Source organism: Apus apus, chromosome 15 (genome assembly GCF_020740795.1).
Source record: "Apus apus isolate bApuApu2 chromosome 15, bApuApu2.pri.cur, whole genome shotgun sequence".
Taxonomy (NCBI): Eukaryota; Metazoa; Chordata; class Aves; order Apodiformes; family Apodidae; genus Apus; species Apus apus.
The window spans coordinates 14773428-14825276 of NC_067296.1; the positions used below are offsets into that span (position 1 = coordinate 14773428).

At 58.2% G+C, this 51849-nt stretch overlaps 5 protein-coding genes across 13 annotated transcripts in view; 4 read left to right on the top strand and 1 right to left on the bottom strand.

Annotated features, from left to right (window-relative positions):
* The first annotated feature begins 3231 nt into the window (after positions 1-3231).
* Positions 3232-4026, top strand: ID1 (inhibitor of DNA binding 1). Its single transcript, XM_051633079.1, has 2 exons — positions 3232-3585; positions 3735-4026. Exons 1-2 carry the CDS (start codon positions 3265-3267, stop codon positions 3774-3776), a joined length of 363 nt encoding a protein of 120 aa, XP_051489039.1. The 5' UTR covers positions 3232-3264; the 3' UTR covers positions 3777-4026.
* A 3341-nt stretch (positions 4027-7367) lies between these two features.
* On the top strand, positions 7368-11123 carry LOC127390942 (bactericidal permeability-increasing protein-like). The gene is made up of 15 exons (XM_051633113.1): positions 7368-7524; positions 7668-7782; positions 7868-7996; positions 8088-8243; positions 8366-8429; positions 8554-8614; positions 8803-8894; positions 8980-9180; positions 9292-9351; positions 9873-10040; positions 10213-10280; positions 10464-10506; positions 10657-10720; positions 10805-10881; positions 10970-11123. The coding sequence occupies exons 1-15, from the start codon at positions 7368-7370 to the stop codon at positions 11009-11011; spliced, it is 1497 nt and encodes a 498-aa protein (XP_051489073.1). The 3' UTR covers positions 11012-11123.
* A 1032-nt stretch (positions 11124-12155) lies between these two features.
* Positions 12156-30081, bottom strand: BCL2L1 (BCL2 like 1). 8 transcript variants are annotated; one of them, XM_051633034.1, is made up of 3 exons: positions 29951-30081; positions 28290-28950; positions 12156-13832 (listed from the first exon to the last, which is right to left on the bottom strand). In XM_051633034.1, exons 2-3 carry the CDS (start codon positions 28842-28844, stop codon positions 13695-13697), a joined length of 693 nt encoding a protein of 230 aa, XP_051488994.1. In that variant the 5' UTR covers positions 28845-28950; positions 29951-30081; the 3' UTR covers positions 12156-13694. The 8 variants fall into 8 exon arrangements, with proteins under 8 accessions (XP_051488994.1, XP_051488991.1, XP_051488992.1 ...); XM_051633031.1 differs by having other exon boundaries at positions 28290-28955; XM_051633032.1 differs by lacking the exon at positions 29951-30081 and adding an exon at positions 29665-29770.
* Positions 30082-35860: 5779 nt separating this feature from the next.
* TPX2 (TPX2 microtubule nucleation factor) lies at positions 35861-45308 on the top strand. 2 transcript variants are annotated; one of them, XM_051633365.1, is made up of 17 exons: positions 35861-35934; positions 36296-36438; positions 36701-36826; positions 37028-37148; positions 37692-37823; positions 38480-38593; positions 39006-39139; positions 39387-39541; positions 39938-40109; positions 40256-40394; positions 40921-41137; positions 41360-41458; positions 42132-42308; positions 42439-42585; positions 43142-43253; positions 43863-44050; positions 44466-45308. In XM_051633365.1, exons 2-17 carry the CDS (start codon positions 36336-36338, stop codon positions 44574-44576), a joined length of 2247 nt encoding a protein of 748 aa, XP_051489325.1. In that variant the 5' UTR covers positions 35861-35934; positions 36296-36335; the 3' UTR covers positions 44577-45308. The 2 variants fall into 2 exon arrangements, with proteins under 2 accessions (XP_051489325.1, XP_051489326.1); XM_051633366.1 differs by lacking the exon at positions 35861-35934 and having other exon boundaries at positions 36226-36438; positions 43884-44050.
* Positions 45309-51785: 6477 nt separating this feature from the next.
* Positions 51786-51849, top strand: part of MYLK2 (myosin light chain kinase 2) — a 6836-nt gene continuing 6772 nt past the window's right edge. Inside the window, exon 1 of the mRNA XM_051633422.1 lies at positions 51786-51849. This exon is cut by the window's right edge and continues 1246 nt beyond it. Coding sequence (XP_051489382.1) covers positions 51786-51849 — 64 coding nt within the window.

Sequence of the window (51849 nt, forward strand, 5' to 3'; positions counted from 1 at the left end):
ATGCTCTGGCAGGAAACCATCCACCGAGCTGGGCCTGGCTTGGCTTGTGGGGCTTAGGGTGATGCCCCTTGCCCATGGGTTCTCAGGGGCTGTGGTACCCCCTGGGTGCCCTCCCCTCATGCCAAGCTCCTGTAGCAGGGCAGGATAGGCTGTGGGGGTTGGTGCACAGGAGACACCCCTGGGTGCAAATGACAGTAGGATTATGGTTTTCTGGGTGGGGAGTGCTGGTGTCTGGGGCAGGGGGGTGGACACTGGGGCTGCTCGTCCCCAGAGACCTGCAGAGCCCCCCAACCATGGCCAGGAGGGTGGTGGATGGGTGCTGGGTGTTGGTGGGCACCTCATGCCCTGCTGTGCAGGGCTGGGGATGCCTGGCTGTGGTGGGGATTCCAGTGGTGAGAACTGGGATCCTGTTGGGTGCTGGGTGCTGGCGGTAGAGAGGAAACAGCCAAAAGCAGCCCCGGCCTGGCTGTGAGGAGGGGCAGGAAGCTGGAATAAATCCCAGGAAGGGCTGCCTGGCTCCAGCTGGTCTGGGCTGCAGCGGATGGAGCCAGGGACGGGAAGGGAGAAGGCGGGAGGGGAAAGCACAGGGGCTTTCTCTGGCCTCGGCCCCGCTCCAGCTGTGCCGCCAGCTCCAGCTCGGCACTGTCCTGCAGGCTCGGGGGGCTGGAGGGGTGCGGGGGGCTGGAGGGGTGCGTGTCCCCAGGGTGATGGTGTGGGATCCAGGGGATCTGGACGGATCCCACAGCCTGACAAGGCAGGAGCAGCCTGGGTTTGGGGGTCCTGTTCACTGGGGGTCACCCAGTGTCCATGCTGCCTGCCCTCCTGCCCGCACCCCAGCCCGGGGCTGGGCAGTGCCCAGGCTGCGGTGCCATCAGCCCTGTTCCTCTCACCCGCAGCACAGGAGGCAGCCCCCGGCGGCCCCTCGCCTGCCCGGTGTGGCCACTGTCCTGTGTGGTCCCGGCGGGGCGGGGGGCGGCCGGGGGCTTTGATGTCCTCGCTGCCGGGCAACCCCTGCTCGGCGCAAAGCAGCCGCCCCCCCGGCCGGGCCGGCCCCGCCAGCACCATATGGCCGAGGCCGCTGTTCCCGCGCCGCGCGCCCCGTTCCCAGAATTGAGATGGAAATGAAGCTATCTATCTGTCTTGCCGGACAACACCAGCACGCCGTGCCGGGACCCCGTGCCCAGCTGTGGCTAGGGCAGTGTCACGGGGCCGTGCTGCCCCCCCTGACCCCAGCACCCCAAAATGCAGAGAGCCAAGGGGAGGGTGTCCCGCAGCCGGGGGCACCCCGCGGGCCACGGCCCCTGGGGCAGCTGTGCCACATGTGCCACAACACCCGCCGCGGCAGGGAAGCCCAGCCCAGTCCCCGTGCCTCGTGGGGTGGCCGGTGGCCAGGGCTGTGGGCAGGATGGCCACCGGGACGTGGGGTCCGGCTCGTCCTGGCCGCGCCGTCCATTGTCGCCGGCGCAGCTGGCGGTGGCCGGTGGCCGGCGGCACTGAAAGGCATTCCTGCGCACAATGTCCCCGGCCTCCCCGCCGCGGCCCGGCCGCCAGCGCCAGATGGGGGCTAATTAGCAGCTTTGAGAGCCGCGGTGGGAACCGGGCAGCGCCGCCGGGCCCTCCGCCGAGCCCTGAATGGAGGGGGCGACCCCCGCGCCGTGCCCACCCTGGGAACCGCCGCGCCGGGGTGGGGGACACGGGGAGGAGGGACAGAGGGAGAGGGCTCCTACAATCCATGTCCATGCATGCTCCCCAGGGTTGCTGCACACCCCCCCGAGGAGGAAGAGGAGGGGAGGTTTTCAGCTCCCTGCAGCTGCGCTGGGCGCTGGAGGGACCCCCAACCCACCCCCCCAGAGGGCAGGATGCCGCTGCTCTCTGCACCCACACCAGGGCCAGCCTGTGTGACATGCTCCCCAGCCAGGGAAGTGTCTGGACTGTCCCGTTGGATGTGCCACCATGAAGTAGCAACCCAGTGGTGCCACCGCAGCCCACCCCAGCAGCCCCCAGAGAGCAGGGGGCACAGGGAGGGATCTGAGGGTGCTGGAGCTGCGCTGTGGGGGTCTGTGGGCGTGTGTCTGCACCTGTGTGCAACCAGCTGAGGGGGGTTGCGTGTGTCTGTGTTGATCTGTGTGTATCTGCGTGTGTGTGCGTGCGTGTGCATCTGTGTGTGTGTATTTACAGCTGCTTCTGTGCCCCCATGTGCACCCACAGGTCTGTGCATGTGTGTGAATCTTCCCGTGCACGTGTGTGTTTCCATGCATCTGAGTGTGTTGCACATACATGTGCACACCTCCATGTGCACACACAGGCATTACATCCATGTATCTGTACACGCGTGCACACACACCGTGAGCGTGTGCAGGGACTGAAAGGCCGCGGCTCTCCCTGCCCACCCATCCTGCCCTGCCCGCCCGACCCCCGGTGCCCGCACACCCCCGCCCCGGCAGCCGCCGACTCTGCGGAGGTCTCAGATCCGGGACCGGGGTGGGAAAGGGGACACCCCGAGGTGTGGGAAACTAAACAGGAGGTGAGGAACGTTGTACCACCCTGTCCCCATGGGGATCCCGGTATCCCCGTGTGGGACCCGGTGGCCCCCGTGTCCCCGTGGGGATGTGCGTACCCCCGTGTACCCGTGAAGGCCCCGGCTCCCCCCGTGTTCCCGTGGTGGTCCCGCTGCCCCCGGGCAGGGCTGCAGGTGCCCCCCCGCCCCGCCCCCGTCGCCATGGGCACCGCCCGCGAGGCGCCGCGCTGACAGCGCGCGGGGTTTTATGAATGGGTGACGTCACGACCCTGGCGTCTAACGGTCTGAGCCGCCGAGAAAGGGGGGCGGCGGGGGGGCTTGGGAATGCGGGGGGGCGGGAGCCCGGGGGGGCACCGAGGAGGCCTTGGGGGTGGGCAAGGGGAGCCCCGACGGGAGCGGGGACTGAGGGATCCCAACACCGGCAGCCATAACCCGCGGTAATGGGGCAGGGTGCCGGGGCGGGCGGCTCCCACCCTCGCTCCGCACCCCGGCAGCCCCCGCACCCCTGGGCCCCCCTCCGCAGCCCCCCCCGTCCCATTGCCCCTTTAAACCGCTGCCCTTGAGCGGGGGGGGGGGGGGGCGCATGATTGGGATGGGCGGGGCCTGCCCGCCCTCGCGGCTCCGCCATTGGCTGCGGCTCTCGCCGAGGCCCCGCCCCCCTGTCTATAAATGGCGCGGCGGGGCTGCCGCCCGGCCTGTCCGCCCGCCGTTCCCGCGCTGCGCGTCCCTCCCGCCCGCCCCGCGCCATGAAAGTCGCTACCGCCGCCCTCTCGCCGCTGCCCGCCGGTGCTGGCGGAGCCTTGAAAGCAGTGAGGCCTGGGGAGGCTGCCCGCTGCGGGCCGGGCCCGGGGGTGTCCCCAGGGGCGGCGGAGCAGGCGGCCGCCGCGCTGCTGTACGACATGAAAGGCTGCTACTCCCGGCTGCGGGCGCTCGTACCGACGCTGCCTCGGCACCGGCGGGTCTCCAAGGTGGAGCTGCTGCAGCACGTTATCGACTACATCTGGGACCTGCAGCTGGCCCTGCAGTGTGGGTCCCCTCGCCCCGCTGCAGCCGGGGACCCCTCCGAGGTGAGTGAGGATCCCCCGGCACAATCCCGCTTTCCTCTGGCCCAGCCGGGTTCCCAGGACACTCCCGCTCCTTTCCCTCCCCAGCGTTGCCCCGTCTTGCTGTCCCCCTGCCACCACTGACTGGTCGTTTTGCCCCCTCTTTCCCGCAGGCTCCGTGCATGCCCGCTGCCGACCGGATCCTCTGCCGCTGAAACCGCTCCGGATTCACCACGGACATTCCCGGGATCCCGGCCCTGGCCGCCGCGCCCCCGTGGCAGCTGTGGCACCCGCACCTGGCGGGGCTGCCCCGAGGGTCTCCCCGCAGCGTGGGCCGGGAGTCCCGGCCGGTCGTATCCTTCTCAGATTGCTGAGAGTATTCCCCGTATTGTATATTACAATGATGCTGGAGAATATTGTTCTACAATAGCTGGAGTTTTGTTATTAAACAAGCCCTGATGACCAGGAACGTCTCTGCTTCCTGCCCCCCCGCTGTCCGGGGGAGCTTCGGGGGGATTGGACCGCGGGGATGTGCCCCCAGGGAGCATGAAACTAGAAGGACCTCATCTGCACCAGTGCTGGGTGGGTGTGCTGTGGGGTGCTGGGGCTGGACCCCTGGGGTGGTGCTGGGGAGGGACTCTCCTGCAGTCTCTTCCCAGTTCCCCCCAGTGTGCTGCGGTGGAGGGGTCTGCAGGAGCCGTGTCCCTGTCCCAGTGCTAACATCTCAGAACCTCTCCTGGAGTCCCGTGTCCTGCTCCTCCCTCCCGCTCCCCGGGCACGGACATGGTGTGCCAGGGCCAGGCACAGCAGGGAAGGTGGTTTACACCCTATTGTCTGTGGTGGGAAGAGAGAGAGCAGTCCTGGGATGGGACTCCCCTGGGAAGGTGCCTTGAAGGGATGATGATACTGAGGGGAAAGTGCTGGGAGCCAGGTATGGGGCTCCATGCCTGACTGTGGGATTCCCGGGGCAGCAGTGAGTTCCCAGTGTGTGTCCGTGGCCCATTTCCCAGCAGGGCCACCCACATCCCTCAGCGTTCCTGTGGCTCCCGGAGTCACCCGTGTCGGGACTGGGGTGTGAAGGTGACGCTGCAGGGGGCGGTCCCGCTGTGCTGCCCAGCAGAGGGTGATTATGAGTGCTCTGCAGTTCCAGCTCACCCTGCCGCAAACCCTCGGGAGCAAGCAAACCTTTCAGGAGAGGGAAATTGCATCAGGGGTTGTGCAACCCCCCGTGCCGGGGGTGCCCCGGGCAGCGGCGCTGACCTGAGCTGTCCCGTGACTCACGATCGCCTCAGGGAACACGCTGCCTCCTGCACCAGATGTGCACGGGCCTGACGGGCAAATTGGGGTGCTCGGAGGGGGGCTCCTGCTGCCCCAACCGCCCCCTGGGCAGAAGGCTGGTTTGAGGCTATCATGGCAGGGCCCTTCATGCCCCCCCCAGGTCCTGCATCTGGGGGGGTCTATGGGGCTGGAAGGGGTGGAGCAACCCTGGCTGCAGCTGTGTGCACGTGTGAGTGTTCATGTGTGTTTGCGTGTGGTCACAGCTCCGTGTGCATGAGCGTCTGTGCCACTTGTGGTTCCCCAGTGTGGTGGATTCCCTGGCAGGTGGAGTTTATCAGGGGTAGGTGACTTGGGGATCCAGGACATGGATTGCCCTGGCCAACCTTGTCCTGGCTGTGACAGTAGTGGGGGACATGGCAAGTTGGTGGGCTTCAGGTCACTGTGGATGAACCTGTCCATGAGCCATAGTGTCCCTGCTGTCATTGGATGTGTCCCCTCCATCACCCTCTGTGTCTCCTCCATCCCCCCTTCAGGTCCCCTATATCATCCCTGCTCGTGTCCCTTCCATCACTCCCTGGGGTCACATCTGTCATCCCTGCTGGTGTCCCCTCCATCACCCTCCAGGTCCCTTCTATTGCCCCCACTGGTGTCTGTCCCCTTTGTCACTCCCAGGTCCCCTCCATCGCCCCAGCTCCCACCCGGCCCCAGAGCCTGGTGCTGCTGCTGCAGTGGGTCCCTCTCCCGGTGCCCACTCGCACTGCACGGCCAGGCCCGGGACACTCTCCTGGAGGAGCCTGAAGGGCTCCGGGGCCAGGAGAGCTGGGGGTTCTGCCGGGTGTGGGGGTGCTGGGGCTCACCCCCAGCACAGCGGCTGTGTCCCTGCTGTGCTCCCTTGTGCTGCCCATGCCCATTCCCTGCCAGCAGGTGTGGAAGCTCTGGCTGGAGCTGAGGACCTCCATGCCAGCTCATGTGTCCCCATGTCTCTAACTTGACCCCCTGCCCAAGCCCCACGTGCCCCACGGCTGAGCCCTCACCATGCACCCCTGGTCATCATCCCCCCAGGGTGAGGGGTGCCGGGCTGGCACTGCTGGACAGCTGGAGGGCAGGGGAAGGGGCTTCCAGAGCCCAGCCTGGCTGGCAGTGGGGCCAGCAGGACTGAGCCACCTGCCCTGTGCTGGGATGCCGGATGCAGCTACACCAGGATGCAGGGGAGAACCCCGGGGAGGGCTGGGCCCAGCCCTGCGGGCAGCTGCGTTCCAACCGGTCCCTCGGTGTTTTTGTGGGATCTGATTAATCCCGGAAAGGATTAGGGACCGGGGAACCAGGTGACGTTCTGGTCCAACCAGCCCGGCCACCCCGGCATGGACATTGGCGTCAGAGCTGGTCCCTGCTGTGCTGCCAAGCACAGCCCCAGGACATAGTGGAGCTGGGACATACAGTGGGACCCGTGGCGTGGGGCATCATGACCATCTGCCAAGGTGAGGCTTACTGTGGGGCACAGGCACCTGGAGATGGAGGGTGGGCATAAGGCCGTGGTGGGCATGGGGCCATGATGGGCATGGGGCTGGGGTCAGCCCTGGCCTTTGGGATGCTGCTGGGGGCTGTGGGCATAGCTGGAGTCGTGGTTGGTGGCATTGGATGTCCTGAGCAAGCAGGCAGCTGCTCTCTAGGGGTCTGTAAGGTGCATTATGTGGTGCTGCAGTCCCTCCAGTGAGGTTGCCCATGGCTCCATGTCCACCCATGGTGCTGGCATGTGTCCCTGGCCCCCACACAGGGACCCTGGTGCTGCCCCCAGGCTGGACCCCTGGCAGGCGTAGCCCGTGGCACTGTCCATTTGGAGAGGCTCACCCAAGTGGGGGATGGTCCCACGGGTTTGGGAGCGTGGGCAGCACTCACAGCCGGGGCTTCCTGGAGGGGATTGCACAGTTCTGCTCTCGCTCTGACTGTCCTGACCTTCCTGTCACTCCACAACTCTGGGGGCTGCTGCTGCACCTCAGCCACCCTGACCCCCACTGAGGTTCGGGTGCCCCCAGCAGGGTCCCCAGAGCCCATCCCAAAGTTGGAGCAGCTGCTGCCCCCTGTTGAAAGTGGGCTGAGCCTTGTCCTCCTGGTGCAGCCCCTCCCTGCCCCAGGACCAACTCACCATATCCCCCCGCTCCTCTGCCGCCCTGGGCTAGGCACAACCAAAGATCCTTTGGGACCCTGGCCTGGTCAGGTCCCTGTGTGTCCATACATGCCAGTCGTGGGGAGCCCTGGCTGGTGTCCCCCAGTTCCCACACATTCCCGTGGTGGGGACTCTGCCTTCCTCTACTCTCACAATGGGCGCGAGTGGGGAACAACGGGGGAACTGGCTTCCCCTTTGAGTCATGTGTTGGGCAAGGTTGGGCTTTTGGTGGCCGGAGCGCTGCGGTGTCCCCTGCATGTGCGCAGGAGGCTGATGTCACCAGGGCTCCCTGTCCCCAATATAAGTCCTGGCCAGGCTGCTGCGCAGGGACAGGGTCTCCGTGACGACGGGGTATCCCACAGCCATGTCCTCTGCTCCAGCCTCCAGGTCCCAGCACCATCTCCAGGGCAAAGTGTGTCCGGCGTGGCTCTGCCTCCTGCTCCTGCTGACCACCTGTGCACCTGCCACCAGCACCAGCCCTGGCATCGAGGCCCGGCTGACCCAGAGAGCACTGGAATTCGGTGGGTCTGTCCCCCTGGGTGGGTGGGTGGACCAGGATGGGGGATGCTGGGTTGCCCTGGACCCACTGCTCCCCCCTTCCCCAGCACTCTGCATCCCCCAAGCCCTATCCTGTGTCTCAACCCCAATCCCTGCTGTGCCCCAGGCCGTCAGTTTGGGCTGGAGCTGCTCCAGTCACTGCTGAAGAAGGAACATGAGTTGAACCTGAGGGGCTCCTACCACAGCCCGCTCCTGGGGACGTTCACTTACACCGTGCCCTGGTAAGAGCTGCCCACGGGGTCCCTATCCCCATCCCTGTCCCCATCCCAGGCACAGCTGTGAGCCCAGGCTGCCTGTGTCATGCAGGATCCACATCCATGAGCTGCAGATGAATGACTCCACGGTGACCTTTGCCGAGGACGTGGGGGTGACGCTGAGGGTGCAGCGCGCCCGTGTCCAGCTCCGCGCCGACTGGGGAGCACAGCTGGGGGCCATGTGAGTCCTCACCCACCCAGGACACAGGAATGGGAACATGGGCAGCTCAGGGTGGCTCGGGTGGCCCCGTGCTCACCCTATCTGTCCCCAGCCAGGACAGTGGCTCCCTCGAGCTCCGCGTGCAGGACCTGGCCGTGGCGGCGGTGCTGGGGGTGGGCGTGGGTGACGGTGGCCGCCCCACCATGTGGAGCGCCGGCTGCGACGCCCGCAGCACCCACCTGCACCTGGAGTTCCACCGTGGGCACAGGTAACGCTGGGACCCCCATTCCCCTCCTGTCCCCAGCTGGGTCAGTGGGCTGGGGGAGGCTGGGTAGACTGGAGGAGACTGCGGTGCCACAAGGTGGTCTGAGGACCCTGCTCTGCCCACAGCTGGCTCTACAACCTGCTGACACCACTGCTCCAGAGAGCCCTGCGGCAAGATCTGAACAAGCAGGTGGGTGCTCGGGCCCTGCCCTGTGGGGTTTCGGTGTCCTTGTGTTGTCCCCTCCATGGAGGGTCCAGCAAGTGGGCTGGAGACCCCTGTGCCTGGGCTGGCTGACACCCAGCTCTGCTTCCAGATCTGCCTTGAGCTCCGCAAGGGCATCAACAGGCTGGAGACTGCCCTGAAGCACATGAAAGGTGGGTGAGGGGACCCCAGAGACCAGGGCCATTGCAGTAGGTGGCTGGGGGTCCATGCTGGTGCCTGGCAGGGGCTGCAGGACCCCACTGTGGGGCCAGATCCTGTCACCCCCTGTGTCAGCAGAGCCAGGGCTGTGGGAGGGGGCCAGTGGTCTGAGGCCCCCCCAAACACTTCTATGTCCCTGCAGTGTCCACCCAGCTGGATGCCTTTGCAGCCATTGACTGGTCCCTGCTGAGGCAACCGGCCATCACAGCAGAGCACGGGGACGTCGCCCTCAAGGTAACACCATCCTGTGCATCCCTGGTGGCTTTGGGAATGGAGCACGGGGAGCTGGGCTGAGCCTGATGCCCATCTGTCTGCACAGGGCGAGTTCTTCAGGGTGGGCAAGAGCCAGCAGAGCCCCTCCTTGCTGCTGCCTGTGGCACTGCCCACAGCTCTGCCCACAGACCTGCCCGTGGCACACAAGCCTATGCTGCTGTTTGCTGTCACCGAGGTCGTCACCAACTCAGCTGCCTTCACGTACTTCATGGCCGGGGCCCTGCGCAGGAACATCTCTGGTGACATGGTAGGGACAGCTCAAGTGGCAGCTGCAAGGCAGAGCTGCCCCCCCGGGGTCACACCAGGGTGTCCCTGTGCCTTGTGGCCCCAGCACTCCAACCCCTCTTGTGCCTTCCAGCTCCCACAGAGGTTCCCGCTCCAGCTGAGGACCAAGAGCATGGGGGTCTTTGCCCCAAAGGTGGGTGTGGTTGGGAGGGGACACAGGTGGGATGGTATATGGGATGGGGTGTAAGAGGAACAGGATGGAGGTGAGCAGGACACAGGTGGAATGGGATGCAGGAAGGACAGGACATGGGATGGAACACAGGAGAAAGGAGGGCATGGGATGGCATGCAGGCAGGTAGGGTGTGGGAGGGATGGGAAGATGGGATGCAGGGGAGATGGGACTCGGGTGGATGGGATGCAGGCAGGATGAGATGCAGGATGGGATGCAGGGGAGATGGGACTCGGGGGGATGGGATGCAGGCAGGATGAGATGCAGGATGGGATGCAGGGGAGATGGGACTCGGGGGGATGGGATGCAGGCAGGATGAGATGCAGGATGGGAAGCAGGCGGGATGGGACACAGGCAGGACAGGATGTCGACCACGGGCAGGCAGCGACGGGGCACACTGGGCAGTGCTGGGAGCCCAGGCTGATGCCCAGGATGCCAGTGGTGCCAGCACAGCTTGGTGCCAGCCTAGCCCTTGCCCCCGCCAGCTGCAGGAGCTGTACCCAAACCAGCCCATGGAGCTGCACCTCTGGGCCCGCCAGCAGCCCCTGCTGTCCTGCCAACCCCACGCCCTGCATGGGACCCTCTTCGGCTCTGTCGAGGCCTTCGTGGTGCTGCCCAACGCCACCCGTGTCCCCACCTTCCTGCTGGACATTGTGAGTGGCTGGTGCTGCTGTGGCAAAGGCTCCTCTGCCTGAGATCCAGGCTGGGGGGGTGCTGGGGCAGCACTGGGTGACACTGGGCAGTGCTGGGTGACACTGGGCAATGCTGGGTGACGCAGGGTTGCAGACACTGCCCTGGTCATTCACACATCTCTCCTTGCTGCAGGATGCCAACGTGACAGGGAAGCCAACCATCACCAGGAACAGGCTCGGAGGTACCGTGAAGCTGACAGGGTGAGTCCTGTGCTGGGTTCAGCCTCCCCTGGGATGTGCCCTGGAGCTCCCTCTCTTTCCCGCCTCTGGCCATTTCTTCCCCTGTGTCCCATATCACCTGCTCAGACCCCATGCCCACTGCCCTGGCACTCAGACCTGCTCTGTGTCCCCTTGCCTGGCTCTCACCCTCCTCTTACCCTCCAGGCTCAGTGTGACACAGGTGACATCGCACGTGGGCCCGGTGGAGGTGAGTGGCTGTGCTGGAGGCACTAAGGGACAGCTGAGGGGAGAGCCTTGGTCCCTGTACTGCCCTGGAATCAGGGCCTGGGGGGCTTCAGGGGGCCTGGGTCCCCTCTGCCTGCCCTGTGCTGGGCTCAGGGGGCTGCTTGTCCCACAGGTAAAGAGGCTGGAGACAGCACTGAAGTTCGGGCTGTGGCTTTTCGGGGTGCCCCGGGCAAACAGTGAGTGCTGTCCCCATCCTGTCCCTGTCCCCCCCCTCCCGGCTGTCCCTCCGAAACCCCCCTCATACTCTGCTCTCCCCACAGAGTGGCTCCAGGCCGGCATCCCCCTGCCCACCCCACACGGCCTCAGCCTGCTCAACCCGCGGCTCTCGGTGCAGGAGGTCAGTGCCACCCTTGTCCCCGTGTCCCCCTTCTCACCCGTGTCCCCCTTCTCACCCGTGTCCCCCTTCCCGCCCCAACTCCCCACAGGGCTTCGTGCTCATCACCACGGACCTGCAGTACGAGCCATGAGACGAGTTGCTGCGTGGGAACCTTGTGGGTCCCTCATGAGCTGTGTCCCTCTCACCACCCCGGGGGAGCTGATGCCATCGCGGCCCCGTGTGTGGCAGGGCCACCCAGCCGTGGGACCCCCCGACCCCTCCGCAGAGATTAAAGCAGGGAGCGCAGCTCAGCCGGGTGTGGTGCGTGGTGTCTCGGGTGCCCCCGCAGCTGGATCCCCCCCCCGCGGGGTCTCCTTCCCGGTTCCATCACTGTGTCTCTGCTGCGTGGGGCTCCGGTCGTGCCGGGGTCCCGTCCCCTGGGCCGGGGGGTCCTGCAGCAGGGTGGGCGCAGAGGGCAGAGGGGCTCAGGGGGGCTGGAGGCAGGTTTGGTGGCTCTTCGGGACCGAAGGGGGGTTGTCACCTGGTGTCCTCCGCCCGCAGCAGCGGCTGCAGCTCCTCGGCAGCTTCCCCGGTCGCCCACGGGATGGTGCTGGTGTCCGCGGGCTCCCGTCGGCCCGGGGCTCCGGCCAGACCCCGCCCGGTCCGGCCGCTGCCCCCGCCCCGCTCCGCACCCCCAGGGGACGGGGCCGTCGTGGGGAAGGCTGACCCGCAAGCAGGGACCGTCCTGCTGGTGTCGTTCCGGGACCGGGACATCCTGAGGGGGCTATGTCCCCCCCCATCCCGGTGGCTGAGCCCACTTGCGTGGAGTCCCAACTGTGCCCCACCAAAGGGCAGGTGGTGCTGGGGATGCAGCCCCTGTTCCCAGCTCAGCAGTGGCAGATCCCGAGGGTGAGAGGCAGCCTTGGGTGGGGGGGTGACCCCCACTGGGACGTGAAGCTGTGAGTCCCTGCCCTCCTGGATGTTCCCTCCACCCTCCTCAATGCTTCCCTTGCCCCAAAACCAGCCCCCTTGGCCCAGCTAAGCCACTTTTGGGCCCTCCTGCCCAAACGCCAGGATCCAGACTGAGCCCCAGCAGGCAGCACCTCACTGCCCTACCCCAGCCCTTGGGATAACATCACCCTCCTCCTGGAGCACCCCAACCCTCCCTCAGGTGAGGCAAGGACCCCGTCCCTATCCATCCATCCCACTGCAGGCACCTCCTGCCCAAAGCTGCCCAAAACCCTCCCTTTCCAAACAAATCCCCCCCCAAACAAGACCACAGCACCATCAGCAGCTTCAATGACAAGAGTTTATTAGTGGACTCACCTCCACCTGCAAACCCAAGCGTTCCAGGGGCTAACGCTAAATCCTCGCCTTCTCTGCGAACGCGAGTCCCTGCTCGGTGGCCAGATGAGACCCCCCGGGACCCCTCCCCTCCTCCGCCACCTGCCCACCTTGGCCTCTGCAGGGAGCACGGTCCCACACATAAATACGGACAGACAAGATAACAAAAATAGCATTAAGATTATTCACAAAAAAAAAAAAAAAGGAATTAAAAACTACTCGGATATGTACAGCAGAGCGCGGGGGGGTGCGTGTAGGCACGGCCAAACCCGCGGGGGGGTGGAGGTTTTGGGGGGGCAGCTGGGGTGGGCTCTGAAGGATGAGGGGTTATTTTGGAAGCTAATTTCAGCTCAAAGCCCGGAGGTCCCGCACTCCGGCGGCACGGGAAGGGGAAGCCAGACACCTCTGCCACTGCACGCACCCGTCACAGCCACGCCACGGGGACAGGGATCTGCCTGTGCTACGGGGACGGGCAGGACAGGAGGGGTCAGTGGCTCCCGTTGTCCCCAAAGGGGTGTCCTGGTGGTGGGGACAGTGCCAGCCCTCACTTTGGCCTTCCCGGGGCTCTGGCTCCATGGATTGGCCATGAAGGGTCTGCTCTGCCTTTCCCTGGGACTGGCAGGAGCACCCATCGCTCCCCCCTGCTCCTTCCACCCCCCAGCTCTGTTCCCGTTGCTGGACACCCCCCCCGGCTCCCCGCAAGAGCCCCTTGTAGCAGGGTGGGGGGGCTGGGGAAAACTCACCCCCCCTCGTTTGCCTCCCTCCTTTCCTGCCTGGAGTGGTGCACAGAGGGGGAAGGAATCTGCAATCTACATTCAGAGGGAGGAGGAGGAAGAGGAGGAGGAAGATCCCTTCAAATTGGGCCCAGCCCTGGGCCTGACACATCATCACCCCCCGCCTTGAGACCAGCCTCAGCTCCCAGCGGCTGCTGTTCTGGGACAAAGGGGCTCGAGGGGGTGACATGAGGGCATCCTGGCCCCTGTCTTCCTCCACAGGGATGAGCTCTGCCCAGAAGGAAGCAGGGACAGGACAGGGATGCCACAGGGACACCCCATCCCTCTGCAGGGACGGGGACACGGAGCCTGGACCCTTGCTCTGGCTGGGGAACCTTATATTAGTGACACATCTACACACACGCACGCACTCACACATGCAAAAATAAGTCTGTTTATTCTTTTCAAAGTGACCTAAGGACCCTGCGGGGCTGCGACACCTTCTAGCCAGCGCTCCCCCCGGCCGCCTGCACCCCCCAAAGCGCCAGGAGACATTGGCTGAAGTGCTGCATCAGCCTCAGAGCCTTTGAAACACACGGTAAGGGGCAACGCGGGGGGGGGGGTTATGGGGAAAGGGGCTGGCGGCACGAAGGAGGCAGCTCCGTGGAGCGGGGCGCTGGGCCGGGGGGCCGGAGGGGCCGTGTCCCCCCCGCGCCGGTGCGGAGTGTAGTGGCGGTGGGTGAGAGCGCGGCCGTCCCGGCGGGGGGGCTGGCGGGGTCACTTGCGGCTCAGCAGGGATCCCAGCAGGAGCACTCCCGCCACCGTCGCCCCGGTCAGGAGCCACTTGTTGAAGGTCTCCTGGCCCTTCCTCACCTCGGCAGCAGCATCGTTCCCATACAGGTCCACAAACCGCTCCTGTGGGCAAAGAGCAGAGCGGTGAGGAGAGGGGTGGGGAGTACTTGGTTCTGCCCCCTTTCCAAGGCTCATTCCTCCCCTATGGAATGGTCAGGTGGTGATGAAGCAGTGGGAAGGGGCAGGAAGGCTGCCAGGCCCTGCTGGCAGGGAAGCAGTGGTGGGAGCGGGCGGATGACAGACGCCCTGTGCCTCCTCGCTCTGAATCACGCACGGAGCGCGACGGGAGAAGCACAGGACCAGTCATGAGAGGAGGGGATGCCAGGAAGATCTGCAGGGAGAACAACACGCGGGCAGGGCAGGAGATGCATCACGTGCTCTTGGGCTCTCTAAAATTAGCATCAAAGTGTGATAGAAATCATTGCAGCAGGAACACGCCGGGCTCTACGCCGTGGCTGAGGCCTGGGGGAGCAGCAGCAGGGCTGGTGCCCACGGCTGGAGCAGGAGTCCACACTGCATCCCCTCTACTCCTTCTACAGCTGACATGGAGGCTCCCAGCTCCCCACTGATACATCCCAGCAAGACCAGCACTCCCAAGGCCCAGCCGCTGCAGCTGACTCTGATAGGGATTTTGTGAATCCCTGTGGCAGATACTCCAGGTCGTGTAACTCCTGCTTTCCCCCAGGCTCAGGGAGAGCAGGCAGAACACCAGGCCCGGCCAGGAATGCAGTCACTCCTGCCTGGCTTGTCCCAGCCAGCCACCTCCAGCCCTTCCTCAGCAGCAGCAGCAGTGAGAGCCATGAGGATTTCAGCAGAGCAGCAAACAGCCATGGCCTCCAAGAGAGGTGTGTGACGGGGCTAGGGACAGAGGATCATGGCCTGGATGGTGGACATGGAGGACAGGGAGGGTGAAGACCACAGGTGCTGAAGTGCCCCTGAAAACAGGCTTTCAGAGCACCTCTGCCCACCGTGCAGCATCTCCCCGTGGCACGATGCCATCCCTCCTGCTCCCACGGGACCTCAGAGCACCAAGAGAACAGCAGCTGGGACCCCTGGGCCACACACAGCGCAGGGACCGAGGGCGCTGTGGCCTGGATATGTGAACTTCACACCCCAGCAGCTCCCAGGTTTATCAGGACTGAGCAGGAGCCCTGGGGCTGGAGGGAGCTGGAGCTCTGGGATGGAGCTGAGGATCAACACTGCTGCATCTTGAGCCCATCTTCCCAGCAAGGTCCCCCTGTTCCCTGATAAGTGAACACAGTTCCAGTAACCCGGCTGCTCTGGGAAAGCAGAGATAAGCGCAGCTGACGCTGTGCTTGTGTCACAGAGGCAGGGGCAGCATCCCTGCCTGCCCGGGTCTGGCAGCTCTGCCTGCACGATGCCTCCCACGCCTGCCCACGGCCTGAGAGGAGCTGCGACCTCTGGCACAGGACCTGCAGGGGTTCTAGGGCCTGGATCATGACTGGGATCGAGAGGTTCTTCAAGCAGGTGTTTCTCTATCACTCATGCAATGTGGTGCCAGTTCCCTGGCTCCCCCACAGCAGCCCCAGCATGGTCACAGCCTCCAGGGCACCTCCTCACCTTGCCACACACACAGACCATCAAGCTCACAGGCAAGGCATGCAGCTGCCATGCCGGCTGTGTCCCAGGGAGCTGGACTGTGTCCCAGGGAGCTGGGCTATGCCCCTCTCCCTGGACACCATCCTCCCCAGTGTGGGACCAGGTACTTTAACAACCATCCAGTTGAGCTGTGCACCTCAGCCCCACCAAAGCTCTTCTCTGCCTTCCACCAAACACCATCTGCAGCACCTCACGACTCCCTTGGCTACTTTTTGCAGTCTCTCCACCATGCAGAGGTACCAGGAGACCCAGGATCATGGCACTGGGACAACAGAGACTTGGCTAACTCATCCTGGAGCATGTCACTGCTGCAAACTTGCTCAGAGTCCTCTTCAGGGATGTGACAACCATCCCTGTGACTCCCACCACCCACGCAGAGCAGCAGAAGGCAGCTTGCTTCCCACCAGGCCTGCCAGCTGGCACGGGCTCTGCGGAGGTGCTGTACCACATCCCAGCCCTGCATGTGCCATCCCCTGACACACAGGTGCCATCCAGGCACACCAGTGGGGGCTGCTGCCCACTGCCAGCCCCCCTACCCGGCCACTCGCCCAGGGTGACAGCCACAGGAACAGCCAGTGATGTGCTGCAGGACAGCCTGGGTCCAAGGAGGGGATATTTTGAATTGGGGCACAGGAAGTGCCTCTGGTGACAGGTGGTGACAGAGCACGGTAAGTGGCAGCAGAGCAGGCTGGTGGGAATGGAGGGCATGGGGGAAGTGGGGCAGAAGGAACAGGCTTGTCCAAACACACCTGTGGAATGCCTCCACCCCCTAGAACATCCCTCTGCTCCAGGGCCCTGGCCCCAGGAAAGTCCTGCCCTTGGACCCAGAACCCGGGAATGCTGCAGGGGGGAGGAGGCTGCGTGGGCCCAGCCTCCGTGCTGCCCCTCCATGGCATGTACCGCCGAGCCTGGGGAAAGGCAGTTCCAAGAAGCATGTTTTGAAGCCCGTACTTCTAAGAAACGGAAGTGTTTGCTGAACAAGAGATAAATGGCACACGGTGAACCCAGAGCTATCGGCTGCTACAGACGGAGAAGAGCAGGACAAGAGCCCCTCTCCTTCCCCCGGGAAGGGGGCCGCAGCTGCAGGGGACACGGCCCCGTGCCTCGGCCTTCCGCAGGGAAACCGTCCCCGGGAGCGGTGATGGCTCAGCCCCTGCACAACTGCAATCCCAGATGTGCTCCCTGGGAATGGCAATCCCAGAACACGGGGAGTGGGAAAGCAGGCAGGAGCGTCCTCCCTCCCGGGTTGAAGGTTAGGGAAAGGCAGCTTGCTCTGTTCCCACAGCGCCCCAGGCCTCGGCCGCTCTGCACCTGAAGCCCAGCACTACCAGTACCGATCCTGACCTCTCTGGTCTGGTGCTTGGGATCTCAGGCTTGCCCAGACACGTCCAGATATTTCTGGCCTCCTCCAGTCACCTTTATCTGAGAGGAAATATTTGGAATTCCTGAGTCGATCACAAGGACTATGGTAGCAACAGCACGTCAGTGTCTCAACCGCCCTCTCCACGTACCCGTGGGCCCCTTCCACCCCGGAGAGGACAGGACAGGCTGTTCCAGCGCCCAACACCCGTCACATCCCCTTCCCTAGCCCGGGTGACAAGGGGAGGATGCTCTGGGGCGGGCGATGAGGAAGCCTAGCAAGAGGTTGTGTCTGTGCACAGGGCAGCCCACTGTTTGCTCCTCCCCTAGTGCTGGGGAAGGACACAAGGTTTTCTTTCTGGAGCCTAACCAGCACTTGTAGGAGACAGAAGACCTGGAGATCCAGCTCACCACCCCGCAGAGCTGGGGCAGGAAGGTTCTGCAGTGCCCCAAACCACAACCCAGCACTGGGGGGACACAGCAACCATTTAAACGCTGCCCAGTGGACACCACGGTAGAGAGAAAAGAGGAGCAGGTCTGAGCCAAAGTGCTCTGTCTCGGGTGAGAGAGCAGATTCATCAGCCACTGGTTAGTTTGAGGTCTGGTTGAGGAAATAGGAAGGGGAAGACCCAAAGTTTGAGCCTCTTGCTGGTTCCCACTGCAAGATTTCAGCTGGTTTCATTCACCAGTGCTGCCCAAGAAGCTCCCTGGGCTGAGCAGAAGGGAGAATGGTTGCTGGATCCCATTCAGGGCAAGTGGAGCAGAGCAGGTTCCTCTTTCCAGATAAGACCCAGCACTGGGAAAGAGGATTCAGAGAATCCTGCACGAGGGCAGGTGAAGGAAGCAGATGTGGGCAGTGAATCCCACACCTGGTCTCCTGTGAGGGAAGGGCAGAGCAGGAAGAGAAGCATTTGGGTGCTAAGAGCTTCCCTTGCCTGGAGAGGGGAAGGACACAGAGATCACCAGGACACCAGCACCAAGCTCTGAAAACCAGCAGAAAAGAGCCAATCTCTACCAGGACTGTTCATGGTGACCCAATGGCACTTGGTGTGACTTCACCACGGAGACTCTGACTCCAGCAGGAGCTACACCCCTGACATTCAGCCAGACACCCACAGCAGCCAGCTCTGCCTTTCCCACCCAAGAATCTTAATGTGTTTTACCAAAATTGAGCTGTTTCTCCAAAAGCTGCTGTGGGATAAGTCAGCGTTGTTCCCAGACAGCCCAACAGAGGGTACGTGCTGTGCCTGGAGTTGCACACGAGCCAGCAGCATGAGCCACAGCATCTGACTCCCAATCCAGGCATCCTCATCACGAGGCAATGTTTCACTTGAAAACAAGGTTGTTTCTGTTACACCTTTGCTGTAACTACAGCTGTGTCACTGCTGAGGGGTCTAACACCAATCACCGGCCAGGAGTAGAGTCATCTGGATGACCAGACATTTGTTAATGAGATGCTGGGAACAGTTTTGTGCCGAGCACTGAGACAAGCATGGAAAAAAAAGAAGGCAGCAGCTCAGCACAGACCACAACAAAGCCCTGCATCAACAGCAACCTGCTCCCAGAGCCCCTTTGGGCTGCCAGCTCACCACAGGGGACCAGCATATGTGAACCTGGAGGTGAAGCACAGGGGGGAAAAGGCAGCTGAGATCTTGCAGAAAAAAAAACATGAGTATTCCCAATGGCTGCCACTAGGATGCTGTAAACACAGCTTGGCTGGTCCCTACGTGCTGTGAAAAGGGAAGAGACATCCTGGAGGGCCTGCAAAGGAGGGCAGCAGAGACACGAGCAAGGACAGTCACACCACACTGCCCACCAGATCCAGACTGGAGCTCGACACGAGCCCAGAGAATGCCAAGGAAACCCACCATCCAAGGCAGAGGTCTCAGAGCTTCTCCAGGACACCAGCATCACACCTGGGCAAGCTCGGGGGGGGGGAAGGGGCTCTGGGGACATGGGGAGGGAAAGAGGCTCTGGGGCTCTGCACGATGGCAGGTGCAACCGATCTGGAGACCCAGCTCTAGCTGTTATGCAAATACTGACCTTCACTTCCAGGGAAGCAGCTGCTGATCTCCATGACAATGGCAGGGAATGCCACCCTCCTGCTGCCTCTTCTGCTCTGGGAGCAGGCATTGGGATGCTGTGGGTGCTGGGGTGCTGCTCCCATCCAAGCTCCAGGGCTCTGCCTTCACAGAAGCTGGAGGGATGCAGCCATAAACTCAAAAGGGTTAATTAACTAAGCACATGGCCTGGCTCTCCTCTCCTCCCAGTCTACCCACACACCGAGGCTGCCCCTGGGGCCTCAGCCCAAAGCCCAACAAACCTGGGGGGCTTCAGCCTAGTGAGGGCCAAATCCAGCTCTTTTCTAACCAGAAACAATCCCTCACTAGCACATTCCAGTCCTAATCCTCCCCGCCACAGCCTCCTGTCAAACTGGTTTCATCACCAGCTCCAGGGAACCTGCAATAACCCCACACCATTCAGCACAATTTCAGCATTTTCCAAATAGATGAAAGGGGCCCGGGTGACAGCTGGAACCCCCATCCCTGCCCCGGGAGACCGCTGCGCGCAGCACGCGCTGGAGAGCGGGGAATTGCGCTCGCCGCTCCAGAAACCTGCTGAAACATTCATGTGTATGAAAGCGGGAGAGGGTGGGAATGACAAATCCACTTGGGTCCATCTTTCAGCAGTGTTTCTCCCCAAACCAAGTGGGCTGAGGGCTGCCGAAGCCCCGGGCACACTGGGCAGAGGGGCGGCTGGGCAGGCGACCAGGCTGCGGTACAAAGGCACAGCGAAGAACACATTGGCTGAGCCGGATCCACTCAAGAGATTAGCACCTGCTGGGAATGGGATTGTTTTCCAAAGGGCATTAAGTGGAATAGTCCGAAGAAAGACGGTCTCTCTGATGCTTCTCCCCACAGGACAGATGGTGTCTGAGCCCCGGCAGGCAGAGCAGCCTGCCTGCCTTTGTGCAAGGGGCACGCTCGGGGGGCCGGGGGAGGCTCCGGCTTTAATTTCCCGGTTATCCGCCGCCCACCGTGCCCGGGAGGCCACAGACGAGAGCCTTGGCAGGGTCTCCCTGCAGCCAGGGAACAAAGCTCAATTTTCACCTTGTCACTGCTCTTCCCAGACGTCACAGCTCCTGTGCAATCGTGCCCTTGTGCAACTGTGTGGAAACCTGTGCCGAGGAGATGTGCTGTGCCGCCGCGTGCCCGATTGTGGAGCCCGGCCCCCCCTGGCCCCCAACCTCCCTGGGAGCCATACCCCAAACCCTCCCTGCAGGGAATGGCAGCAGCACTGGAGCCCAGGGAAGCGAGGCTGTGTGACCAGACAGTCCCTAGGGTGGATGGGTCCCAGGGAAGGGCCACCCTGTTCTCCTGCCTCGAGCCACTTGTGCTCCAGCATCCCGGAGGAGCGCCTGCCAAGCCTCCCTGCTTCCCACTTTGGCCCCAGCACCTCACAAGGCTGCTGTAATCCTTATATGCCACTTGAATGAAAAAGGGGAAAGGGTGGAGGTGCAGGAAGAGGAGGAAGATGTGCTCATTCTGTTTTCACTTCCTGTTAGTCCACATGAAATCTCAACTGATTCAGGCCACCAAGTCCCTTTCTGCAAAGCTCTGGCTGACTGGGGGGCAGGAAGCAGAGGAGGCAGCTGATGCAGCAAACGCTGGAGAGAGCAGTGCAGCATGAGGAGACCTTGTGCTCTGCCCTGGGCTCCTCCATACGTGTTGTTGCATGAAATAATCACTGGCTGGTGCACTGGAAGCTTCTAAATGAGGTCAGTTGCTCTAATAAAAGATATTAGCTCTCCAGCAAGTTGAATACACTAATGAGCCACACCATGACAGGATGGAAGCACTTGCAACACAGCTCTAAGGGCTGATTTACAGGTAGCAACACCTCATTTTCTCCATACACAAGACCTATGTCATTGAGACACCTACTACCCAGGGCCATGTACACACCCAGCTCCCACATCCCAGCCCAAACACTGTGCCAGCTCACCACGAGTCACACACACAGCAATGCCACCTACTGCCACCAGCTGTGCTCCCTGCACAAGGCTTGTAGCCTCCCTCAGCCTCCATGATGGCAAAAAGCAGCGAGACATGGAAATGGGAAGAGAGTGGTTTGGAGAACTAATGAAGTGATTCACAAGTCTTCTAAAGAGAAGCTGAGGGAACAGGGGGTGTTCAGCCTGGAGAGAAGTAGGCTGAGAGGAGATCTTCTCAATCTCTGCAACTCCCAAGGAGATTGGAGCCAAAGGGCTTCAGTTTCTTCACCCAAGTGATAGAACAAAAGGAAATGGCATCAAGTTTCCCAGGGGAGGTTTAGACTGGATATTGAGAACAATTTCATTGCTGAAAGAGTTGTCAGGCCCTGGCACTGGCTGTCCAGGGGAGTGGTGAAGTCAGCATCCCTGGAGGTGTTTAAAAACCCTGTAGATGTGGTGCTGAGGGACATGGGTTAGTGGTGGCCTTGGCGGTGCTGGGTTAATAGTTGGACTAGATGATCTTAAAGGTCTTTTCCAACCAGAACCATTCTCTGACCCTCATGTGGGCCATGATGAGCTTCTGGAAGTGGTCACCCTCCATCAGGGAATAAAACCCTTCCATGCTCCTTTGGGAAGCACCAGCTCTTGCAGCTCCCTCTCCTGGGGTGCAAAGTGTCCCCCCCGACAGGCAGGTCCTAGTCCAGCTCTGCCCACCAGCCCCTCACACACCTCCCACACAAGCATCTCCAGCTCCCACTCAGAGCCATCACGTTTTGGAGTGTTTGATTTCAATCTTAAGAGCACCTGCCTGGCAGCAGTACAGGCAGAGAGAACCCACTTGCTCTTTGTTCTTGGCAGAGCAGAGGACACCTGCCTTGGTTTCCCCCTGAGCTCAGGGCTGGGGCTGCAGGCTGGGGAGCTCCAGAGATCAGGAGAGGGGGCAGGAGGCTGAGCCCAGCCCCGCTCCCACCAGAGGCTCCTCATCTTCAGGGCTCATCCCCCCAAGCAGGATCCTGATGCCAGAAGCCAGCTACTAATTGAATCTACTTAATCAGAAGCTAGGTCTGCAGACACAGCTGAAACACAAGCTTGAGCAGGAAGGAGGATAATGCAATAAATCCAAGCAGCTCTCCTCAAGGGAGTCACACAGACCCCTGAAACTTCCCTCTTGGCAGATACAGCCCATAACCCCTTCTCGGGCACATGGAACCAACACAGGGGCGAGAGGTGGTCACGAGAGCCCAAAGCCTCCTGCAACACCCTGCTCCCCCAGCTCCCTGCTCCCAGCAGCAGAGGGAAGGCAGACCAGTTCCAGCACAATGTCCAACGAGTCCCCATGGTCACGGCAGCCTCACCAGCTAATGCTCCAGATCCTGCTGCTCCCTCCCTGGCTGCCCCAGAGGCAGCAGCAGCAGCACTGAGTGCTCTGGGTTCCCCATTAAAGAGATCCTGCAACACAGCACCAGGCTGGTACACGTGAGCACGTGTCCGAGAGAAGACAGGGGTGGCTGGAGAGATGCTGGCTGCACCGAGCTGCAGTGCTCCTGCCTGCAGGCAGGCCTTCCCAGCACTGCTCCAGCCTGCTTTCCCCCCCCCCCCCCCCCCAACTAAATTAAACATGAGCATAAAATAAGCAAAATGCCTAAAAATAATATATGTATATATAAAAATATATATATGAAATAACGCGAGCATTTCTACAACACAAGTAGGTCACAGCTCCCCAGCCTGCGAGTCGTGGCAGGCACAGCTCAGCCCCTGCAGCCTCCCGGGTTCAGAGCTGCCATCTCTCACAACAGCCTGGCTCCCGAAACCCGCACCTGCGCCCCGGTGAGCCCAGCTGGAGCCATCTGCTAACGGCTCTGCCCCGCAGCCCTCTGCCCTGCCCGGCTCTCCTGCCGCACAGAGGAACCCTTCTCCCCACCTGAGGGAGGCCAGGGCTGGCCCCACCACAGAGCAAAGCCCCCATGTTCCCCTCCATGGGCACAGCAGGGGCTCTGTGATCCCGTGACAGCTCTCGCACACCTCTAGAAAGCTCGCCCCCTAATTTGATCCCCTGGCATCCCAGGGATGATTAGGAGTGGGACTTCAGAGAGATCTTGGACCAAACACTCCTCTGTACATCCTTCCAGGTGGAGAGCAGGGAGGAGGCTTCCCTGTCCAAGGTCAGGGCAGCAAACCAAGGAGTGCCCTGGCACCGAGGGACACTGCTTCCCTTCCATGCCTCCCCAATCTGCGTTAATCTTTAGTTGCTCAGAACAATAGCGTTTCAGGGTAACATCCCTCTCGGGAGGGTGGAGGAGGAGAAGTGGCTGCTTTCCTGCCAGGCAGAGGCAGAGCCTGGCAGAGCATACCTCGGCAGTGAATCAGCCAGCAGGTAGGTCAAAGTCTCCACCACTATCGGGGTCACCAGAAGGGAGGGAGCAGCCACCCCCAGCCCCATTCAGCAGAACCCACCATTCATCCCTCACCTCTTGGTTCAGCAGGTCTGCAACACTTTCCCGACCGATATCCATCCCTTCCCCCATCTCCTCCTGGGAATACTCCAGCTTTACAGCCAGTGGGGAAAGAGCTGGCAGAGAAACACTCCTTGTAACGTCAGGATGGGACTGTGCCTACAGTCACCAGCAGCCTGGTGAAACCAAAGCAGAGGAGCTGGAGCAAAGGCCTCAGAGCATCATGACACCATCCAGCCTGTGCCCTGTGTGAACCTGGGGGTGAACCACGTACACAAACTGTACAGGAGCTGCACAACAACAGGGGGAAGCACCCCAGACACCCACAGAAAGCTGCAGCTTCCACAATGGAAAAAAAGGAGCACGAAGTTCCCTCCCAGCCCCTCTGCTGCAATGGGACACCCCATGGCTGCTGAGAAGGAGAGAGAGTCTGGGCAGTACTCGGGGGGACCTAGCTCCAGTTTCAGAGCAGGATGATCAGGACTGACACTACGGAGAGCAGCTGTGAACACAGAGCAGCAAGAAGCAGTCTGTTAATTATTTCACAGATCTTTTTTGAAATGACACTCCACTCCTTGGATTAAAGAACCTCAGAGTGCTTTATGACTCTTGAGTTTCCAGTGGCTCCCCTGGGAGGGAAGGAAATGTTATCCCTTTTGCTGAAAGACCCTGGGGTTAAGTGGGCTGCTCTGAGCCGCAGCCAGCGTTGGGCAGGAGCTGTGCCTCCCAGGATGCTGCTCCACTCACGGATCTAAGGAATAAAACCCAACTGCCCTGCACTCAGAGGCAGCAGGGAAAACAGGCAGGGCCCTGAAGAAGAACTGAGCAAGCAGGGCGAAGAGCAAAGCTCTGGGAACTGGCCTCTGCACTGCTCTGGGTCTAGCGGCAGGAATGCTGCTGCGGGCCGGGCAGGAAGCTGCAGTGGAAGTCATTCCAATGGCATTTCCTGGAGAGCACTGCAGAAAAGCCTCTCAGGTCGCAGGCAGGGTGAGAAGCTGCCAGGGATCTGCCCACTGAGCCCATCTCCAGTTGCTGGCCAGGATGCAGCTACCTGGGCCAGCCATGCCAGGCAAGACAGCCCAAGCCAAGACCTTGCCAGCAGCAGGCAGTTCCCACGGTGGAGAGGAACACCCCATCCTGCAGAGTCACATCAGGGACTTGGCTGGCAGGGGGACAGTATTTTTTCATCCCAAGCAGGTTATGACAATGGGGGGATCATCTGAGCAGCAAGGGAAGGAACAGAGGAGAAAGTGAGGGCACAGCTGAGCCCTGCAGGCCATTGGGTGAGATCATCTGCAGGACAGCAAAGTGCAGCTGTGGGAGGCCACCTCCTCCAGCCAGCTCCACGGTGTGCTGGCCAGCAAGTGACATGGATGGCTGCCATCTCAAGTGGGATTAGCAGTGCTGGGGCATTCCCAAAACCTGGTGTGTGAGCACTTGAAGCTTTGGCAAACAGGGCAGGCCCAGAGGGAGCTGTGTTCCCCACACGGTGCCAGGGTGGCCCTTCCATGCTCCCATGTGCCCCTTCCATGCTCCTCTCCAGGTCTCAGGGCAGAATTCAATCTCCAGCTGCCCAAAAAGCTAGGACCAATGAGGTGTGAGGATCCCGGGATCAGCTAACTAACACAGTGGCTGCAGGGAAGGCTTGTGTGGGATACCTGGACAAGGGCACAGGGCCAAAAGGATTTCGGAAGAGCTGAGGATCCTCTCAACACAAAACCATTGAGAAGGTTGGAGCAAGAGCATGGGACGAAATCCCAGCTGCACTCTGTCATATGACACAGGCTGAGTCATTTCCTACCATTCAAAAAAAAATTAAAGAGATAGAAAATGAGTTTGCTGTATTGACATCTGAGGGTTTTCCCCAAACAGAACCACAAGCTCCCAGTCCACCGCAGCGCAGCACAACTCATACATCCCGGCACACTGAGCCCAGCGTGGCCAGCTGAGGGCCTGGGATGCAGAGCCAAGGTGGGAAGCAGCCCATCCTCCTTCAGCCCAGTCCAGTTTGTCAGGATTCAGATGTCACAGGCTGGTGACAAAGACACCGTTTGCTTTCAGTCCTGGCCCGGCACAGCCCCTTCATGCTGCTCCCCACCATTCCCCCGGCTCACAGGAAACCTCTTGCCTCTATGTCCATGGATCTACCTCCAAGGCCCCGTGAGAACTCCTTAAATCCCACTCTGAACGTCGATTTAGCCTTGAAAGAAAAGCTGTCATCCACTGGAAGGGCACAGCCAGGCAGGAACCATTGCTCACTGTCCTTTCTCCAACAGATTAGGCATGGTCACTACATCTCTGCCTGCCAGGCTCACCCTGCGCTTCCCTCTCCATGGATTTCTCCCACCATGACTCCAATCCCCACTGGGATCACTGCCCGCATGTCTCCACTAGTGGATTTGGTGCTGGCCAAAGCACCTCTCCTGGGAAAGCCTCCTCGTTGCTTGCACTGGCTCACAGAGGCAGCAGCTTCTCGGCTGGTTATTAAATGCCCCCCTCGGGTTGTCCTCGTTTGTTTGTTTCCTCAGAGAGCGCAGAGGGCAAACCAAGGCAGGGCCAGGGAGCATGACACTGTGTCAAACCTGGGGAGTGAGATCTGCCACCTCCCCCTCGCCTCACAGAGCAGCTTCTGGGCCACACGGCAGCTGAAGAGGCGCCTCCAAAGGCAGCGCACCCCGCAGCCATCCCACGCTCGCCTTTGTTCCACGGCTGGGAATGAAACCGCTTCCTACGCAGCCCGGCCGCGCGGGGCTGGCGACGGAGCCGCGCTCTCCTTCCTTCTTTCTGAGGGGCTTTCCAGGAAGAGAAGTGCTGCAGCGCTGCAAAACCCAAACCACCCGGGCCTTGCCAAGCAGGCCTGCCACAACTTGCATCCCTCTCACCGGGACCTGCCTGCTGCACCTCTCAGGAGAGCTTTGTTTGCAGGGGACGGGCTCTAACCGCTCCGATGCACCAAACAGGCTCCCTGTGCAAACAGGGCGGTGGGAGAGGGACTGCTCTGTCACCGGCAGTGCAGGCTGGCACTCGCTGCTTGCAGGCAGGGCTGGCTGCAGCCACCAGCCTTCTCCCTGCAGCTGGAGTCACCGGAGAGTGAAGCAGAGCATCCCCACACACGCAGGGAGGCACTCGGGAGCTCTCATGGCCCCTGCACTGTGCTGCCCCTTCCAGTGGAGTGGCAGAAGGGACAGGGGGAAACTTGAGCAGCAAGGAAAACCACAGCTGAGACATCAAACACACGCCAGGTTGGGGTTTGCAACAGGCTGGCAGCAACCACACTGCCCAGCCCTTTTTTTGGTGGCTAGTGGGGTAGATCCCCCCGACTATGGCCCTTACCACCCTGCTGGGTCAGCCACCCACACAGCCTGGGGGCAGGGAGGCGAAAAGCTCTGTTCAAGGTTAGAAGAGAGCAAGGTTGTTCCCCAGGGTGGGAAACAGTTCACGGTGATCTTCAAAGCAAAAGCTGGGAGGCAGGTCAGATAGAGAGGAGTCCTGACCCTTCCACAATCTGTTGAACAAATATTTGCTCCAAACAATTAATTTAGAGACAGACACAAAAAAATTGAAGAGTCTGAATCGTGATGGTTGGGGGTGGGGAAGAGAGGGAGGAGGTATTTCATTCCCTGCAAGCAGGGACCAGTGATTTTCCACCAGTGATTTAATCTAAATCCCCCAGAGAGTTCATTTACAAAAAATCAGATTGCATTATCGCCTAGGTCTCCAGGATACAGCCCAATCCGTCACTAACAGCAACAGCCACACTAGCTTGGAAACCTCAATTTGATCACTCAATTCCAAGACTAATCTGTGGCTTTAAAAGCCAAAGGCAAAGGGAGGGGGAAGGAACTCCGGGTTTGGGCAGGGTTATCTGCAGGATGAGAGAGCTAATGGGGCAGATAGAGCCGGATGAAATGGCCAGCAGATCCCAGGTCATTAATCGAAACCAAGCTCCTCTGCCGGAGCAGCCCCACCCAGGCAGTGCCCCAGGGAGGCAGCATTCCTGGAATTCCTGCACCCTGGGTGAACCTGCTCCATCTCTCTGGGTGCACTCAATTCCCCTCTTCTCCTGGAACCCCGGCATGGAGGACCCTGGCCTCGCTGGCCAGGCACAAGATGCTGGGGAGCTCTGCAGGAGGGGGCAGAGCACAAGGCTGGGCTCAGAGGGTGCTGCCCCTTCCTCCAAACCTGCTGCTGCACCAGGGGATGAGCAGGGCTGACAGGCCTCAGCTCAGCAGCCTGCCAAGGAGGCAACTCCCCACCCCTGGCAATTCCCCATGGCTCAGATGCTAATGCCTGACAGCATGAGCTCTTCCCAGTGGATGCCAGTAAAGGTTACCACAGCAGGGAATCACCCAGCTGTGGAAGCAAAAAGAAAACTCAAGTCACATCTGTAGGTTGTGTCCCTCCTGCCGGCAGTCCCAGGCAGCTCCACGCAGCCGGACCCGGCATTTCAGGAATGCTTCCTGGAGAAATGCTTATTCATGTTAATACCTCACCAGCAGAGCTGACCGGGTTTGCTGCCGGGGCAGCTGGGAGCATCACTCCCTGCCAAGCCAGAAGCAGCTGCAGGTTCAGAAGCTCCCCAGCACAGAGGCTGTTCCCACCTTGCCAGCTTGGACACCCACCCACCAGGCTCTGCTCTGGGATTGGCTTCACCCTCAGAGAGCCCTGACTCCTGAAGGAAGAAGTAGCTGTGACCCCAGCAGCACTGCAGGGAGAAGAGGAGGAAGCTCCACTCCCTGCTGTTAAATGACACCAGGAACACGCCTGAGAGCAAGGGCTCCTGCCTGAAGAACAAGCTTGGGTGACACTAGATTTCCAAAAGCTCTGGGAAAACAGGTCTATTACATAACATCCATGGAGAAGAAGAAACAGGGATGGAGAAGGACACTGAGCATAAACTGTCTGTGTCATTGCGGTGGATGGACCCTCCTGGGGCAGTGTTAAGAGCACAGGGAGAAAAGCCAGGTGCCCCTTCCCCTCCCTGCAAGATCTGTGACAAGATCAACACTGCAGGGAGCTGGGCTGGCACTGCTGGAGCTGGGGGGGTCAGAACGCGGGGCAGCCATCCCCACCAGGAAAAGAAGTTCTTACCCATCCGCCATTCTCCTGGATCCAGGGATCTAGGTGGTCGGTCAGGTAGGTGGTCATCCAGGACACAATGCGTCCCACCAGGACTCGCATCTCCTTGTCGACGCTCTCCACGCACAGGGCTCCCCCGAAGGAGAAGAAGGCCACGATGCGGCCCCAGTTCACCCCATCGCGGAACAGTTCGTTCACCACCTGCTCGAAGCTCTGGTAGGCCGTGCCCAGGGTGATGTGGAGCTGGGAGGTGAGGTCGCTGAAGGCTCGTCGGTACCTCAGCTCAAACTCATCCCCCGCCTCCCGCAGCGCCTGCCTCACGTCGGCTGCTCGGGCCATCTCGCGGACTTCCAGGCTGCTCCGGTGCACGGCGGCTCCGTTCACTACGTGGCTGGGGGGAGGGTGCCAGGAGGGGCTCCCGTTGAGGACACCATCCATCTCGGCCTCCTCTGCCGCAAAGTCAGTCCTGTTCTCATCCTCCTCCTCCAGCTGACTCCAGCTGTATCCCTTCTGCGAGAGCTTGTAGGAAACAAAGTCAATCACTAACTCTCGGTTACTGCTGGACATTTTCACACCTGGGGCACCCTCAATGAGTCCATGGTCCGGAGCACAAGCAGATCAGCACTTAGCAGCTTCCAACTCCGCTTTTCTTCTTCACGACCGATGGAAACATCTGACCTTTGCACAGACAAACACCAGAGGAGAAGAAAGGCAAAGAAACGGTTAATAATAGATGCACATGAACACCGATAGCTTATCGCCAGACTGAGATCATCCCGCAGCTTTATGCCGTGGCTCAGGGCCACCGGATTGAAGCCGCATGGAGAACCGGCTGCAACACCCTCCCCCTCCCGGGAAACCGACCTCGAGCCCCAGGGACCCCCCAGGCTCGCTGCGGGCAGCCTCCAGTCCCGGGGTCTCACCGGGTGTAGGCACAGGCTGAGGGCCAGGCCGGAGCGGAGGCGGCTCCTCGTTCAGCCCGAGCTGCGAACCGGCCCGGCCCGGCCCCGCTCCGCCGGTCCCGGAGCGCAGCGGAGGCGGAGGCGGCACCGCCCCCTGCCCCGCCCGTTAAAGGGCCCGGCTGCCCCCGCCCCCCTCCGCTGGCGTTGCCCAACGGCAGCCACAGAAGCGGGCGGGCAGCGGGGCCCAAGGGTTACGGCAGCCGCTGCGGGGCCCGGTTTGACGGTAACCGCGGGGCAGTTCCCTCCCCCCACCGGAGGTCAGCTCGGCCCGGCCCCCCCGCCCCTCGGGCCACTCCTCCCGAGCCTCCCGCTCCCTGCAGGCGGAGGCGAGCGGGGGGGATAAAACCGGCGAGCCCTCAGAGCAGGCCCGTGCTCGCAGAGCCCGGTCTGCCCGGGGCTGCCGCCGCCCGGCCCTGCCTTCTTACGGGAGCGGTTCCGGTAGCTCGCTGCGGTGAGCAAAGCGCTGTAGCCGCTGGGGTGGCGGGGCGGGAGGGCCGGAGGGGGCGGCCTGCCCCCCGGCCACCGTTCCGCCCCACGCGGCCACCGTACCGGGGCGGGGCGGCGAGCACGGGGCCCGCGCACGAGGCCGACACGGCGCCCGCGCCGCCAGCCAATCCCGCGCCGGGAGAGCCCGGGGGGGCGGGGCCCGGGGCGGGCTCTCCCATTGGCTGAGCCGCACGTCGCTCACGGCCTGCCCGCCCCGCCCCTCACCTCCGCGGCGGGGTCCGCGTCCTCCCGCCCCCGCCCCGCGGGCCCGGCTGGCAGCGGCGCCGGCGTCACCGGGAGCCCCGCCGGGCCTCGGGCCCGCTCAGCAGCACCCGAGCCCCTTCCGCATCGCCCGCCGAGAGCCGCGGCGCTGCCGGGCCCGCCGGGGGGCGCGGCGGGTGGGAGCGGGCGGGGAGGGCGGTGCGCATGCGCACGGAGCCGGAGGGCTGGGAGGGGGCGGTGTCTGCGCGGAGCGGCGCGTGGCAGTGCGCGTGCGCCGTGCGCAGGGCCGGGCTCTGGTGCCCCCTGGCGGCGGCCGCGGGTCCCGCGGGTCCCGGGAACAGCGGCGGGAACGTCCTCCCGCCCATCCCGGGAGCGCGTCCTGCCGCGCCGCGCCGGGCCTGCAGCAGCCGGGCCTGCGGGGAGCTGCCCCAGGCAGGGGGCTTGGAACTAGGTGATACTGTAAGGTCCCTTCCAACCCAAACCTGTGATGCTGTGGCTTTCAGGGCGCAGCTGGACATGGTGTTTGCTGCGCTTTGCGGGCGCCCGGGGGATGGTGGAGCTGCTCCCCCTGCCCAGGTACTCCCGGCCACGCTGGCCCCAGCACCGCCCGTCGGGGCCGGGCCGAGGGGAGGGCCAGGGGCAGCCCCGCCGCTCTCCGGCTTAATCCCTGGTGGCCGCCAGCTCCTCGGCGGGGCAGGCAGGTAGGTAGGTAGGTAGGAAGGTAGGTAGGAAGGTAGGTAGGTAGGAAGAAGCCGGTACCGAAGAGTTGGGTGCCGCTGTGGGGGAACTAGAAGTAACGGGGTGGGAGGAGGGCTGGGCTGTGCTCCTGGGAGGGGCTCACCCGCGGTAGCAGCTCCTTGGCCTGGCCTTGAAGAGTGTGTAGGGCTGGCTGAGACTGCCAGAGCTCTGCTCTGCGCTGGGGATGGAGACAGTCCTCAGGACAGGGAGATGGAGCAGATTTTAAACAACTAGACCAAGCTTCACTTTTTCGGTGAGTGAGAGAAAGGTTGCTGCCAGCAGTGCTCACCTGAATGACTCTCTGGTGGCTCATGATGTGGTTGTGCTCAAGCCTTTCCCTTGGGAAGAGTGTGTGATGGAGCTGGTGTCTTTCCTGGCTTTGCCTGCTGGCTTGTCCAGGAACCAAGGGAGCTCCAGGGCTGCTTGGCCAGGGGCAAAGAGAATGGTCACCTATGAGTACCTGGAAGCTCTTCTGCTGTGGCACCGTAAGGAGGGAGAGCTGTGAAGCCTCTGGTCCCGTGAGTTCCCGGGAGCAGCGTTTGCCCACGGAATTGCCCGGCATCACCGGACCAGCTTCTGGGGATGGGAAGAGCCCGGGGCCGGCGTGTGGGGCTGGGCAGGGCAGCGGAAACGGGTCTGCAAGGGGCAAACATCTGTAGGGGGCTGCATCAGGCTGCTCGGGGGGGGCACTGGAGAAGCAGGAGAGAGACTGAGCACGTCTGGGCTCCCCTCACGCTCTGGGGGCCCTGGCGCGCGGGAAGGAGAAGAAAAACCCCACCGGCGTTTGTCGCGCGTTCCGCGCGGGGCGCGTGGGGGCGGCCGGGCCCCGCCTGCCGGCCGCGGATAGGCCCGTCCGCACGTCACTCCAAGCGCCGGCCCCTCCGATTGGCCAGGCGCGCCCCGCGTAGTGTCTTGTGGGAGCTGTGGTTTGTGTCCCGACCTGCCCGCGGCGCGTTCGCCTCCAGCACTACATTTCCCGTCGGCCCTTGCGGCTGCGCGGGGCGGGGTTTCTCTCATCCGGGTCCCCTGGCGGCGCGCCCAATCAGCACGCGCCGGGGGCGTGCCCTGCGCGTTGATTGGCTGGTTCGGACCGACGGGCTCTGTTTGAAATCCGTTAACGGCGGCGGGAAGAGGCGCCGCGCGAGGCGGCGGCTCCGAGGTGAGCGGGACGGGGGGGGCACCGGGCGCCGCGCGGCCCCCTGCGGCAGGTACCGCCCGGTGGCGGCTCGTGGGCCGGTGGGGTCTCTGGCCGTGGGTCTCCGAGCCCGGGCGCCGGTGACACGGCCCCGGTGCCCGCAGCCCGGGGCGGGAAGCGGCTGCGGGTGCTTGTTCCGTGTCCGGGTGACACGGTAACCGCAGCTCGGGCCGGAATCCCCGGGGGGCGGGCGGGGCCGCGGGGCTGTCGGCCCCGGGGGGGCGGGCAGGGCTGGGACGAGCGTTCGGTGGGTGGCGGGACGGGGGAGCCCCCGGAGCGCGGCTGGGCGCCCGCCGTCCGGTAACGGCCCGTCCGCTGCTCCGAGCCTGGGCCGGCATCGCTGTGGAGCTGAGAAACGGGTGTTGCTTCTCAAACCCTGCTCCCGAGGAGGAGCAGGAGGGAAGCAAACCAGGGGAAACCTGGCGTTAGTGCCCGCTCTGTTAAATCAAGTAGAAGGTGTTAAGAAAAAGTATTAAGTTAGCTGGTTTTATACAGTGTTTTTTTTTAAGCTAGAAGAGCTGCGACTTATCTAAGTCGTAAGTTGAGGTTCTCTTGGCTAAAAATAATTTACTTTTCCTTGAACAGCTATTCTTAGAATGTCCCGTCTTCTAAAACTTCTGGGATCTCATTTATGGAGCATGAGCTGCCAGGGCTGTTGATTTTGGGCTGTGGGAAGGGAGGCAAAAAGCTGCTCGGGAGAAGAGCTGCAGCTCCAGCACCTGGCTCCTCCCTTTGGGAGGGTCGGGGGCTCCTGGTGGGCGGTCGGGGTGGTCTCTGGAACTCTCCCTGCTCGGCTCTTGCCTCTGCCGAGTTCAAGGCTTTGTCTTCCAGTTTGAGTATTGTGCGATGGGACAGCAGCGTTGCCTTTGTTCTTTACCCGGGATGGTAAATTCTACGTGGATTCTGTGCTGTGGAAAAGCACGTTTGAGCTTTGAATGAGGAGCAGCAGAGAGGAAGGAGAAGCTGCCGGTCCAGAATTTGGTGACAGGGGTGTATCTATCGAGAGGCAGCTCCTCGTGATGGTCCAATTCACATGTTAGCCTCTGAAAAGCATCTGGGAACTTTGTGTGAATTATTGTCCCTGTTGGAGGGGATGGAAAGCTTCGGGTTGCAGGGCAATAAAGAAGCTGCCAGACTGAATGAAGCACCTTGCCTGGTTAGCACAGTGTCCCGTGTTGGTGTGGAATGCCCAGCAGAAGGCACTGGAGTGACTGCAGCACGTCTGTGCAGCATCCTGAGTGACCTGCTCTAGACTTGGTCCTGCTCTGGCAGGGAGTTGGACTCCATCTCCTCAGATCCCTTCCAGCCCCTAACATTGTGATTCTCAGCCTTGGGGAAGCTTCTTTTGTTTATTCCTGATTGTCCATCTTAGGTTTTGAAGCATGTGAATCAGGTTTAGTTGCTGATGTACCTTGGAATGTCCTTTTTGTGTGTCGGGTACCGTGTTTTTCCAATCCAGGCAGGGGCTGGAGTAACACCTGTAGCTGCTGAAGCTCCAGTGGTGGATTGTGATAAGCTGGTGTCTCGAGTTGAGCAGGAGCTTCTCTAATTACGTTGCCAGGTGGAAAGAAAGAGCAGATCTCTGCACCCTCCTTATGTCTGTCCCTTGCTGCTCCCCCACACCTCATCTCCTCTGTTCTCTTTCTGACCTCTAGTTTCTCATCCTGGGACTCTGCTCCCTCCCTCCAAAGCTCCTACAGCCAGGAGGGTCCTTTGTCCCAGGCAGTGGGTGATGTTACTGCTTTTCCCCCTGACCATCAGTCTGTGCTGGACTGCCAGCTGGAGAGAAAAAGCTTTTTGTGGTTGGTTCATGACAGTGAAGTGCTCCCTGATGCCCTCACGTTTACACGCTGCAGCTTGGCCAGTGCTGAGTGGCTCTGCTTGGAGTTATTCCTCTCCAGCCTCGATGTTTCTGGCAAGAAATGAACAACTACATTGAGGAAAAAAGACACTGAGCATGTCAGAGGTGGAATCGTGTCAGAATTTTAAAGCTAATTTGGATTAGAGTGAGGTGTGAAGTTATTCCATAATACTTATTGCACTTGCCGTTGGGTCAGTCTTATTCTGGGATAGGAATGCTTGTTCCAATTTAGCTTAATCCTTTTTCTAAGCTAACTAATGTAACCAGGCCAAGGCACTCTTCTGGAACATGCAGCCTGCAATTACTCAAGAGAAACCCGATGTCCAGAGAAACTCATCTGCTCCCTCAGGGCATGGCAGGAGCCCTGGGGTGTTTGGGTGAGGGAGGGGAGCAGACCCAGAAAGAATTAAGATTTGAGTGAGACAGTAGTTTTTACCACAGGAATGTAGGCTATTTTTGAAAATGTGAGGATGGGATCCTCCTGCCTCGCCTGGGGGTGCTGGGAGCTCTGACCAGGTGAAAGCTGATCCTGGGGACGGGGTGAGGGTTCCCCGGCAGGCGGCGAGCACTGGTGTCGACACGGGAGGTGATGGATGTGGGGGGAGCAGAGTGAGGCTTTAAATCCACGCTGTAGCTATGCAGGATGACAGTGTGCCTGTAACCACGGCCAGGTAAATGCATGCAGTGCCTGCTAATTAGGTGAAGTCCCTATCTATGAGGAGAAATTTCTGCCCCTCACTTGTCTCTCTCCACTGTGGCACTCTTCCACCAGAATTTCGCCTCCTGTCTTTGAAGAAGAGGTGGAGACAAGGGTTCTGTTGCCAAAATCACAATGAGGTGTTTTAAAGGAGTTGGCAGTGGGCTTTGGGCCATGCTTGGCTGAGCCCATTTCGATAACAGAAGCTTTGCAGTGGGGATATCAAAGTGATAAATCAACATTCCCAACTGACAGGAGCTGTGTCCCAAATGAAGTCAAGGAATGAGATGCCTTTCAGCTGATACAGACCCTCTGGAGTTCAGTCATGATAAGTTGTACCTCCTCACCTGGAGTATAAAACTGTGGCATTGATGCATTCCCTTTCCATGACTGTTTGCTTCTGTCTAGGGTGGAGGGAGAGAGCAGGGGTCAGTGGCGAGGCTGCTGACACCAGGGAAGAACATGGACCCCAGGCAGTGAAACGCTGGCAACTGCAGCAGGGTAGCCCTGGACACAAGTAGCTGTGAAACATGATTCCCAGAGCTCCAACAGGGTGGGCTGAGTGGGGAGGGGAGAATGCAGATGACGCATTTGATTTTTAAAAAAGTGTCTAGTGTTGACAGAAACTCTATCTTGATGAACGGTGGTAGGAAAGCATTCGATTCCAGCCATGTCTTGAGCTTGGATACTGTTGGTTTTGGCTCCAGTTCTTCTGTTTGCCTTCTTTGGGTCCCACCTCGACATCCTCACAGTCCTGTAGCTGATGCTTCTCTGACAATTCTTCTCTTTAACTCTCAGAGTCTGGAGCTGCAGCTGACCAGTGTGTGCAGGGGGGAGATGATGGCACACAGCCCTGGTGTGATGAACTCCTGGGCATTTTCTTATCTGGGGAGCAAACCATCTGGGTTGAACCATGTGTGGTCTGCCTAGACAGATGGTTCAGGTCAGAGACTTTGTGCATTAAGAATATGCTGCTTTAGAGTTGGTTGGACTCGTAAAAGCAAAGTCCAGGTGGTTTCCCAAGGGAGTGTTTAGTAACCCCCTCATGGGCTTTGCCCTGCAGCTGTGAGAGGTGTCCTGGAAGCATCAAGACACCTTTGCAAAAAGGTTTTATTCTCATTTTAAGAGTTTGTAACTTTGTTGCTGGCTTTGTTCCTGTTCTGTTTGGTTTAATATCACCTGTTGACACAGGGACTCCTCCTGCTGTCAGTGCTCCACTAATTAACTGCAGGGGCTGTTCCTGACAGGGTCACAGGGCTTGGTTTGTTTATAGCCTGGCCAGCGTGGGGCTAGTGCTGTGGAGCATAGGCAAGGAGCCTGTGCTGCCCTTCTGACTGCTTTTTGCCCAGTAACGATACTCTGCGCTACTCTCTTCCTGCTTTGGAAATCAGTTTATTCTGTAAAAGGGGTTTATGGTGTTAATTCTCATCTGCAGCCCTGCAGACAGAGACAGACTGAACTTTGCAGCTCTGGGCTCAGCCTGGTCCTGTCTCATGGTAAGGGCAAGAACTCTTCCTTGCTGTGAGGGAGGCAGGGGGACAAGTCAGTCACTCTGGAAAAGAGTGACTAGCATCTAGGAACAAAGAAAACCTTCAAAAGTTGATCTTTTTGCTAGTTTTGAACCTGCAAATGTCAACAAGGGTAAAATCTTCTTAGCTTTGCCCATTGGCTGCGGAATAAAACACTGCCTTGCTTGTGGGTGTTGTGCCCAAGGGCTGGGGGTTATGAGGCAGGAGAAGGTACCAGAGGCTGTCCTGGCTTCTGTCCCTAAGAACTGCAGAGGGAGAGAGGTGGGGAAGGATTTTGCTGAGTGTGGGTGGGAGTCTGGTACCGGAGGTGACAAGTGGCTGTCCCCAGGACAGGGCGGAGGGCAGGCGGGGACGGCGCGCGGGTCAAGATGTCTCGCCCAGAATCCCGGTATTCCTTTGATGTCCCAAATCCCTGCATCAACTTTGCCACTCTGAGCGATGATGATGTGCACAATGCAGACTCCTGGTTTGGTAAGTTGCTTCCAGCTCCTTGATTTGTTTCCTCTCTGGGTGAGGGCTTGGGGGGATGCTTGTTTAGGGCCTGGCTTCTCTGCCAGTGGATTAAGCACGTTGTTAACTGCATCATTCTTGGGGTTTTTATTTGCTTTTGTGTTTACACTTTAATTCTCATCTGTAACATGACAACTTACTGTGTTAAGATCGTAATAGGATTGAAGTATTGTTAAAAATTCCTAATGTAGGATGTATAATGAAAGTCTCTCTTTCCACACAGACCAAAAAGCCAATCTGGAGAATATCCCTCCTGCAGAAAATCTGGCAAAGGTCTCACAGAACAGCCCTGCATTTTCAAAGCCTGATATTATTCTGTCTTCTGTCTCATCACAAGGAGTAACAAAAAGTAAGCTGGCCTGGTATGGGGGAAGAGAGAATAAATGTTACCTGATTTTCACTGGCAAAAAGAAAAGGCCTCTGCCTGGCTTTTGGAAGACCACCTTCATATACTGTTGTCTAGCAAGGTCTCATGTGGTTTCACTTCAGCATTCTTCTGTGTGTGTGCAAATATGTATTTATATGAGTTGACATTTGTCACTGTTCTCAGGTGAAAGCCTTTATGAAGAGGACAGTACAGCAGAATGTGTCCAGGCCACTGCTGCACCTCCAAATATTGTTGGATCCCTGGCGAGCTGGAGAGCTGCTGCTTCTGATGAAGCCTCTCAAAGGTGAAATTCTTGCATTCGTTTTTCACAAAGATTGATGACAGTGTAACTAAGCAGGCTGCTTGCTGTCAGGATCTGCAGCTCTGCTCTTGGGCTGTCCTATGGCATCTGAAGTTCTCCAGCACAGAGATCGTGAGTCAGGACAGCTGATCTACTTGCTAAGCTGGAGGGACAATCTCTAGGGGTGGAAATGTAATGCAATGGCTCACATACTTGTTAAATGAGACTCGGTAGCACCAGGAGCTTCTGGAATGGGAGGGTATCTGAAACTGAAGTGGCATATCGAGTTTCTTTGTTTATATCTGCCCGGGTTGGGCAGAACTCGTTGGTGATATGAATGCAAGGGGCTCTGTGTGCTTGTGTGTACCAAAGGATATGAAGCTTATGGATTGATACATTTAAATCATGCTGCATTTGAATTGTGTTAAACACACAGTTTGCATTAGAGTGTGTATAAGGGATGCACTGACATAAAAAGTGTTAAACAGATCATGTGTCTTCTCAGACCTCTGGGAAAACTAACATCCATTTTCTGTTCTCCTCTAGGGCGGGAAGGAGACAGGCTCAGAAGCAGAGGAAAGCACAGCCACACAAACAGGCAGCTAGGATCAAAGCAGAGAGAAATGCTGATGCCTTGGTTAACAAGGAAGGGGTTCCACCCCTGAAAAAGATGAGAATGTATGTCAAAGTCCTGCTGTTTGGGGCTGCGAAGGGGATACAACTTTCTTTGGAAAGGTTTTCCACTTGGCTGGGAGGGTTCTCCTCAGAAGGTTAGGAGGAGGTGACTGAAACCTGATTCCTGATGCTGGTTTCATAAACAAGAAGAAATGGCTGTTAGACCTGAAGGAAATGGGTCTATTGCAGGTGGGGATGTGACTGAAATAAGCCTGAGTTCCTTAAGCTTCTGATTCCATACCCAGTGCCTGTCAGTTAGCTTCAAGCTTGGCCTGACTTGCCCATCCAGCAGTCACAAGCCGTGAGAGAGTTGCAGATAAAACATTTTTCAAATTTGCTTAACCACTAAAATATCCTGTGGTGATAAGCTGAGGTCTGGAACTCGAAGTTCTGCTGTAAGGAGGTGACCTGCAGCACACCTGCCCCCTGACAAGCCCAAGTTCCGAAAACCCAGTAACTCATCTTCCCTCCTGCAGCCGCAGAGAAGCCGGGAGAATTAGACGGTCTCTGCCTGGGCCCGTGGTGAGGTAAGGCCAGCTCAGAGCTCCTTACAACCCACCAGGTGCTGGGATATTGTGCACAGTGGTGACAGCCGAGGGTGATCTGTCCTGGAGAGCCAGGTAACTGCAGTGCTTTGCCATAACAATGTGTTACTTTAGCTCTGGCAGCAGAGAGAAGGTGACAGAGGTACCCACGAAGAGAGAGAATCCTGACTGCTCCCCAGGGAGAGGGAAGAGCAAGCTGACCCTGCCCTCCACGCCAGCAATGTTAAAGTATGTTGCTTCCTTGTGACTTGTCTTTGCTAATCACAGTTGATTTAGGTGACAGGCCTGGCTGGATTGTTTTCAGCTTCAACCCAGCATGTGATGGCATCACATTTAGTAAACACCGGATCAGGCAACAATATGAGGGTGAAATGCACTTCACCAACTGAACCTGTGCAAAGGGAAGCTTTGGCTTTTAATTTGAGGAGAAAATTGTTCTTCCTGACAGATGAAGCATAGAGATGAGCAGTTAGCTGCAAGCTTTCTTGGGCAAACAATCCAAACTGGTCTTTTGTAAAGGGTGTACTATTATCATTAGGGGCTCCCCAATGAAGTCAGAGATGAGCAAGGTCCTTGTGCTGACATGTTCATAATCAGTGGAGCAGGAATGCTGATCTCAGCCTTTGATTTACTTCTGCAGGAGGACCAATCTTCCTGGCAAGCTGAAGAGCACAGAGGAGCAGGAGCTGGAAAAGATGCAGCAGCTGCAGAGGGAGGTGATGGAGATGAGGAAGAGGAACGAGGAGTCCCTGAAGGCAGCGATCGCGGGGGCAGGTGGGCTCTGGCTGAGCTGCACATTGAAACTGGGCTTTAAAACCAAACATAAGTATTAGGATTAGGTGGCTTTTCATGTAGATCAGCCCCTAAACTGCCTGGAAACCGATTTGTCTGGGTTTTGTCATGTTTTGAAAGGTTATAGATATTTAAAAACCTGTTAGCATTATTACAAGTTAAATGCTTTTTTCACCCCCAAATCCTCACCCCAAAAGGCTTCCAAACCTTATATTTTCTTTTTCTTTAGGACAACCTGTGAAGAGACCTGTTGGTCAAGTAACAAAGCCAATTGACTTCCACTTCTGCACAGAGAATAGAATTAAACATGTGGAAAGCCAGCCTGGGAATGAGTACAAGGAGCTGGATTTTGCAGCAGCTCTGAGGAAGCATCCTCCCTCTCCGGTGAGCACCAGAGCATTGCCCACTGCCAGCTGACCAGCTCCTGACATCACCTCCTTTCTGCTCTTGCAAACCCCTGCTGCTGGTAACCCCAAAGGGGTCACTGTAGGAGAGGCAGGCGTTGTGTCAATGTCACTAGTGGCTCCCTGTGTGCCTGTGTTGCCACAAGACTCTGAAGGTCCCTTTTGAAAAGGGCACCCTTTAATGTCACATCTTGTCATTACTCTTCCACTTCATACAGTTTCCCAGCAAGACTAACTTGGGCACGTTCAGACTTAAGTCTCATCTTAAGTTTTACTTTCTTTTCAGTAGGGCCAGTGAATCAATGGGGGAAGGAGGTGTCACAGAAGCATCCTGTGCTAACCAGCCATAATGACTGTGGTAATTTTTTGTCTCCAGGGGCGACTGCCAAAGGGACCCACTGTCCCCCAACCCTTCAATCTGTCCCAGGGAAACAAAAGAAAGCTGGAAGAAACAGCCTCAGAATATGTGTCCCTTGCTGAGCAGGTGGAAGCATTCCAGAAACGCACGCCCTCCCGCTACCATCTGAGGAGCAGGAAATCTGATGAAGGTGAGTGGTCCTGGCTCCGTCCAGCCAGAAGCCTGTCCACAGAGAGTATGGCAGGGCAAGGATGGTGTTTTCACTGCTCTGCTGAGCAAACAGTCTGTGTCTGCTGCTGATCTTGCCAGTAACTGCTGCTTCCTGTGCCTTGACAGGCCCCGTTCCTGGGAAGCAGGGGAGGGCACGACTCACACACCCCAAAACCCCCGTGCTCCTCACAAAGCAGCGCCTGAGACCTGTCACCTGCAAAACTGCAGCAGAGTTGGAAGCAGAGGAAATAGAGAAAATTCAACAGTAAGTAAAGATTTAGTCTAGTCCTCCAAGAAATAATTGTACTAGGCTGGAAATATCTTTTAAATGCTAAAACATCACTGCTCAGGAACACCTTTTTTGTGTTAAAGAACAAGTGGCATGAAAACATGGAGATTCTTCTAGCCTATGCATGGTCCTCAGGCTCTGGTTGTAGGGATGTGAAAAGTAGCCAATTCATTTTGAAGAAAATGCTCTTAGGAGAGCTGAGCTGGTGTGAGTACAGTTCCAATTAGTAAAGCAAACCCAGGACAGCCAGAGTGCACTTCAGAAGTCTCCTGTACACAAAGGTTTGGATTCAAGAAAGCAATCCATGAGGTTTGCCTTAACATCTTGTTTCAAGAGAAAAGGAGGAGTTGCTAACTAGAGCTGCACACTGTAACATCTGAGTGTGGCACAACTGCTGCTGTGCCTGAGTGTTGCTCTTCTATGCTGTGAAAGAAGCTATTTGCTAGAAGCTGCATCTTGTCTTGTACAGTATGTGGTGACTATCTCTGTCTTTCCTGCGTAGGTACAAATTCAAAGCACGAGAACTTGATCACAAAATCTTTGAGGGTGGACCACTCCTGCCCAAGAAGCTCCCTGTGAAGGAGCTCACCCAGCCTATTGGCTTCCAATTGGAGGTAGAAAAAAGGATTCAGGAGCGTGAGAGTAAGAAGCAGCAGGAGGAAGAGCACTTTGAATTCCATTCGAGGCCATGTCCAACAAAGATCCTGGAGGATGTTGTGGTAAGAAGTTTAGCAACACCTAGTCCTGGGAGTTAGAACTGATGAAGTAACTGGCTTCAAAACATCTGTAGCTGTGTTGCACTGTGTAGTTAATAACCTTAAGTAAACACTGCCTGATGAGGTGGGAACCGTCAGGAGGACACACTGTGCTGTCTGGTTTGCCTGCAGTGCTCTCTCCTGGCACTGAGACCAGGGTAACTCCCTTCTGGCTCTTCTGAACAGGGTGTTCCAGAGAAGAAACCACTTCCTGTCACAGTCCCCAAGTCTCCAGTCTTCACCTTGAAAAGCAGAACTCGAATGTCTGGCAGAGATGAAGAAAAGGTGAGGGTTGTGAAGGGCTCTAGTCAAACCTTGTCCCTCTGCAGGGACTGCCTTGGCCAGCCTGCCCTTGGGTGTGGTGCTCTGGTGTGTCCCTTCCCTCCTGTCCAGGCATTGCTCTCTGGGCTGTTCCCTTCTAGCCACTTATTTGCTGTGACTCATTTTACAGGAACTGAATTTTCATACAAAATGCAGGAACTTGGTGTAAACACGAGGGCACTGCCCAGGGGTTCTGAGGTTTTGCTGCCATGAGTGAAGAAAGCAAAGTGCTGAGATTTCTGAAGGATGTTCCCTATTCCATGGCTGAGATGGGCAGCTATTGCACATGACCTTTCTTCTCCCCACAAAAGGTCTATATCCCAGGAGGTGGGGAGCAGGATTCAACATGCATCATGTCCTTCTTGCTTTCCCTCTTGTGAAGAGGATGATAAAGAATTAGTCTAATTTGGATGAGTGCTAGAACTGAGAGTGGTTTGGAAAGAGGAAGAACTTGCCTGTGGTTCAGGATGCCTGTGAATTGATACTTGGATTACTATTTTTTGCAGCATCCAGAGCTTTTCTTGACTGTTGTGACCCTTGTTAAAGGAACTCTGGTTGTCATGGCTTTGTTGGGCAGGAGTTGTCATTCTACAAAAATCCGTTGCTGTGTCAGATCCTAACACTAATATCCCTTCAGGAAAAAGAGGTGGTCCCTGTGATCAAAGCTAACCCAATGCCACATTATGGAGTGCCCTTCAAACCCAAAATGCCAGAGCAGAGGCATGTGGAAGTTTGTCCCTTCTCTTTTGATGCCCGTGACAGGGAGAGGCAAATACAAAAAGAGAAGAAAATAGAAGAATTACAGAAGGAAGAGGTAAGAACTAAAAGTACCTCGGATTCTTAAAAGGGGTGGCAGGACTTGCCACTTGCTCTTGGTTGTTGAACTTTCAAAGCTTCATGCCTCTGAGAAAAGGGCAAGGAATATTTCCAGTTGTTTCTTTCAGGTGCCGAAGTTCAAAGCGTTGCCTCTGCCTTACTTTGACCAAGTTAAGCTCCCAGAAAAGAAAGTCAAAAACCCAACCCAGCCTGAGCCCTTCAATCTGCAGGTTGATGAGCGGGGAGCTGCTAAGCTGCAGAGCTGGAAAGAGCAGGTAGGGTGGAAAGGGTAACAGGTACCACCAGCCCAGAAGTGGGGTTAGGATTGGCTTCAGAAAGTGTCCTGCTTGGGTTGAGTCAGGATCTGAGTTTGAGTGATTAATTGTTGTGTCCTTGGCATGAAACTTGTACTGTGAGTTAAGAACTGGTGGAATGTTTTGGGTTTTTTTTTTTCCCCTCCCTTTAAGGTAAGTGATGGGACTTACCACAACTGCATGAACAGCCGTGGGGTGTTTTCTAAGCAGCAGTTGTGCAGCTGGACCCCTTTGACCCTCTCTGCTTGAGGATTTACTGACACATAAATAATACACTGCTTTTCTCATGGGCAATCTGCAGTGGACACCTGAAATTTTCTTCAGGCTGTTTTTGGCAAAAGTAACTGGCAGGTGACAAGTGACAACTTCTTCTTGGCTTTAATATAATTTTCTATGCAAATGATTTGATCTAAGTCAAACTGGCTTTTCCAGTGTTGGGAATGCTGAAGTCTTGGGGGGGGTGGGGAGGTGGTCTCTTCATTATGCCTGGAGCTGGATGGATTCTCTTGTCTTGCAGCTTAAAGAAGACTTGAAGAGGCAGAAAGAGGCAGCATGTTTTAAAGCTCGTCCCAACACGGTGGTGTACCAGGAGCCTTTTGTGCCTAAGAAGGAAAATAAGCTGTTATCAGGTGGAGTTACACGTCCTTGCTGTGCGGGTGTGGCTGATGGCCCAGAGCTGGTGCACTTGGATGATGTTTAGACTGCGGTTGCCTCTTCTGTAGCAGCACAGCCAATAGTGCCCTGCACTTAATGAACTAATTTCCTAACAGCTTGTGTCCCCAGGGAGCAGGGGAGTTTCCTCCCTGCTGCCCTGCACTAACATGGCAGTTGTAATTAACAGCTCTGCTGCAATTGGGAGTGATTGATGCGTGCCAGCTCAGGACGAGGGCAGAGTGTGCCCAGCTCCCTGCAGACAGCTGATGTCCGCAGCAGCTGTCACTGCTCCTCCCATCCCTAACAAGATGAAGGCATCTACAGTGAAGGGAAGACTGCACTTGGTGTAGAACCAGCCCAGCCTTGCTTGTACTAACCATTGTGTGTTTGCTCCTGCTGTGAGAGCCCCTGGCAGGTGGTGCCTGGTTAGCTCAGCTCACCTCTGCCCCGAGGCCTGGAGGCATCTCCTAACTCCCCCTGCAAGGTGATGGTCTCCAGGGGGAGGCTTCCCTTTGACACTAGGACTGCTCTGCTCTACCTGGCTGTCTTTGCACCAATGTTATCTCCTCTATTTCTAAACTTAGAGAGCCTTTCTGGTTCCATAGTTCCTGAAGGCTTCGAGCTGGCGACAGAAAAACGAGCGAAAGAGCGGCAAGAGTTTGAGAAGCACCTGGCAGGTATAGAAGCCATCAGGGAGAGGCACCAGGAGCAGGTCAGGCAGCAGCAAGAGGAGCGTGAGAGGGAAGAAATTGCCAAGCTAAGGCAAGAAATGGTAAGTGAGCTATTCCTGAGCAGGGGCTGTGAAGTAACCCAGAGGGATGTGTGGATACACTAAATGAGACAGTGTTGAGCTGCATTGAGACTTCTCATGTTTTCCTGTTGCAAACTGAGTCCTCAATAACTTTACAAGTGGTCTTAATTTACTTTTTTTTTTAAAGGCAGCTCTGCTGAGATAACTTATGTTTTTGAGCTGTGCACACGTGGGTGTTGGAGCAGGATGATCTTTGCAACACCCACGACACTCCTGTGTGCTCCGAGTGTTCCTGGTGGCTCACTCCAGTGCCCCAGGCTGCGTCAGTCAGGGAGACAGACCCTGCCTTCATCCCACTGATGGCTCAACCAACAAGTTCCGTTTCATCATCGCTGCCACCCTTTGCTTCATTTTGTCCTTGATTTATTTTTTCCAGGTTCACAAGGCGAACCCAATACGCAAGTACCGCAACGTAGAGGTGAAGCCCAGTGAGCAGCCCCTGACCATGCCAAGGTCTCCCAACTTCTCAGATAGATTCCGGTGCTGATTTGCAGCCACGTGATGGCAGAAGAGAGGTCCCATTCCTCTGTGCTCACTTGATAGGCAGAGAGGGAACAGTTGGTTTTCCATGACTGCTTAGCCTCAACTCCTACCTGTGGCTCCACTCTTGTTCTGTTGAGTTGTTTAACCCCACCTGAGGCAGGTGGCTGGGCCATGGCACATGGGCAGTGCCATCTGGTCTCCATGGCCTTGCTTCAGCTAGATGTCTGGTTCTCTAAACCAGGCTTTTATTTTGTATACAAACACTGTGTACCTAAACTAAATAAAAATCCCTAATCTGATCTCTGTCTCTAGCTAGTGGGCTGAATCCCTCCCCTGCAGGAGTGTTTTTGGTACTTGGTGAACACGTTTCAGGGATGTACACATCTGGAAGAGGTGCCTGGTCTTTGTATATCTAAGTATTGTTTTTAAGTGTCTTTTAGGCTTTTAGTCTGTATCAAGCTTGAATTAAGTGATGTTGGGCTCAGCCAGTGTGTTTCAGCTGTGACCTTTCTTGCTGATGTTTAGATGAGAGCTAAAATGAGTCTTGCCCACACTTCTAAAGTGGTTCCCTGTGTATATTGGAGCACTAAACCTTCTGCTGTGTTGTAGCTGAAGTAATTCTATTTGGGGAAGCACTTAACTGGGAAATGACCTGCTGTAAGCTGCCACCCTGGCTCCTGCTGCCCACGTCTCAGCTAAAGACTCATCATCTCCTCACCCAGTGTGGCTGGCAGAACTAAACATAGACCAAGTGCTCTGCTCTGCTGGGGAACAAAACTTTAGCATTGAGGAGAACAAATTTAGATTAAAACATAGTAAGATTTGTTTCTTAACATTGTGGTGTGATTTCTTACCTTAGCATAAGACTGTGTTTGAGGACAAGCCTTGAACTTGTCTTAACAAGAAAGATGCTCTCGGACGCCACTGTTGCCCACTGGCGTGTTGTGCTGCTGTTACCTCTTCTGCTGACACAAGTGATCCTGTGGTGCTGTTTCCTGAGCTGAAAAGGGGCTGGCAAAACAAGGCTGGTGTGGAGGGGACTGGAACTGTGCTTAAAAGCTGTTGGCAGAAAAGAGAGCAAGCTCTGGTTCAGGCTTGGAAATGCATCAAGCTCCTGGGGCTGTCTTGGCTTCTCATGGCTGCAGTGACCCTTGGGGCTTTGCCTTTCTTGTGTTGATGGGTCTCCTACCTCTGTCTCTTGCTGGCACCCAGTGAGCTGGGCTGCTGGCTTGAACAGAGGAACACGTGGGAAACAGAACTGATGTGTCCAGCTAGGTAAAACTTTCTTCTCTGGGCACTGCAGCAAACATTTGGTTTTGTTTCCTCTCAATTTGAACACCATTGGAGAAGATTCTTACAGCATGTGGCCTTTTATTCAGATTTTTGTTTGGGTGGAGAGGAGAGTTCAAACTCATTCTGTGTTGCACCCCAGCTGAGGGGTATGGTAAGAGATGCCATCTCATTGTCCTTGCCAAAGGGTATCAAGCAATTGCCACTGTTTTATTCCTCATCTGAGAAGGATGGTGGAGGCAGGAAGTCCTTAGGTAAGTTCAAAGGGACATTTATTGTACCTGAGGGTGATTTTTTTGCAGGAATTCTCCTAAGGAGTGCAGTGCTTGGGGGATGTTTTTGCAGAACAGCAGCTGTGACCAGCAATGAGCAAGTGTTCTGTACAGGGGTACATCAGGGTCTCAAAGAGCACCAGCCTCAAACTTCTGCTTGGATTAAAAGAGGAAAAGTTACCCATGGAGACATAAGGATTCTTAAAAGTAAAATAAAGATATTGTTCAGTTAGTAGCTGAGGAACTGGAGAGGAAGAAGGGCTGAGGAGTCCTGTTGGTACCAAAGGATGAAGGACCCTGGTGCAGCACAGCCTCAAAGCAGTGAGCTGAGGGACAAGGCTCCTGTTTGCTGAAGGTTCAGCTTTTCCTTCCTCTTGAGGAGCTTTAAGTCAATGTACAGGAATGACTGGGGAGAGAGAAACTGGTGAGCACTTTCTGGAAAATGAAGATTTTTGTGCATCTGGCCAACCAGCTTTTCCCTCAGTTTTCCTTAACCTCATTCCTGTCCCTGGAGCTGCTCTGAACCATCTGCTGGATGGAGACAGGGCAGGATCCTGAACATGCAGCCAAGGAAACCTCTGCTGCAGCCTCCAGCACCAGCTCCTCTGGAGCAGCAGATATTTATGGCAAGTCAAAGGAAAGCCTGAATAATGATGAGCTGGGGAAGAATGTAAAGGCAAGCAAGAAAACCAGCTGCTAAGCTGGAGCAGATATTGATCCCTGAAGCATAGAGCAACTGGATTTCTGTGGCAGCCCTACATGGCCTCTGCTTCAGGCACCAGGAGGGGTTTGTGTGCCTGACAGCTTGTCAGGTTGTTCCCAATGGTATCTTGGGCCTAATTAAAGAGATCACCTCGTGCCCCAGGCACAGGCCCTGCTATCCCCATACACTGCAGGCTTGGTGAAAGGGAGCCTGGAGCTGCCATGCCCTGCAAGGTGGAGGTCTTGAGGTCACCCAGGGGGTTCTCTGGGTGCTGAGTTGTGGGTAATTGGAGTAACCTGCCTCCTTAATTAGAAGGAAAGTAGAAAATACTGGGAAAATGGCTCTAGTGCAGAAAATGCATAAAAGATGAGAATCCTGGAGGAGCTGGATGGGGATTCAGCTCAGGCTTCAGCAGGGAAATGGGCAGGAGATTTTTTTCCAGTCCTAGCAGAGAAGTGGGAGAACAAAGTTACAGGACTGGAGCAGGAGACTGGGACTGAACAGAGTGCTGCTTCAGCACAGATTGAAAATGGATGTAAAATCCTTATTTTCACTGTGCAAGTTTGCAAAAGCATCCTTGTATTCAGGAACTTAAAGCTCATCACATGTGTGAGTGTGCCTTGAGAGGGAGGAGGGTTGATAGAGAAGGCTGGAGCTGGGTGCAAAATCTTCCTCTGATCTATTTCTAGTTGAGTTGTCATCAAAGTAATTTGCTGAACTCAGACTAGAGCTGGAACTAAAAGGCAGCTGGTGTTTTTCTGAGCTTTTCTGTTCAGGGTAGCTGAGAACTGCAAGACCTCGTTAGCTGGTGAATGGAATTCTTAGGAGAAGGCTTGGTGATGCTCTCAAAACTGTAGCTTTGGGTCTCACCACCCTGTCTCCTGGGACACCTGGGTGGCTGGAGCTGGCTGGACAGCCTGTGCAGGGGCAGGCCCTGGGGCTTCGGAGCCCTGCTTGGTGCTGCTTTGTCACTGCTGCCCCCGAGCTGCCGTGCAGCTCTGGAAGCTCGTGTGTTGGTGTTGGGATTTTCCCCTGTCTTTCACCTTGACACGACACGATGGCAGCTCATCTGGGGAAGCCCTGGGTGCTGATGGCAGCAGTGAAGCCCTGCCCGGGCCGGTGGCCCCGGGGGGCTGTGTGAGCAGCGCGGCCGCTCCGGGCTGTTCTGGGCGCTCGATTTAGCCGGTGTCGGGTGTCCCGGAGCACGGGCCGGGCTCCGCGGCGGAGCCTCCCCTGCCCGGGGAAAGCAGAAAGGTTAAAGTGTGCTGCGAGTTGTGACAACGGCGTCGCTAGGGAACGGGCGTGCTTGATGCTTCGCCAGATATCCCCGGGACAGGCTGTTTTCCAGCTGCAGCCAACGTAGACTCTGGCTTAAGTTCCTGAATGGGGAGGGAAAATAAAAACCACCCCAGCCTGAGAACCTGTGGTGGTTGGTTTGCTTTCCTACTGCTCCATGGACTGTGGGATTTTGGACCCATGCACCTGAAAACCTGGTGTGCAGCAGCTATTGCCCTTCAGCACTACAAATCTGTCTTGTGAGGGGACTGTTCTCTGTTTATTTCCCTTTGCCCAGAAATGAATTTTGTCTTGTCGTGGTGCCAAGCCTTGGACACTCATCCTTACCCTAGCCCTCCTTTGGAGAACCGTTCCTGTGGCTCCCCAGCTCCTCAGTCCCCACTTTCTGCTTCTTCACCTTGTCCCAAGGCTTCACTCCTGGACACCAGCATGAGCATGTAAGATCCCAGGAACCCTAGGAAGCCTGGCTGCTTTCCTGGCAGGTGCCCCTGCTCTCCTAGAATAATTTTATCCCAGCTTTCTCTGCCCAAACTGGCCCAGGGGGGCCGTGGGACACAGCTGCAGGGTGTGGGCTCCTGCACCCTGCCCAGTGAGTGGCTGTGCTGCTTCTTCCCCCCGGTCTTGCCAGGAGGGTGCAGAGCCGGAGGCTGGCGGAGCAGTGGCAGAACGTGCCTGAAGTGACATCGGTGGCCTCCAGGTGCCTGGCAGCCCGCGGCCAGAGGGGGGAGAGGCGATTCTAAACGACGCTGGCGATGACAGTGGGCGGGCAGTGGCCCTGCTGCCCCAGGCACGCAAGGTATTCCCGCCGGCGTGTCCAGGGAGGGCGAGGTGGGGGATCTCCCGCTCGCCACGGGAGCGGTGGCTGCGCTGGGGCGGGTGCCACCGTCCCTGAGAGCCAAGGATGCTGGTGATGCTCCAGCATCTGCCCTTGTGACTGCACAGATGCTGCCCTTCGGAGCCGTGTGCCTGCTCCTGCGAGACCCCTCTTGCTTCCCATCACATCCCAGGTCCTGTGCCTGATCCCAGGGAAGAGGGAGGCTCTCCAGCAGAGAGCTGGACTTGTTGAAGCTGTGACTCTGAGCTGTGAGGGCTCCTGTGGCAGGGGAAGGCTTTGAGGGACACTTTTTTTTCCTCCTTTCACTGTGCTGGCTGATCTGCTCTGCAGTCTTGTCCCCCCCACACCTGTGTGATGTCCCAGGGGCCTTGTGCTCCCCCTGGTTGGGGGGGGAAGGCAGAAGCACCTCTGGGGTGGAGGGAGAGCCACTTCCCTGGCTTGTTTTGCTCTCAATGCCACATGTTAAACATGGCTCTTCAGGCACAACCTGACCCCAGCCCACAGCCAGGCTTTGGGAGCTGGGATTTGGCAGCTTAGAACAGCACTGTCCCTTCCCCTGCCTGATCCATCTTCTTGGGAATTGCAGCTGAGCACTGCTCCTGGGCTGCTGCTGCTGCCTGCAGTGCTGACCTGGGCTCAGCCACGTGTGGGCCTCTGCCACCTCTTCTCCTGTTGCAAGCTACTCTTGCTCCTTTATCTCCTGTCACTGAGCCTGCCCCCACCAAAGGACCCTGAGCTGCAGGCATTCCTGCTGCCCTGACAATGACAAATGGATGTTCTGGGTTTTTAATAGTTGGTATTATTGGAGTGCTTTTGCCTGGCAGTGCTGGCAGGGGAGGGCTGGCTCCAGTTACGGGGGGTTCCTCCTGTAAACCCCTCCTGCTCACAGCAGCACCCTGAGCAGCTGCAGGCCCTTGGTCACCAAGGCTTTCCTCACCTTGGGCTTCAAAGGGGGCTCTGCTGGGGGGTGGGAAATTAAGCAGAAACCTGGTCTAGGCCTTAGGGGTCCATTGGCTTTAGCCCCTCCACCAAACCCCCTGTGTGCCACCCCCTGTGTCCCTGCCTAGCTCCACTCATGGTCTATGCCTAATGCCCTGCCTGGTCCCCCAGGCTATGCCCTCGGGTGCTGCATCTTCAGCAAGGCCAGGCAATGCTCATGCCCAGCCTGACCCCTCTGGGAGCCCCCAGCCCCTTTGGTTCTCTCCCTGATCCTCAAAGTCCTTAATTCTGGAGGAAGCTGGAGTCTCTTAACTGGTTCCTGGGAGAGGCTGCAGCCACAGGCCAGCGTTTTTCCTTTGGGGACCAGCAGCAGTGGCCAAAGCTGACAGTGCCCCTGGGTGCCACATCATGCTCACAAACCACAGGGTCCTTCAGAGCTGCTGTCCCCAAAGGCTGGTGTCAGTGGGCAGAGCCAGCCACAGCTCAGTGCCACGGGAGGCTGGTGCTGTCGCTGGCTGCTCCTGGCCACCATCTCCATCCAGTGGCCACCTCGTGTCACCTGTAGGCAGCTTGGAAGTTCTTGGCCATCTGGACCATGTCCAGCTCAGCTGAGCTGTCCCCATGGGATGTTTTTGGGGTGCTGTGGTGCCCAGTGCCAGCCCTCCCTGCAGTGTCACGCCAGTCCCCTGCGCTGTGTCTACGCGTCCCCAGCCCGCAGGGGACAGGAAAGAAGAGTGGCGTGTCCTTTGAACAGGCTCCAGCAGTGACAGGTGCTGGGAAAGGCAAAGCAGGACGGCTCCCACTGCTGTAAAGGACCCTCCTCTCCCTGCACTAATCCGGCTCCGTTACACCCGGGATAGAAGAGGCTGCTCGTCCGGGCGCTGCCCCAGTGCGGATGCTGCCCTCCTGACTGCCCTCTGCTCCGGACCCAGGTAAAGGGGTTGGAGGGCCCCCAGGGCCATCTGCTGGGGCCTGGCGGTGGGGGGCACTGGGGAGAGCAGAGCCCCGAGCCCCGGCAGGAGCGGCTCTGTCCCTGCAGGCTCCCTGTGCTGGGCTGTGGGACCGGGACTGCTCAGAAAGGGTTTGCAGCTCCTGCTCTAGTAAGTGACTCCCGTGTTACTGGGATGGTCATTGGTGGGATTATTCTGGGCTGTCCTGGTCTCTGGATGGTTGCACAGACTGTGCAGGGGGGACTGTTTTGGGACAGAATGAGGGGACAGGGATGGGCAGTGGAGACTGGGGCAGAGCAGAGATTTGGGGGTGGGCTAGAGGGGTGTGGTGGCAGCTCGTGCTGGCAGTCTGTGCAGGCACATGGTCACCAATGGGTGCCCTCAATGGGGGCTGCCCAGGCAGGAGCGTTGGTGCCCACTGGGCAGGGAGATGGGCAGTGCTGGGGGCCTGGGGTCTGCGCACCCCAAGCAGATGGCAGCGGTGGGGCCATGTGGGGATGCTCACCTCACCTGATCCCCAGCCCGCCAGCCTGGGGCTGGAGCTGTCATCTCCTGCCCTGCCATGGGGCGACGTGGCCTTAAAACTGTCACCCTGGCCGCGCCGGGCCGGCTGTTTGTGCGCCGAAGGCCCCGTGGCAGCGACAGGTGCAGGTGTCCAACTGTCCATCAGTCACCCCAGCGGATACCGGGGCACAATGGGATGGTGCAAGAGACCGGAGCCACGTGGGGCCCCTGGCTTGGCGCCACCAGCTGGGTGACAGCAGCTCTGCTCCTTTCCTGCAGGAGCAGAACCACTGCCACATTCCTCCGTGCCCCTCTGTGGGGTGTCGGGTCTAGGGGACCCCTCAGCTCCTGTTCTTTCCTCCCACAGGAGCCTCGCTGGACCGGGAGCACCGTGGGGCAGCTGCCTCCTGCCCAGAGAGTCCCCATGGAGCAGGGCAGTGGGGTGGGCAGCATGCTGGGCACTGGGGGGGCTGGTGGCACCAGCCCCC

Excerpts from the sequence above, each read along its gene's own strand:
- ID1 (XM_051633079.1), top strand. The coding sequence starts at position 3,265 with ATGAAAGTCGCTACCGCCGCCCTCTCGCCGCTGCCCGCCGGTGCTGGC. Across the intron at positions 3,586-3,734 it reads CAGCCGGGGACCCCTCCGAG|GCTCCGTGCATGCCCGCTGC; the intron begins GTGAGTGAGGAT and ends TCTTTCCCGCAG.
- LOC127390942 (XM_051633113.1), top strand. The coding sequence starts at position 7,368 with ATGTCCTCTGCTCCAGCCTCCAGGTCCCAGCACCATCTCCAGGGCAAA. Across the intron at positions 8,430-8,553 it reads GGCAAGATCTGAACAAGCAG|ATCTGCCTTGAGCTCCGCAA; the intron begins GTGGGTGCTCGG and ends CTCTGCTTCCAG. Across the intron at positions 10,882-10,969 it reads CGCGGCTCTCGGTGCAGGAG|GGCTTCGTGCTCATCACCAC; the intron begins GTCAGTGCCACC and ends AACTCCCCACAG.
- BCL2L1 (XM_051633034.1), bottom strand. The coding sequence starts at position 28,844 with ATGTCCAGCAGTAACCGAGAGTTAGTGATTGACTTTGTTTCCTACAAG. Across the intron at positions 13,833-28,289 it reads TCCAGGAGAATGGCGGATGG|GAGCGGTTTGTGGACCTGTA; the intron begins GTAAGAACTTCT and ends CTTTGCCCACAG.
- TPX2 (XM_051633365.1), top strand. The coding sequence starts at position 36,336 with ATGTCTCGCCCAGAATCCCGGTATTCCTTTGATGTCCCAAATCCCTGC. Across the intron at positions 36,827-37,027 it reads ATCACAAGGAGTAACAAAAA|GTGAAAGCCTTTATGAAGAG; the intron begins GTAAGCTGGCCT and ends CACTGTTCTCAG. Across the intron at positions 37,824-38,479 it reads CCCCTGAAAAAGATGAGAAT|CTCTGGCAGCAGAGAGAAGG; the intron begins GTATGTCAAAGT and ends GTGTTACTTTAG.